The sequence below is a fragment of the Biomphalaria glabrata genome, chromosome 8, assembly GCF_947242115.1.
Source record: "Biomphalaria glabrata chromosome 8, xgBioGlab47.1, whole genome shotgun sequence".
Lineage (NCBI taxonomy): Eukaryota > Metazoa > Mollusca > Gastropoda > Planorbidae > Biomphalaria > Biomphalaria glabrata.
In genome coordinates, this window is record NC_074718.1 from 46026779 (window position 1) to 46098867 (window position 72089).

The 72089-nt window shown below is 34.7% G+C and overlaps 3 protein-coding genes across 4 annotated transcripts; 2 read left to right on the forward strand and 1 right to left on the reverse strand.

The window, feature by feature from the left end:
• Positions 1-8011: 8011 nt before the first annotated feature.
• Positions 8012-10504, reverse strand: LOC129927883 (uncharacterized). The gene is made up of 2 exons (XM_056039548.1): positions 10359-10504; positions 8012-9806 (listed from the first exon to the last, which is right to left on the reverse strand). Exons 1-2 carry the CDS (start codon positions 10448-10450, stop codon positions 8669-8671), a joined length of 1230 nt encoding a protein of 409 aa, XP_055895523.1. The 5' UTR covers positions 10451-10504; the 3' UTR covers positions 8012-8668.
• A 1689-nt stretch (positions 10505-12193) lies between these two features.
• Positions 12194-36111, forward strand: LOC129927877 (kinesin-like protein KIF15). 2 transcript variants are annotated; one of them, XM_056039498.1, is made up of 14 exons: positions 12194-12303; positions 22248-22313; positions 23063-23084; positions 24423-24589; positions 25583-25620; positions 26219-26310; positions 26456-26635; positions 26759-26860; positions 29123-29185; positions 31114-31165; positions 31967-32076; positions 32472-32568; positions 34297-34420; positions 35059-36111. In XM_056039498.1, exons 4-13 carry the CDS (start codon positions 24573-24575, stop codon positions 34302-34304), a joined length of 759 nt encoding a protein of 252 aa, XP_055895473.1. In that variant the 5' UTR covers positions 12194-12303; positions 22248-22313; positions 23063-23084; positions 24423-24572; the 3' UTR covers positions 34305-34420; positions 35059-36111. The 2 variants fall into 2 exon arrangements, with proteins under 2 accessions (XP_055895473.1, XP_055895472.1); XM_056039497.1 differs by lacking the exon at positions 12194-12303 and adding an exon at positions 18882-20469.
• A 3729-nt stretch (positions 36112-39840) lies between these two features.
• Positions 39841-49320, forward strand: LOC129927878 (metallo-beta-lactamase domain-containing protein 1-like). The gene is made up of 5 exons (XM_056039499.1): positions 39841-39988; positions 45338-45453; positions 46266-46368; positions 47998-48181; positions 49249-49320. Exons 2-5 carry the CDS (start codon positions 45402-45404, stop codon positions 49291-49293), a joined length of 384 nt encoding a protein of 127 aa, XP_055895474.1. The 5' UTR covers positions 39841-39988; positions 45338-45401; the 3' UTR covers positions 49294-49320.
• The last annotated feature ends 22769 nt before the right edge of the window (positions 49321-72089 follow it).

Below are 72089 nucleotides of genomic sequence, written 5' to 3' on the forward strand. Positions count from 1 at the left end.
CTATTTATAAAGCGATGGTTATGAGTGTGTATGTGTTTTTCGTGTGTGAATGTTGTTCGTATGTGCATCTATATTGTTATTGTACAGGAGTTACGCTGAGGGTGTCAATTGTAGTCAAACTGAATTTCCATTTGATGGGATCAATAAAGTTATCTTACATATTAAAAACGTTACTTCAAAAAGGAAAATAATTACGTCATATCACGTGTCAATCTAGTACCAAGCGTCTGCAGTCAACCCCGCAACGTGTCATACAGCCCAAAAGTATCTCCGTGCTTCAGCACAGCCATCGCGTGTGTCCATTAGCGCACGGTCAAAATAATGCCAACATTGGCAAGACTGCACTGATTAGGAAATAAGGAAATTAATTCAAGTCATTATAATAGGTTAATGAATGCCTGCTGACCACAAGTCCTCAGTACTTGCAAAGTCCTTTCTTCAGGGAACAGTACCAGGAAAAAGAAGAGGCAGACAGAGAAAGCGATTAGAAAACAACTTTAAAGAATGGAAGGGGCCTGTCTTTGAAAGAGATTCTATTCAAAGCAAAGGATAGACAGGGATGGAGGAAGACGGTTGAGCGATCATGAGTGGTGCCCCAACGGGCTAACAAACCAAGGGTGGAAGTCAATAATGGCGCCACGACAAATAGTGCAGAGACAGCTGGTTCAATGACACCGCGTTCATTTTCGAATCCCCACGGCCTTAAGTGGCGCCTTGGTAGAAATGTTAGCGGAAGCAGATAGGCGAACAGCGGGTAGTGAGCCTCGCTTCTGTCCGGTTTTTGTATCGTTGTTATTTGGGGGGGGGGGGGTATTTTTTTTTTGGTGTTTTTTTAAATGTTTTTTTTTATGTTTTTGTTATGATATTTTTTTTTCAGTGTTTTCCAGTGCCTAAAGAGCCCCGCCACAAAGAGAATCTTTCGTCCCCTTCAGCCCATTGTACAAATATTCGTGCCCCTAATGCTATCTTCATTTTTTTTTTAAAATACAATTTTGTAGTAACAAAGGGAGGATACTAGAATCAAAGCATACCAAACGACGAGAGAGAGAGGGAGAGAAACACAAAGAGAGAGAGAAAAAGAGATGTTGACATTGTGTTGATGTGTATGTGTTTGTATGTAGAGTTATTCCCCTTGGTAAGAAAGCTCCTATTGTTGTGTGTGTTACGTGTGTTCTTAAAGAGTGTGCATGTACCCAGCGTCTAGTGTTAGCGCGGCACCTTCGACACGAAGGTCACAGTTAGCGTCGCAGGTATAAACATCTTAATCGACCACCGGCGGACAATGGTTATGCTTGCCCTGGATGTAGTAAAATAAGTAGGTCACGGCTGGGACTGCATAGCCACGAGAAATGTTGCATTCCTCATTAATCTTCGGACTCCAAAACAAGCCTTATTATTATTATTATTATTAGTTAAGCTAACATGAGAGGGAAAGAGAAAAATATAGAGAGGAAAACAGAAAAAATGAGAGAGAAAGAGAGATTGGAGCCCTGATGATACTCGACGAGAGGGAGAGAGAAGGAGAGAGAGAGAGAGAGAAAGAAAGAGATAAAAAGATAGACTTGTTGACATTGTATTTATGTGTATGTGTTTGTATGAAGAGTTAGTCCCCATGGTAAGAAAGTTCATACTGTGTTGTATGTAACCTGTGTTTTAGAGAGTGTTTTATGAAAGAGTCTGGTGTATCCAGCATGCAGTGTTCATAAGTGCTTTATTAGGCTAATGAGTGTATCATTATTTTAAAGAAATAGAGGAAAAGAGAAAAATAGAGATAGAAAGAGAAAGATAGAGAGAAAAAGAGAGAAAGAGATTGGAGCCCCACCACAAAGAGAATCTTTCGTCATCTTCAGCCCATCCTACAAATATTCGTGCCCCTAATGACACTCGCACAGGCCCCGTCCAATGCCAACGCCGTCTCTGAAGACTGCCCACCTTTTTGAAATAAATTACCATGTTTTAATTACTTTTTTTAAAGATTAGAAGTTGTAATACCATCTTCCAATAGAACTAGACCGTTGCAATATGACGAATTATAAAGATAGAATGTGTCCATTTCGTACACCAAAAATAGGTAATTCTTTTCATTACCTGCTGGTGTGTGAGCATTTTAAACAACACAGACTAAGGTTGGTAAAAAAAGAAAATATTATTCCAGGTCCAATGTTGAAAAATTAGCTGAACTGTTAATTTCTAAATCTGTTAAAAAAAAAAAAAAACTTAAAAAAAAAATATTGGTTTATTCATAAAGTTAATTCTGCCTTTTTCAGAAGCAAAATCCTACTATATAATGTTATATTGTTATTTTAATATATACGTTTATTAAATTATTGACATCATTATTCTCATATTGTGTGTTGCTATGTCTATGGCTTAGAATGTAATTGGGTTCTAGATGACTATTTCACTGTTTGTGAATCACGTGATCTGATAGTTGCGGTATTGTTGTTCATTATTACTGTTGTAAATATACTTTAAATTACCGATTTCATTATTACTAGTCGACCGGCGGCGTAGCGTACGCCGCTATTTTGCAGGGCCGAGCTTAGGCCACTGCAACCTATGCGACCACAGTGGGACACGCACTTTTATAGGACCGGTCCGGTTCTGCTATTTTGTGACAACGTGTTAAACCCCCCCCCCCTCTTGTTTTCTCGTGGAATATCCGCAGAAATAAGAGAGTGATCTTTCCTTCACCCTTCAGCTGTTGAGGGAAGAGGAGAATTATATATATATATAGATAGATTACTTTTCATTTATCTTAATCTTGATCATGCGTATATTGAAGTTTTTATTTTAAATATCAGGTGACCGAGCCTCGCTCGGATGAATAATTTGTTAAGGAAGGATATATACCCGAAGTCATTTTGAGAATATTTTTGTACCAGGTTGCCGAACCTCGCTCTGTTAAATAATTTCGGAAGGTTATATACCCGAAGTCATTTTGGGAATATTCTTGTAATTACGAAAATGAACGATCGGATAAAGACTACTAATCTGAAGAGTTGTTTTAGTGTTCTGTTAGTTCTAATTGTAGGCCTAATTGTACATGTCGATTAAATTTAAAGTCTTTTAAGTCCTCCTACAGTCTAGACAAACTACAGCTCACGTCCGTCTTATAGTTTTACAATCTATCTTTTGCGTAAAACTATTGTAGGCTTACTATTATTGGCTTGGAAGAAAGTCTTTGCAATGTAACTTCTCTACGTTATAGGGTAAAACATGCACTTAGTGACAAAGTAAAATGGCGCATTTTTTCTTATTAGACTTAAATCATGGCATTAGTTTTCTAAAGAAACGTTTCCGTGGGGCACCTCTGTTACGCCAAACAATATGCTCGTTACCCATACGGGATACGTGCCCTGCCCAGCCTGACAGTCGGACTATAGGAAGTTCATACCGGCTTTTGCCATCCATCCATCCTTGTGGTACTATGGCCTGCTTTTACACATCCATCCATTCAGATCTCTCCTGGCCCTAACTCCAAGCTTTTTACCGAGGTTTATAGTTAAATCAAAAGAGGCTGCAGTGTACTCAAACTCGTTGACCGCTAGATGGATATCATGTTTAGTGTGAGCAAGTAAGGCGTAGAGAAGCTGTGTTATGACCAGTTCCTTTGTTTTGGTACAGGAGAGGTAGACACTGAAGCATGAACACATGGTAATAATTCACCAGCAAAATAATAATAATAATAATAAGGCTTGTCTTAGAGTCCGAAAATTAATGAGGATTGCAGTGTACTCAAACTCGTTGACCGCTAGATGGATATCATGTTTAGTGTGAGCAAGTAAGGCGTAGAGAAGCTGTGTTATGACCAGTTCCTTTGTTTTGGTACAGGAGAGGTAGACACTGAAGCATGAACACATGGTAATAATTCACCAGCAAAATAATAATAATAATAATAAGGCTTGTCTTAGAGTCCGAAAATTAATGAGGATTGCAGCTGTGACCTACATATCTTGCCACATCCAGGGCAAGCATAACCATTGTCCGCGATGCTCGATTAAGATTTTCTTTTAGCGTCTGCGTCTGTCCTCGGCAGCAAATTTTCTTTTGGTCTCAAATGTGTATCCGCGGCCTTTGTATAGAGGGAATTCTTTAAGTCCGACAGTTACGCTGGACAGAGCAGTATCCTATATGGGAGACGAATCTTAGACGAACGCATGCCAAAGGCAGTGTTTTTTTTGGTGAGCTAAAAAGTGGTTGACGTAACACCGAAACCCTTAAAAGACCAGCTTATGGCGCAAACTTGACTTAGCTGACATAGAAGAGAGCACATGGTTGCATGCAACCTCAGAACGAGACAGCTGGAGGTCACCAGCAAAATAAACAACAAAGTAAAAGGTATCTACACCGCTCTACACAATTAAAGTGTAAACAACTTATTAAGCACTTAAAACACAATAACTAATCATATATCGGCACATTTAATTTCATTACTTTTCTTTCATAGTTCTATAATAAATCAATCTACATTAAGATGGTGCGCAAATGTTTCATTAGGTCTATTGATTCTTTAACTGTTTTATGTCTGTGGAATCGACAAAGGCATCGTCGTATGGGGACTGTATACATGTCTTGATGGACTTAGTACTATTGGTTGGTGAAACTATTACACTGTACTATACTATTTTATCGTCAATGAGTGATGATTAGAACACCGCATACCAGATATTTTCTTACTAATAACTGTATTGTTTTCTTGGTGTCAACATTCAACTACAGTGTGAACTTTGTGACATAGGAACATGGACAATTTTACCAGGAACTGATGAAGATGGGAAACATGATGATGTCCATCAAGATCAAGATATATGTTTGTTTTGTCTTTCCCCAAAATTTTGGCCATATATATTGTACAGACATGACAGTAGGGATAGTGTTTTAGACTGAAAAAAAAAAAAAATTGACAAAATTTTTTTTTTTTGATAAAGGGGGGAGGAAATATGTAATGACACAAGATGCGTAGAAGTTGATGTGAATCGGGTTTTTCCTAAGTAATGTGACGAGTAAGAACAGAGTAGGATAATGAACAAGGAGAATAACGGACAAGACGCCTAAGAGGACGACGCTAGGCTAGCGACGACAGAGGACTGTGCCCTTTTTATTGTTTATTAAATTGTTGAAGTTATCAGCCTGCGTTATTAAGTATATTCTTGATTCATTCTGTTGTTGTGTCATATGGACTCGCATGCACCAGTAACATATATATACTCATCAACAAAATAGACCATCAACAGATGTTTGCAAAGAAATATTTTAGTGTACTGCGGTAAGCCTAGTGACGTAAGCAGCGTTTTTCCCGTTTACGTCATGGAAAATTTTCATTCATAAAACATTCTAGCCAAAACTAATTTTTCGATAATGAGGCATTTTCAAACCGATATAACGGTCGACCTCGAGTTTTCCCGATGTGGCCAATGAGTTGAGAATTTTTTTCTCACTATTATGCACATACCATGAACTTTTAAAGAAAATCGTTAGAGCCGTTTTCGAAATAAAATTTATATATATATATAAATATAAATATATATACATACATACATACATACATACAAGAATTGCTCGCTTAAGAGTATAGGATTGACTGCTTCAGTAGCACTTGTGCTTAGCGACGAAACAAATCACATTATTAAATTGTTAAAAAAAATAATTTATTATTGTAGTAATGCAATGTTGTTTTTTTTTAATAAGAAAAAGAAATGTAAAAATTATTATTAAATCTAAAAAAAACCAAAGAAATGATAATCGATTTTCGTAGGGACAAGAAGGGAAATGATATTTTGTTTCTGTAGCTGGAGAGACTATTGAAATTGTGCAAACCTTTAAATACCTTGGTACTATCCTAGACAATAAACTAAATTTTACTGCAAATACTGATTATATCAGCAAAAAAGGGCAGCAAAGATTACGACTACTAAGAAAACTGTCCTCGTTTAATGTTAGCGAAAAGGCCTTGGCTATGTTTTATCACGCTCACATCTGCAATATTTTAAGTTTCAATATCACTGCCTGGTATGGCAATCTGAGCATTAAAAATAAAAATAAACTTAATAGAATCCTAAATGCTGCTGGCAAAATCATTGGCAAAAAACAAACCCCATTTGGGCAGTTGTTTGAGACAAACATCTATAAAAAAGCTAACAAGATCCTCGAAATAAAGAATCACCCTTTGTGTCAGGACTTTGTGATTTTACCATCACAAAAGAGATACAAGACACCGATAGCAAAGACAAACAGACACAAACACTCTTTTGTTCCCCTGGCAATCAAATCATTAAATAAGAACAATCTGGTATAAACTTTGTCACATGTAAATTATGAGTGAGTCTGGTGTGAATGTACACTTTGGTTTCTTATAGTTATAATGTTTTTTGTTTGGTGTAATGCACAAATTGTAAGACAAATTTCCTTACGGATAATAAAGATTATTATTATTATTATTATTATTATTATTTCCCCCCCCCCCCCAAAGGGTTGTAGTAGCAAAGGGAGGATACTAGGATCAATCCATAATTCGTGGATTATTTACCCTGTCTATTTGCAGTGTTTAACTAATCTCCATCGTTTAAAGATCAACATGTTTAAGAGAGTCTCAATTTTAGAATAATTTTGTTTCAAATAATGTTGCTATTGATGTCTAGATGACACACTGTACAGTAACTGTTAATAATTATTGTTTAAATAAAAAAAATAATTCAGAAATTTTATAAATGATGTCATGCATTTTTAATTTTTCTTTTTTTCTTCTTTTCTTTCATTCTAAAGAGAAAAATAATTAGGCAGTACGAGGATCGAACCCACACGCTGTAGCATGACGCTATAATAACTTAGTTAACCAGCCATACTACTAAAAAGTAAAAAAGTAGTTACCCTTTCAGACCATGCGGTTTATAGGGAAGATGATGTTCAGGTCATATATATCTTAAGCCAACGGTTTACGAGAGTGTCATGTGGCCAGCAAAACGATCAGCCTCTACTTCCCTCAACTAGAGTCATTAGAGTTGGGTGGACTCTGAATGCAGAGCTAGAGGGAAGGATCCTAGCAATGAAATTGAGATGCTACTAAAAGATCCTAGGTATCACATACAAAGACCTCATCACAAATGAAGAGATTAGGATTAGCACTGCGAATGCACCCCACGATAACTTGCTAACTACTTTCAATAAAACGCAAACTAAAACTCTATGGCCATATCACAATATCCTCAGGGCTTGTAAATGCCTTCCTTCAGGGAAAAGTACCAGGTAAAAAAAAAGAAGAAACAGATGGAGAAAGAAGAAGGCAACATCAAAGAATGGACGTGCTTGTCATTGAAAGAGATTTTATCCAAGGCACAAACAGAGACGATCTATTGGTCTAAACTGGGTCAAAGGTCAATGTTGAGGTCTTCTATAACGATTGGACTCGATTAACTACCCACTTTTAGACTTTGCGGTCTACATGGCAAATGATATAGAGATTATTTTTCTTTGACAAACGGGGGATGCACAATGAAATTTCAATTTTTGTAATTTACAGATAAATAGAAAAGCTTTATGCATGACTTGATAGAACATATAGAGACATGAGTAACCATACACATTTTATGAGTGTAGCCTTTTGGGTTGCTATGGAAATGGCGGCCATCTTGAAAATAAACAATGTTTACAAAATTCTTAAAATATTCTAAAGTACTCAAAATTTTTTAAATTTTTTGATTGCACCTGATAGATATTTGAATCCCATAGGTAACTGGCTAATTTTGTTTTGAAAATTATTACTGGTTTAATTTTTATGAATTTTTAAAATTTTTATTTTTTTCCGACCCCATTTTTCATCTGAGGTCACATCATTATTTTTATTTTTTAATGAAATTTATTATACATATTGAAAATTTTTGCAGCCTATTACCTATGATATACTATCAATAAACTACATGTGAAAAATTATTAGTCTAACTTATACAGAACTAAAGATTTTGAGATTCTTGTGGACAACATGCACCTAAAAATACATTTTGAGAAAAACGCATTTAAAGTTTTTAAAATGATATAAAATATTTATTGTAACCATAAAAATGAAAAAAAAGGGAATATTTACATAAAACAACATAATAGATAATAAAAAAAACAAAAAACTATTCATTAAAATGGCCTGATTGATAGGTTGGACCTTCTAGAACCTCTGCCCGGTGCTCATGCTCAATTCTTCGTTTTTTCAAGTTTTTTCTCCTGGACACTAATGCGATTGATTTTCTTTTTCTAACAAGCTGTAGTTTGACATTTTGCTTTTTCTCACTAGAAGAAATGTTCTTTAGTGTCCAGGGAATGCCTAATATGTCAAAAACTGATCTGATGCCAACAGGTCCATTATTGAAGGCTAAAACAGCAAGGTATGTCGCAGCCCTTACCGTTTTTAATGTTGCGAATTCTGTTTTGGGGCATCTTTGCCAAATGAGGGAATGAAAAGATTCATTGGCGTTTTGTGTTCCCATTCTAGAACATCTTTTTAACAGATCTGTGTCTGTTAGTCTTTTCATTATAGGAAATAACAGTTTACCTATTTCTGATGTGATGGTCTGATTGTGTTTTTTATATGGCTGTTTTAGTGCCTCTGATCTCATAAAGTGACACCAAGATGTAGCGCCATCAGGACACAACCTGTGGTTATGATCTAGGTCTGAGCTCATCATATGAAAAAATGAGAGCCCATAACAGCCAGCTTCATTTTTTGAATGCCGGGAGCATTTTGGCGCAGAGCTTTGGAATAGTAATTTGTAATTTTTTCAATTTTTGGCTTTGTAAGCCTATAATTTAGTTCTTTTTTGTTAGACATTTTTAAATTGTTCAAAGCATTAAACATTCTTTTTGAGATGTGGTTAATGCAGTCCTCTTTTAAGATTTCTACATCATATCCTGAGTTGGTAATGGCAGATGAATGCGATTTACTATCGCCATCACACAGCATCGTGCCACAAACAAGTTTTCTGGATGCCACAGAGCGCGAAAAGATTTTGGATGCTGCTGCGGCCTCCATTGCATTTGCTGAGCCACTGAAGTTTTTTTGACACATATGCTTAGAGGCATCAAAGTTTAGTTCTGCAGAGTTTGAATCACAAACATGGCAATAATTTGATAGGACTTCGGTGTCGATGACGAGTCCAGTATCAAAATCAATAACTGTGCCAATTCCTGAATGAGATGAGTGGCCCCTTTTATGCCAAGTCCCATCGAAAGAAACTGTAATAACAGGACAGCCTGTTGAACTTATTCTTTCATCTGTAGTTAGAGGTTGTGAAATGTTTCTTCCATGCACAACAGCAGATGCCCTAATCATACATTCTTCACCAGCTTCAATTATAGCAGTATTGACTATGTTAGCTAGATTGTTATAAGTATTTCTGTGCATGCAGGGCATACTCATAAGTCCACAAAACCTATCAAATTTAGAATGCGAGATTCCAGATTCTTTTAATGCAGCGACAGCGCGGACATTAATATCCAGATGAACATCATTACTTTTTTTTGAGGTCCAGTCGGACCACAAATATGTTTCACAATTTAGGCATTTGATTTTAATCAAATGAGCCATGCCTTTTGATTGTGTGATGCACATAGTTAATTTGTTGTCAAAGCAATGTGGACAGCACAACAAGGAGACCATTGTGGTCAATTGCATTGAATTCATCATGACGTATATGAAATCTTCAGGCAGCCTCTTATTGGTGTTATCAGCGTTAGTAACTGCAGTTAGGGATATTTTTCGCTCAGCTGCACTTGCAGGCTGTGTTGTTGCTGCTTCAGATCCAGCTGTATCCAAAACAGAGCTGCAAACAAATAAAAAATAAATTAGAGGGTCTTTAAAAAAAAATTCAATAGTATGAAAGTACACGTCACATCTATCACAACATGAAGATTATTTTAAATTTTATAATGCATTTTAGAAATCATATATTGTATTAATCATAAAAAGTAAAGAATGTATAGAGACATGTTACATGTAATGTAGATCTATATATGACAATATGTACAAGATCTAAAAAAAACCAACTAAGACCAAGACTTGAGTTGAAGTTGAAGTCCTACAATACTGTTCAATACATCATCATACATGATAATCTAATCTCTAGAGATTATCTAGTTCTAATGTGATCTATGCTCCTAATATAGACTAGATCTATAAAAGGATAGATCTCTATGTTTGCAATCATTTTCATGATATTTATTTAATGTCTATAGAATCTAGATTCTAGATCTAGATGTGATTCATTGGATAAACACGTTGTCGAACTCAAAGAGCCAAGGTTTCATTATTTTATGTGTCAGCACACGCTTGTCTAGTAAATAAAAAAAAAAGCAAACTCTAGATCTAGACTTACCTTTGTAATTGTGCATTTGTCTTTGAAGCATGTCGTCCTCTGGGCTTACAGTAACGTTTTTTCTTTCCAAACATATAACCTTTTGTTGGCATTTCTGAGTTTCAATAATGAATCGATTGTTGATGTGATGAAAGTTTACAGAAGAAGGACCGGTTCACGTCATGTGCGTGCATACTTGTTGTTACGGAAGCTTTTTCAGTGCGCATGCGTGTATGTACAGTAACCGGAGAAGCTTTGATGGTGCGCATGCGTAAATATGGCTTAGTGGGTGTGTATATGAGGATATAGGGAAAAAAAAGAGGTAGTGACGTATTTTGAAAGTTTATTGCAGTACTATTTATTTATAGAATGAGAAACCATGCACATAATCGGAACTAGAAAAGTAGACCTTTGTATCGATACCATCTGTTAGGGATGTGAGCGTACATTAGCTTATCAACTATAGCTTACAAAATGTTGATTTTTCACCAAAACATCAAAATTTTGCTTATATATCTACATTTAAAATACAAAATTGATGTATAAAACGTATTTTTTTTAGTATTCTGATAGGGAATTCGTATTCTAGACATTTTAAACTATTAAAATCAAATAATTTTAAAATATCGATATTTTTGACCTAAATCTATGTTTTCTCACTGTGCATCCCCCTTAACGAAAGAGGGTGTCATGTGGCTGACAAACGATCAACAGCCTTAATTTATCCCAGCTAATGTCAGGTACCTATTATAGTTGGATGGACTCATAGGTGTGCTAATATTAGAAGATATTACGTCATTGTTTGTTGTTTATGTTTTATGCGAAAGCAAAGAATCGGACGGAAATAAAAGTTAGTTATATATGTCTACCTTGATAAATACAGTCTCGTTATTATCATTATTAATTAGTAAGGTCTACAGTAATTTATTATTAATCTGTGACAACAGAACAATAGGTGTCCTAAAAAATCCCGAAATTAAAAAACCAAGCCTTCACCGAGATTCGAACCTGAGACCACTCATCCCCCACGGCCACATAGTAGGCCTATTTTTTTTTAAAGAAATCGTTAAATTGTCTGTGCTGGATCAACTATCTTGCATAGACAGTAACAACTGACAGTAAATGACTTTCAAAACACATATAATGTATAGAGGTGTATGTTTTACAAGTTTCGGATGTTCTTTTCAATATGAAGTTTATTACATCCTACGGCGTTGGTGGGGTGGCGGGCGAGGTTCAAACTATGCACGAGTGAGACAACAGAGCGCATAACACAAAACCTGACAACCAAATGTTCACATTTGATATCCCATGAAACGTTCTTGCTGGGAGAGAGAGAGAGAGAGAGAGCTTATAGAAATATACTGGCCTACAAACAGACGGAAGTACGGATAGATAGATAGATAGATAGATAGATAGATAGATAGATAGATAGATAGATAGATAGATAGACAGACAGACAGACAGACAGACAGACAGACAGACAGACAGATAGATAGATAGATAGATAGATAGATAGATAGATAGATAGATAGATAGATAGATAGATAGATAAATAGATAGATAGATAGAAAGAAAGAAAGAACATGAAAAAGACATGTCGTGGAAATCAACATGCATGCCCTCAGGCCTGTCTACCAGGTCAAGTGAGACCATGGGATAGAAATGTTGTACACATAGCACTGGCTTAACGAGTTCTCTATTGAACTCCTGGAGAGTAGTTCAGGTCATTTAGAGCAGTTTATCTTTCTAAAAATAGTTTTCTTAGTCAATGGTCGGCTTTGAGTATTAAATTGTTTTAATTTCCTTTCATATGTTTCGGATGTTCCATCAGAATAGAAGATGAATACATCATAGAAACCTTTGCCAGAACAACTTGTGTAACGCAACGGGCGGGGTTTGAGCCCGGTACCAACGAGACAGTAGCCCAGCGCTCTTACCACGTCACCAGACAGCCATAAATAAAGTAAGCACTCCCTTTTTGACCTTGCAATCTATAAGGCAGATAGTGTAAAGATCATCTGTTGCTATGGCCTACTGTTAACGAAAGTGTCATGTGGCCAGCACAACGACCAACCACTCTTACTTTCCCTAACTAATGCCAGGTTACGTGTTGATAGATAGATAGATAGATAGATAGATAGATAGATAGATAGATAGATAGATAGATAGATAGATAGATAGATAGATAGATAGATAGATAGATTTAGGGGTTATGGATAGATAGATAGACAGACAACAGGGGTGATTGGCTATATGGACATTAGGCCTTAGTAGAGTATATTTAAAAAAAAACAACTACTTCGCTCAGGGGCCACTTCCCCTGAAAAAAGAATATTATAAAACATTTAACAATTTAATAGTGGCATCCATGCGGCCCTTATCTTATAAAATACAGACGTGATTTAAAAAAAAAGAAGATGCTTACTCTAATGGGCCGGTATCCAAATGGGCCGGTAGCCGGTAGGACTATTAAATTGTTAAATGTTTTATAATATTCTTTTTTCAGGGGAAGTGGCCCCTGAGCGAAGTAGTTTTGTTTTTTTTTTAATTTAATATATCATATTTTCCGAAATAATGTAGGCCTAATAGCCTACATCCATAGAGCTTCATCCTTTTATACACTTTGCGATTAAAAAGCAATATAAAGCCTTTATTCCTTATAAGGACACAGTGTTCACTGTAAGCATGTGTACAGCTTTCGATACATTATCAAATTTAACATAATGATTATGACGTCAGGTAGACCTAGATCTGGATGTCCATCATATAATATACAATTTATGGGCCGGATGGTATTGAAATGCCTGGGCCGATTTTGATACCCAGTCCACCCCTAACAGACAGACAGATATTGTTAGACACCTTATTTATAGTTTAGTTATTTAGCGACGCACCATAGAAGACGCATATTGAACGGGACTAGTGACGTTTGGGATATGTTGGGTTAGAGACCGGAAAATCAGTTAGCGATATAATCCTCCAGGGTAACGACGTGTTTAGTGACAGAGACGTTTACTGTGGCCTTTTCTTAGAATAAATACATGTTACATTGTTCTTCAGCGTTGACTACATCTCTTTACTAGTTAAAACCGATGTGTTTGTTTTGTCTGGATTGTTGATCAACTACACGGAATACACCCGAACAATAACACCCAAACGCTTGCAGAGTAATTGGTTGAAATTCAACAGTCATCCATAGTTGACCTTAAGACAGCCTGAACAAGCAACATCACAATATATAGAGTAGAGCACCTATTTTAGACCTTGCAATCCATAAGGCAGTTGACTAGAATGTCATGTGGCTAGCACAACGACCAACCGCTTTTACGTTCGCTAACTTATGTCACTCACCATTAGAGCTGGATGGACTCAGGAGCACCCTAAAAATCCAGAAATTCCTAACCCACTCTTCACCGAGATTCGAACCCGAGACTCATCGGTTAGGAAGCCAAACCACCAAGCAGTTATCAAGCATTTTCTTTCTTACAAATTTTACTTTCGAAATAGGCCTAAATTGATTGTATGCAATCTCCCATACCAAATATTGTTCTGTTACTTTGATATTGTCCTTAGAAACTTTGCAGGTAAAAAAAAAAAAGCACAGACATATATGCCTATATGTCTGTGGTAAAAATATAAACTTAAGTAATTGTTTCGTTCCCCTAACACTTCAAAAATAAAACTCGGCCACTTTTGATTCTTGAACATTCAGCACCGCAGACCACAATTTCAACTCGCGGGAAAAGTGGCGCCGCCATTTTTCATTTTTATATTTATTTAAGTATGGGTGCTATTGATTTAAAGCAAAGAATGAAGAACCAGTCAATATATGAAGCACCTTAGAATTTTTTTTTTATTTGTGAATATTTTTTTTACAAAAATAAAAAAAAAAATGAAATTAAAAAAAAAGTGTTAATTTTTATTTGGCCGAACTTTCGTAAAAAGTTCGTTATTTTGTAGATCTATTTCGTGATTCAGGTTGTTTATACGTTGAAAAAGTTTGGTTATTCTTGAAGATAATTTAAATGGCCGTAAGTTGAGCAAATTTCATTGTACTATGATAATCGAGGCGATTTTTGTCTAAATTCTTGTGAGGCAACAAATGTGACTTGTTTTAAAAATGGCGGGAATGGATCAGACCTCGAGGTCCTTCAGTTTTGGCAATAGACTAAGACTAGATCCAAAAAACATTTTTTGATAGAGTTTTTAATTTATTCATGTAAAACGTGCATTCTTCTACCAATTTTAGTTATTCTGTTTTCTATAGAGAGCTAGATCTAGATGACTTCTCTAATAGCATTTTGGTTAAGCATGTTACATGTTAAAAGGCGAAAAAAAAATCAATTTATCATTACTGTCACGTGACAGTAATGTAGTATTTTTAGACTATTTTGTCTGTAGTCAAGTGTAAACATTTATTAAAGTCTAGATCTAGACACTAGATCTACATCGAAGGGAAACTGAGCAACTATTGAAACTGTATATCTAGATCTAGACTCTATATCTGAATTTTAGATCTAGATCTTGATGTAATAAATGATCTTGATTAATCTTGATAAAACTTGATCTAATTATCTAGATCTAATTCATTAACTCCTTAGCCTTCACTGAAAGTTTCAGTGCCTGATTTGACTTAGTCGACTTAGTTAGACTTTTAGTAGTTTTAGAGTTAGACTCTGAGTCTTAGTACTCTTAGACAACATTTAGTTAGATTCTAGATCTATATATAATATTATTATTAATATAAAATATAGATCTAGAATCTAGTCAAGTACTAGTACTAAGACACTGACTATATAGTATAATATAGATCTAGATCTACTATAATATTAGTAAACTCTAGTTTATCAAGTATTTCTACTCTGACTATAGTCTATAACACTATATTAGAATCCAAACTATATTTATATTTTAGACTACTCAACTACTGTATTAACTAATAGTGTGTGTATAGATCTAGATCTAGTATTTATGTATTAAAAAGTTACTGGATGCAGAATTCTATACTAGTGACTATATCTAGACTACATAAAACTAGATGTACATACATTAGATTTAGATCAGTTTGATTGATTTATTTTGTTAGCTTGATTAACATTCATATTTATAATTAGATCATGACTCTACTATATATCTATGTCTATATTATATAGAAAAATAGATCTAGATAGCTTTTTTTTTTTTTTGGTTTAAGTTTAATGAGATGGGGTATGCTTTATGAGTAGGATTAAAATGCTGATATGACAGAACATCATGATCATCATGCAGCCCAGAGTGCCCAGACCATTGCTATGTAGTCCTTTATTTAATTCTATGATGAATCTAGGCTACTTACATTTTATATAATTACTATTAAAAATATATTCTTCTAATTCAATGTTTATCTAATTTATCTAATTACTAGATTGTCTAGATCTACAATAGAATATCTACTTCAATGTTTATCTAATAACTTGATCTACAATACAATCTACTATCAAATATTACTCAAGAATTATTTAAGATTTTCCATTGGATTATTCACTTACGCACCCACATTATTTTATCTGATATCATGCCAAGACAAAGAAAAAGAAAGCTTTCATCCCGTACAAATGTTGAAGACACTATTTTGTACAAATTCCTTTATGAAAATTTTAATTATTCTGAACTTTCACCAGATGACAATAATAAACTATGCTTAAAAGGACATGTCCTCCTAATTTATCTGCAAAATCAGTCCTCCCAAACATCCACAGCAGAAATTGTTGCTTCAACTTTTGGATTCCCATTTAATCCATGTTTAATTTCAAAAGTTCATTATTTAACTGAATGCACCATTGCAAAGTATAAAAGTAATATAACAAAATATTTGTCAGAAATTCAAAACATTTGCTATCAAATATTTTACCAGTTACCTAGCACAACTGCTCCTAACTCTGATTTAACTCCAACAAAAGCTATACAACCAACTGAAATAAATCCTGTTACTGAAATAAATCCTGTTACTGAAATAAATCCTGTTTCATCAAATTTAAGAAGCAATGATGAATGAACCCCTCGTAGAAGACATTTAAAAAGACGACTTTCTTTTGTGTCCCAGGCAAGAAGTGAAGACAAGAATAAATATAGGAAAAAAATATGTTTATTAAAATCTCAAATTAACTCTCAGCCTAACCTTATTAAAAATCTTAGACGGTCTGTTCACCGAAAAAATGAGAAGATTAATAAGTTGTTAAAAAAATTGCACAAATATGAAATTGCTTCTGGCAAACGTTTTTTAAAATGTAAAAAATGTATTTGGCAAACAAAAAAGCATCAAGAGGTATTAAAGAAAATGAAATCATCATTTAATAAAGAATTGGCTGTGAAGGACGCTATCATAACATCTCTTCAAAGTGATAAACTACTTCTTGAAGATGAACTTAAAGAACTAAAAGAAAATAAAGCTAGGTCCCTTAAAAAAAATAATAAAACATATGATGTTATGACAAGGTTAATTTTGTTTTTTAATTGTCTTTTATACCAGGCCCCAACCTCTTCTATCTCCCCTATTGTTAGTAGTTTATCACAGAGATTGGGTGTTCTTCTTGATTGCGTCCCTCACAGAACCTCAGTAGACAACTTTGTAAGAGAACTTGGTGTTATTTCAGACCTACAAGCCGCTGAAGTTGCCATGAAAACACCACATCTAACTCTTGGGTTTGATTCCACAACCCAAGAGGGTGTTCTTGTCAATTCAGTACATCTCACCACTCCAACTGATACTTTTGTTATAGCTTTAGATCAGTTGAGTGGTGGGAGGGCTGAGGACTATGAAAAACACTTAATTGAATCAATAAAAAATTTAGCATATGCTTACTCAGATTTTCATAAGATAGAGTTTTCCACTTGTCATAATGAAATTATCAAAAATATTTCCAACACTATGTCAGACCGGGCATCAGTGAATCATGCTTCCATAGTTAAATTAAATGCATTATGGGGTAAAACCTTAAATGAACTTAATTGCCACCTGCACCCACTTGATAGTATTTCAAAAGGCTGCAGGTTGGCACTTAAGTCTCTGCAGACAGAAAGGAGCAGCCTTATTGGGAGTGACTGCATAGCAGGCAACATTGTCTTACAAATAGACAAACTCAGGTATAGAGATGGAAAGGGTGACCCCAAAAATTTTATTTCCTTTCTACTTAATGAAAATTTACCGAAGGGCCTTATTCCACGGTATAGGGGAAATCGTTTGCATTTGTTTTTCCGTACTTGTGGAATATTGGTCCTTCATTATGACCAAATATTATCATTTTTAAAATCCCCTGCCCTTTCCTCTGGATCGCTGATAAGTTGCCTGCACAGTGACCTCAATAGTGAAACTGGGAAGAAACAACTTTTTGTTATGGGTATGGTAGGGAAACTGCTGACAAGCCCTTGGATGAAAAAATTTTACATTGCGCCTGGTGCGCAAGCTGTTTCTCATCTTGGGGCTATCACAGTCATTAAAGAAGTTCTAGCCCAAGTAGATCAATGCCTTAATAATCCCTTCATTATTTTCACAAGAAACCTAGACTTCTTTGGTGAAATCCTTGATGTTAATGATTCCATACTGGAGGTTCTTTTGCTCTGCCCTCAAGATAAGGAAGTTGAAAACATGATAAAAGCTAGTTTGTCTTCTATTGCAGAAACTATCAATAGGCAGTATAAAAGGTATCTTTGTATGAATGTGTCTGAGCTGATGAGCACTCAGACAGAATCTGCTAGGCTACATAACATGGATTCTGAAGAGGTGATTGGCATGTTTAGTGCAGCCAAGAAAAAAGCACCTAATGCAACGATGTGCTACATGTCCTCTAGAATCCGTTCCCTAAAGAACAGAACTGTAGCCTATCTAGATTCTCTGAGTGCCTCAGATATGACTGAAAGGGTGACTTGGGCCATTGGTGTCTCTCGCAGTAGGAGGCAGGCTAATCGAGTGAGGACGTCAGAGGTGACTAAGGAGATTGATCTGAGGGCGGAGCAAAAAAACCAGGAGACAGAACAGAAAGAAAATTGAAAAACTTTTAAGACAAGACAATTACATTGACAAGATTAAGGAACTGATTACTAACGTGACTGAACAGACTTGGATGGATGTGCAGGAATTGTTATCTGGAAATGTTATAGACAGGTTGATATGCCACTATTGGTACAGTCCAGGCCCTGTATTATATAGTGGCAGGGTAAAGGGACTGAAAAAAGGAATGAAAGATGTATATTTGGTACAATATTGGCTGGATGATGAGGACGAGAGTAGAGGGGTTGACTATGACATGAGCAAGTATCAGCTTGCCTGTGACATACTGTTCAAAGACTTGACATTACTGTAGAATAGTATTTGTTAACATCAAGGATTTTTCCCTACCCATTGACGAAAATGTTCCAGTTTCACTTCTGTCTGACAAACAGGGATTCTTTATAATAGGGTGGAAAAACAATAGGGGGGGGGTAAATCTGTTAGCTAATCATTAGTGACTAATACATTTCAATAAAATAAATACTTTTATAAACTTTTCAAACTCAAATAGTAAACTAAAAGTTTATGTCATTAATTTTAAACATATTATATACTATTATAAAATTCACTAGAGGTAACCATAGCCCTAACCTTTTTCTACTATATGTTTTAAGCTTTAAAATATAAAATATTTAAAATAAAATAGTACCTTAATAAAAAAAGATGTAAATAAAACTATCGAATTATAAAGAATGATCATTGAAAATTTTTTTTTTAACAGAAAAGTAAAGCCCCTCTTTCTGTAATTTTATAACAAAACATTTGTGCTGGGATTGTTTTTGTTAATTTGATTATTATTCATTTCCTTCATGTAACTATAACTTTTAAAATGATTAAACCTACATATTGTTTAAAATTGTTTTCCCATTGCATCACATGTAATACAGCAAAGTTTAAAATTAATTAATGATCATGACTTACTAACATACTAAGTGTTTCTCTAGTCCTCCCAGTAGATCTGAAATAACACCAGTTGTTGTGTACTACTTGTCATTCCCATTTTTAATATTGCGTTTATTTTTTTTTTCTAGCACACTATTTTGTTTTATATCATCTAATAAAAAAAAAAGCTAATTAACTATTCTTCTTAGCTATTTTTACTATCACTAATGATATGTGGTACATCATCACTTTTTATATAACGTTCCTTGTTAAAATTTATTTTATTGATAGTTCATAAAGAATTAATTTAAATTATGTTTAATGTAAAGCCATAACTTTCAAATTAAAATATTTAATAATTTTTATAAACAATATTATTAGTTTTATAAAATTGTCTTCACTTCAAGTTTGTGACTGTAAAGATATGTCAACTCTCCTTTTTATATTTATGTGTACCATTAAAAATTAAGTTTTTTCAAACACAAATCATCATATATCCTATTAACCTTTCATCATTCAAACATTAAACTCTCATAAAAAACAACAACTTTTTTTTCAAATCCATTTATTATTAACCCTTCATTAAATTAAACATTAAACTTTTCAAAAATTCATAAGTGCCTTATACTTTCGTGATGGTGTCTAAATTCCCACATGTGCCTTATACTTTCATGATGGTGTCCTTCAACTCCTTGCATGTCATCAGAGTCCCTTCGGCAACATTTACTTAATCATCATCCAGTACATACTAACTTGCATGTCATCAGAGTCACTTGGCTCCATTTACTTAATTATCATCCAGTACATACTAACTTGCATTTCATCAGAGTCACTTGGCTCCATTTACTTATTCATCATCCAGCACATACTAATTTGCATGTCATCAGAGTCACTACGTCACCAACAAATTAACCACCATTGACTTCATCATCATTCTATGCTGCTTACTTGCATGATATCTGCTTTGCTACGCTTCTAACACAAAGAAGCCACCATTTACTTTATCGTCATTCATCACTGACTAATTTACATGTCATCGAGTCCCTACGTCACTAACAAACCACCATTGGCTTCATCGTCAGTTGGTCGAACTTAATTTCTATGTTATCACATTCATCTTCTACGTTATCAGCACAATCCAGCAATCATTTATGCCTTGCCATCTTACCATGCTATACTTCAAAATTAACATCATATTATCAATTGTCAAGAAACATTTATGTAAGTAATTAATTTTTTTTTCCATGCAAAATGATTTAAAGTTTTTATGCTTTTTTTCTTTAAATATACAAAAATAATATACATGTAGCTAAAGATATATTTGTTCATCACATCTAAAGTTTTATCTTTATCTTGGTGTTGTTTTTAGATGTGATATAAAAATGAGTGAGATAGTATGCTTTATTGATTTCATAAAACCTCACTTAGTGTTGAGTGAAAATGCGTTTAAAAAATTTGTAAAAAATTAACCATTTGGCATATAGAAATAATCTATATATAACTGGAAAGCTCAGGACAAGTGCTTCACTTATCTGTTATCAACATTTTGTTAAAATAGAAATATAAGAACATTTTATTACAAAAATAAAAAATGATAACCTCATATTGAGTTGGTTAAAATAAAAAATTAAAAAAAAAAATATATATATATAAACTGTATAAAACAATAAAATACTTTTATTAAGTACACCTTAAGCTTTATTTTGATATATAGATTATAGCAAAGTGATAAAAATTAACGAAATGGTACTCATTTTTGTTCATTTTTTCATAAAATCTTGTGCCATGGTTTTCCATTGCTTCAATGTTAAGTGAAAACGCGCCAAAATTTTATTTATTTTTTTATATATTGGACTCATACTAACATTCTATACCTCATTGGAAAGCTCAGAACAAGATCTTTAATAAAATATTATCCAAATTAAAAAAACAATTTTTTACACAATTTTGTCACATACCTATGTAGAACTAACTAGATAGATTGACTTGATCTAGATCTAGTTAAAAAGTAGTTAGTAGTAGTAGTTTATTATACATTATAAGGCTTGTCTTTGAGTCCCAAGATTAGAGAGGAATGCTTGTATTTCCCATGACTGTGCAACCCCAGCTGTGACCTACATATTTTGCCACATCCAGGGCAAGCATAACCATTGTCTGCAGGTGGTTGATTTAGATTTTTTTTTTGCCATCTGCATTTGTCCTTGGCAGCGGATTTTATTTTTGTCTCAAATGTGTATCCCATGGCCTTCGTGATTGACCTCTAGCTGTCTCGTTCTGAGGCCGCCTGCAACCAGGTGCTCTCTTCTATGTCAGCTAAGGAAAGTTGACACTTAAGCTGGTGTTTGAAGCGTTTCCGTGGAGCACCTCTGTTACGTTGACCACCTTTTACTTCATTAAAAAAGACTGCCTTTGTCATACGTTCATCTCCCATACGGGATACGTGCCCTGCCCAGCGTAACTGTCAGACCATAAGAAGTCCCTCTATACTGTCTATACTGGCGTTTGCAAGGACATCACTGTTTGTAGTGCAGTCTTAACACTGTATGTCCATGATGGAGCGCAAGCATCTTTGGTGAAAGCGCTCAAGAAAGTCTTAGTTGTTTTCTGTATAGTGTCCATGTCTCAGAGTCATACAGAAGGGTTGAGAGAACCACCGCCTGGTAGACATTGATATTTGTAGGCAGGCGGAGCAATTTGTTCTGCCAAACTCTTGCCTGAAGGCATCCAAAAGCGCTACTGGCCCTGGCCAGACGGTTATCAACTTCCCTTGAAAGTGAGGCGTTATTTGACACAATACTACTTAGATATGTGAAGTGGTCTACATTTATAGTACCATTTTATAATTGATATTGTTATAATCTAGAATATTCTAGATCCTAGAGATTTAGTAGAGGGTCACTATGGAGATTTAGTTACAGTTACTGTATGAGATTAGAGTCTTATTAAAATTAATATTGTTTGTCTACAATAATAAAATAATCATTTCATATCACCAACAGAAAGAGAGACCTGACAACCCAGCAAGTCCGACATTTCGTTTTTCAAATTAAGGACACAGAATAGAGGTACTTACAGAGCTTTTGTAGTTACAAAATAGGTATATGAAGAAATAACCTGTGGTTAGCACGGTCTTTGCCCGCTTGTAGTAAGTGGGCTCATGACCGGAGTCTGGGCACTATGTATGTGGCACAACCCAATCTAAAAATGGTTGCTGCCTTTGTGGAACCTTGAGACAAGACTTGGGTTGAAGAGATTTTGATCCATATCTGGCCTTAAGAGAAATACTTTCTAACAGTCAAATGAATAATGGAGAGCATTACAAGCACTCTGATTTCCTAATTGACTTTTTCAAAGGCTACAAATGTGTATCCGGTTTTAAAAGAAAAAGTTCTGAAATATATCTTGCCTTTTCAAAATTAAAATTTATATAACGTTACTTTTTCAGCATTAAATTGAAAAAATAGGAACAGATGTGGCACAGTGTCTCAGATTAAAATTAACCAGGAACTGTCATCTCGGTTAGGGGGGGCTAGGTATGCATATGTTAAAAGTTTAGGAAATGCTGGTGTAGATCTATTTGAAAATTTAATTACATGACTGATCCAAACTTATTGATACAGCTATAGATGCTTAATATAATCTTTGTTTTTCTTTTTTTCTCTGAATACTAATAGCTCTGATGTACTGTTACATAAAAATGATTAGGCTTTGTTTTAAATATTTATGTATTTAATTATACTTCAATGTTTATAGAACACATTTTTTGTTTTTGGACAGAAGAACACATTAACAATATATTTTTTTTAATTGACAGATGCAATGGATCCATCAATCAGGTTAAGCATTTTTATTTTATTTAATTATTTTCTTTAAAGCATAATATATATATTTCATACTGTTTTTCATAATTGTAAATTATTTTTAATGTACCGGTATTTAAAAAAATCACCCTGTAATTTATAACAAAACATTAAGCACAATTGATTATCTTTGTTTACCTTTATTTACTTATTTAACTTTTTTATTTCTTATAACATAAGTGATGCTTATGCCAGATACATTAGTTGTTGAACCTTTTTACAAAGCTTATATCAACTCTCTATCTGCCTGTATGTTATGTCTGACACCCAATCTCGGATTAAGCTGAAATTTTTCACAATTATTTCTTTTACCTGATAATACAACAATCAATAAAATAATTTAACAAATTTAGTAAAATAACTATTGGTAATTTACTATTTTGTTTCATATCTTGAATGAGGGAAAGAAATTGTTCCGTTACTTGACTGAAGTGGTGGTATAAATTGAATGTCCCCTTTATAGGTTGCCCCTCTAAATGGAAACAAACATACAATCTTCCAGTCATAAGTACCTCACTAGCAGACTGGTTAGCACCTCAGCCCAAGGAGGCATGAGCCTGGATACTAGTTTGAATTCAGGTCATTCCCTTTTTTTTAAATGCCTTTAAAAATCAACATCCACCCTGGTCCAGATAAGTGTCATAGCATACTGAGAAAGCTAAAAGCATGAAATAATTCTATAAAAAAACATTGGTAAAATATTATTAATCGTACCGATTTATTGTTGTTGTTCAATATTACTATAATTTCTTATTATAATTTATTTTAATTATAATCTATTAGAAATTTGATTACATGACTGATCCAAACTAATTGATACAATTACACTTCGTTTAAGCTTTTTTTTTTCAAACCATTTTTGTTTTTACAATTTTAACATTAAGATCAATAGTAACTCAACATATGCATGGTTGCAGTGCTAGTCATTTAGTGTTGAAGAGTCATGTTTTTTTTAAATTTATTTTTTTAAGCATTTCAATAGTACCTAGTTTCAGACCTTGCAATACATGGAACAGATGATGTACATGTCATTTGTTTCTATGGCTGATTAGGGTGTCATTCTGCTAGCACAATGGTCCACTCCCTTTACTTTCCCCAAAAAATATTTCAGGTAACCATTAGAGATGAGTGAACTCAGGTGCATCCTTAAATTCCTGAAATTCAAAATCAATCAGATTGGAACCTAAGATCCCTCTGTTAAGAAGCTAAGTGCTTAGTCACTAAGTCACTTGCCCTTTTTAGCTTAATAGCTTATGAAATATATTAAGTTTAAATATTTGTAAACCTGCTTTCTTTGTCTACATCTTTACAAAGAAATTCAATTCAAATATTGCCAAGAGTTCGCCCTCCTGATCCAAGTGAAAAAGACTTTGCACCATGAGTTCTGGATGTTAACACTGCAGACACTGCCATTATTCTTCACACAAAGCCAGAGCCCACAATTTTCACCTCTGACAATGTAGCATGCTGACACCACACAGGTTGGTCACAGTAAAGAATGAAATATTATTCTTAACCTTTAACCTTTAAAAAAACCCAAAAGAAATGAATTAGAATGTTTTATATCCAAGTTTTTGATGCTACAAACTACTTTTCCTTTAATATTCCTTTTTAATGTGAAACATTTAAATTGTGTGAATGCTTGGTCCAGACAGTAGTAGAGCAACTTAGTTTATACAATTAAAAACAAATGTTCACTCTATTCAATTTTTATTTGCAAGAAATTCTATCAAAATTTCTGCCGCTGTCTTAGTATGTCTATCTGTATAATTCAGTGTTGCAAGCAGGAAAAAATCATGTATGATTTGAGATGAAAATGTGTATATTTTTATATACACAAGAGATATGATTTACAGTAGACAAATAGAATAGGTTTAGTTTTGAAGAATTGAAGATTTCCTTCTTCTTCTAGCCAGCTTTTTGTTGCTGAGCTGTAAGCTCCTTTGCAATCTGTGCCAAGGAAAAATTTGAATGTTTTTTTTAGCTGTTCCACACTGCCATACTGAGTGTTGGTTATGATAGGTTGTTGTAATATTGTCTGCCTAAGGTGAATTAGATTGGAGCATTCAAAGAAGATATGATTGACAGTTTCAAGAGGCTGGGCGCAATGTTTGCGGAGGGGTTGGTGGGTCTGGTTCATTCTGTTATGGTGAAAATGTAAAGCTTTGTGTCCTGTTCTAAGTTGAAAGAAAGTAGATAGCTGTTTTAAGGGGAGGAAATTGATACTGTTTAGATAAAGCTTGTTTTTGCATGGTCATGCAATTGCTTGCTAACATTGAGTTTTGAGTGTGGCAATTAAATTGTCTTCAATAATTTTAAAGCTCACCTTTGTTTCAGATTTGTTTTTAACTTGTAACAGTATTTTTTTTTTATACAAATACTCTGTCAGGGGCAGTGGTAGAGGTTTGTACACTTGTACACTTACATTTCACTCTATCTATTGTTAACATTTTATTTATTTTGCACTTTCTTAGTGGCCAGACTGGCTCAGGAAAAAGTTTTACTATGTTTGGTAAGTGTTCTTTCATCATTAAAAAAAATAAATCTTGGCATTTATGATATTGTATTATTTTTTTGTTACAACGAATATTAATTTTAAAAATTACCTGAAATTAAATAGATTTTCTGAAGGAGGCGCAGTGGCTGAGCGGTAAAGTGCTTGGCTTCCAAACAAGTGTTCAAATCCTGGTGAAGACTGGGATTTTTAATTTTGGGATCTTCAGGCGTCCACCCAGCTCTAATGGGTACCCAACATTAGTTGGGAAAAGTAAATGTGATTGGTCATTGTGCTGGCCACATGACACCCTAAGTAACTATAGGCCACAGAATCAGATGACCTTTACATCATCTGCCCTATAGACCACAAGGTCTTAAAGGGGAATTAGATTTTATGAGTTCTTTGGCCAGCATTTCTCAAGTAGGGAGACATGACATGCATACAAAAGGGAAAGCTTTTTTTCAAAGGACAAAATATTAGTTATATTTTAATTGTAGTTATAAATATCTATATTTGAATATATTGATCTAGTAAAAATTGCATTATTGCCGATGTTTAAGAAAAACATTTAACAGAGAAATTTATTTTAAATCTTTTTTTTTTTTTATTAAAGGTCCCTCTGAGAACTTGGAAAGCTCTCAGCTTCGTGGTGTGATTCCCAGAAGTTTGGAGTATCTCTTTCGTGTAATAGCTCACCAACAAGATGTAACTTTCTTTTGTTGTATACAATTGTTTTTATAAGGTTTAACTGGTGTAATGAAACCATTAGATTTAAATGTTTCCTTTTTTTTTTCTGCCCCACTTTTGTTTAAAACACGAATCATAACATTTTTTTTAATTCTCTTCACAGCATGGCAGGAAAAAACAGTTTTTGTGTCGCTGCTCCTTTTTAGAAATCTATCAAGAGCAAATCTTTGATCTTTTGGATACAGCTTCACAAGGTATTCGCTTACGTGAGAATATGAACAAAGGTGTCTTTGTAGATGGACTCATTGAGCAAGTTATCTGCAACTCAAGAAATGCTTATCAGGTATTAAAGCCATCATTGAGTTAATTCTAGTTTTACACATTTTTGTTTTTTGTAAGATTTTTCTTGATAATAATATGCCTGAATTGAGTTTTAAAGGAATGGAACATACTTTGTTGTCTTCAGTTAATAATCAAGGGCTGGTTGAATCGTAGAGTAGCTCCTACTTCCATGAACAGAGAGGGTTTGCGCTCTCATGCTGTTTTTACAGTTAAAATAGAGTCAAAGGTATAGTTTTTATTTCAATTAAATGTTAATGTTAATTAAAACATGTACACTTAATGTACAAATAGACATTTATTTTTGTCTGTGTTGATCTACTAGGAGGAAGTAGGTGGTTTCCAAAAAAGCAGTTACTTCAAAAAAGAAGATGATTACGTCCTACGCGTCATGCATTTAGTCATGCATATTAACCAATGACTTAAATTCAGCCAAGTCACTGGTTTTCCTGGCTAGCTCAGGCAACCCATTCCATGCTCTAATATATCACAGATAATTCTAATTGATCTGGCAGGATCAGAGAGACAGAAAGCTACCAACACTGACAGCACTTGGCTCAAAGTAGTTCTTCATTTTCTTTAGGAGTAGAAGAAAGTTATAATATTAATTTCTGATAATTGCTCATGAAATAGTCTATGATAGAAAACTAATGTCAAAATGGATTCTAGCTGAATTTTATGTTTTTGCTAAAGTTACTTATATTCTGTGTATTCAGGGTAATGTCAGAGCCTATCTTTGTTTCACCAGATTTTGTTCACTTTTTTCTGTCAGCAATTATTGTGCTTATGTTATATGTCATGTTTTATTTGTTTTAGGAGGCCTGGTAAATGCTGGCCCTCCAAGCCGGGGGTCCCGGGTTCAACTCTTGGTGAAGACTGGAATTTTTCATTTCAGGATCTTTGGGCGCCTTAATTGGTACCTGACATTAAGTGGGGAAAAGTAAAGGCTGTTAGTCATCATGCAGGCCTTGTGACACTCTTGTTAACTGTGGGCCACAGAAACAGATAACCCTATATTTCACTAAGGGGAACTTTACTGACAACACTTTTTTATTTGTTTAACATTTAAGCTTCAAACACCATTTACGTTACCTATTAAAAGAATCCCACTTTGTAAACTTTTCTATTTAAACGTTAAAATGGTTAAAGTCCACCTGATAAAGATGTAAAGAAAGATGATTTCAAGTGATGATTGTCTCACACCACTCTCTCAAACTTAAAACATGTTGCATTGTTTTCAATTTTTTAGGTAACAAATACAAGAGTTTTATTTAAAATTATCTATTGATAATGCTTAATTTTTTTTTATTAAGTTTAAGGACCACAGCTGCTCCAAGCCCCCAGCAGTAGACTGCATCAGTGAAGGAGAAGAGGAGGAGGAAAGCAATTTATCTTGAACAACTGAAAAAAGAGACATTGACATCCAGACAGACATGAACACTGCAAATGGTTTAGATGAGATAAGAAAATGTGCGATGGATAAGCTTGAAATCAGTCAAGATAGGAAAAGCAAGGACCTAGTGAAGCAAGAGAAATGTGTTCAACAGAATAATGACCAGCCGAAACGTGAAGAAGAACTTTTAAAAGGTAAGCTGGATGAATTGATCTCTGAAGAGAAATTGCTGTCACGACAAAGGGATAGTAAAACAGACATAGAGAACAAACTATTGGAAAGTAAGGTCCGTGAGCTTGAGGAGAAACTCCTGGTGATAAGCCCCCGGAGGATATTCCAGCTACCCGTCGCCTCAGCGTGGCCCTCCGGTGGAAACATCCAGAGGTGGATCTGGACAGGCTAAGAACGAGTAGCGAACCAGGCCTTCTAGCAGGTCTCCCTGGGTGAGCTTTTGTTTTTTTTATCTCACTCGGGGTGGGGATGGAACAAGTAACCTGCAACCCAGTCCAAAAAGTCTGCCATGCCGTTCCACAAAGGGGGTCGTCATCAGTACCAGGAGCCTGGAATGGCGACTCCCGCACGGAATTGTGGTGGTTACAGAATAGGAATATGAGACAAGCTCCCCGCAGTTAGTACTGTCCTCGACCACTTATAGCAAGTGGTATGAGAGCGGGGACGGTGCGCTGTGTACACGGCATGGCCCAGTTTTCCCATTCAGTCAACCGATATGGCCGCCTACCGTTGGGTGCCCTCAGACAGGACAGGGGTGAAGAGCCCCATGTCCAGGCCTGGTGGTTGGATAAAAGCCTTTCTAACCATCAACAGGATAATGGCGCCTCCGGCGCCGATTCCCTACTGGACTTCATCGAAGGTGATAAGCCCAGAGATGTTTGAACAGGAAATACAGACAGATTTATTTTTAGAACCAGTCACTACAAGAAAAGATGGAGGAGGAAATAAACACAATGAAAGCTTTACTAGCCCTAAGTTCAGAACATTGCAGTCTAATAAAGTTTGATACAGAAGTCAAAGTGTAAAAATAGAAAATATGCAAACTAAGTTACAAATGGAGTAAACAAAATATTTTTTATTCCTCAGAATCATGAATCTCAGCTGACAGCCAAAGAAGAAGAACTGCAAAGAGTGAACATGACTCTTCAGGTGAATTTCTTGAGTGAATGATCCTAAAAAAAAGTCGATGTCAGTAGTTTTCAAACACAGAAAAAACAAGAAAAATAAGTATGAAAACAAATACAAAATATTTTCCTCTAAAGCTTTGAATAGTTAACTTGAAAGAAAGGGTACCTTAAGGAACAATGTTTGTCTAGATCAGGAGTGGGCAACATTTTTTCATCCAGGGCCGCATTTAAAAAAATTGGGGATGGGGTTCAGCACATATACATATGTATATATGTGTACTTACAGCTTAGAAAAAAATTATAACTAACTATGTATACTATCTTTTAATTCACATATGTACTGTAATATACATTTACTTTAATTTTTTTACACTCCCTATTGAAAAGCTACAACAAGAGTTGTAAATTAAATTAATTTTACTAATAATCTCTTCATAGTGGCCTCCAACATCATAACATTTCACCACAATGGCTTTGTCTGAACGAAATGCGGGAAAATATGCAGGTTGCAACTGGGTTTGTGAAGTCATGTGAAACACTGTAATCATCTTTAATCTTTGGAATCGAAGACATTAATATTATAGTTGTTGTCAATATGAAGTATTTAACTGTTTACATTTGTGCATAATGTTCCTGAACTGCGGAACAAGCTTACTGGTTGTCCTCTTGACTGCTTACACTTGTTTATTTTCAATCATATTTTCAAAGATGTATGTGAACCCTAATAATGGGAAACTTTAACAGCAATGTTTTTTAAGTTTGGAAATGCAGTTTCTAGAAAAGACCCATAAAACTCCTGTGGAAGAACTTACTTGAACTTCTCTTTCAGGTCATTATTTGCTTGGAGGTGTGTCCTCAAGAGTTGAATCAGCTAATTGGTGAACTGATGATATTGAAAACTGTTTCTAAGTTCTTGACTTCTTAAAATTTGCTTTCAAATTCCACAATCAAAGAATAAGTCTTGTACTTTTCAAATAGTTTCACATTTCAGCAAATGTCAAAACCTGTCTTTACTTGCTTGCCTGGAGAAATGGGATGACTTTGTTTGAAAAGATTTAACATGCACATACATTTCATGTGCAAATAACCAATTGGGATAGTGTTGATGGCAAACATAAAGGCTGTCTTTCACTCTTCCTTAGAAATATTAGTTACAAAGTCACAGGAACAAAACAATTTCTTCCTTGAGATTTCAAGTTTTTCTCATTACCTTGAACATGCTAAGCTAGCGGATAACACTGTAGTACCGAACATGGGAATGATATGTTTCCAAATATCCAAGTAGTTCTCTGAACTGCCTGTGATCAAGACCCCTAGCTCTGATAACTTTGAGCTCTGAGATAGTTGGGTCAATAACATGTCTAATATTCAATGCAGCTTTGCACAAACTTTCCAGTGTAGAGGTAAGAGTTTATGGTTGGGATATTGTTCTTTATTTTATTAGGAAAGCTTTGTGCGTGTTTTTCTCAGTCAAAGCTCGGACACCATGTTGTTAAACTCGCCATCTTGTTCCATGCCAACCCAACACTTTCAACTAGTTCTTTATAGTACTGAAAAAAAAATGGCCTGAGTTTGTGTCTTTGACTAAATGTTTCGACATATTACCAATTACAAAAATCCTACTTTACTTTAAACTTATTAGAATGGCATATAAAGAAATGTTTCTTTAGCGTCTTCGTCATGACTCAGAAGTTTCAATAATTTAAATAGATTTTTAAAATCATTATATTTTTACACATTATGTGGGCATATATAATGTTTTTGGGTGTCAGCGGGCGGCATAAAATGCTCCGGCGGGCTGCATGTGGCCTGCTGGCCATAATTTGCCCACCCCTGGTCTAGGTGGAAGGGCAAAGTTTTAAAATTCTTTAATGAGGGGAGTGGATGTACAATAAACCTTATTTAAAAAATTATAATTGGTTAAAAAAAACCTTTCATTTTGATTTCTAGAAATTTGAAAAAGACAACAAAGTTTTACAAGCTAAGTTGAAGCACACAGAAGGTAAGACTGCCCTATTACTAACAAATATTTTATTGTAACTTTCAGAAATAAATTTGCTTAGTTATTTGACATTGCATTCTGATAATAGGAAATTTCTAGCTCAGGTTCTCTAGTCCCTTGCCATTACCAATGTCAGAAGGTTATTACTTTGGTTTGTAAATAGATGTATGTGGTATTTGTTATGCTTGCTCATGAAAAGTAAATTATATAAGTAAAAAAGTCAAAAGGACCAGGTAGCCCATCCATACCTAGTTGTCATTGTAGGCAGTAGGCTTTTTTTGAGGAGAAAACTATCTGAAAAACCTAGGAAAGGGAAGTCACATTATTTTTCTTGTATGAATTAAACACTTTAAAAGTTCAAAAGAAAATACAACTTATGACACTTGTAGTTGTATAGTTGTATAGTCTTATTAAATGAGTGTCACTAAACAAGATAGATAACTTTGACCCTCTACAACTATGTGAGATCATCTCAAAATGGACAAATTCTGTCAATGAAAAAACTGAACATGACCAAAACATAAACAAATGCATTAATGGCTCTAACCTATTAGCTTTGCTACTTTATTTCAATTCTTTTTTAGTATCATGACTTTTTTTTTTTATTTAATACTATGAAACAAGAAAACTGCAAAATAAAACAACTTAATGAAATAAAAAAGCTTCTTCTGTGTTTATTTATTTAGCTCTGTAGTTTGTAAGGTCATTGGTCTTTACCAAATTCAAATGATCAAGCTAGAATAATTGTATAATTTTGACTTTTCTGGAATAAAATTATTCTAATTTCTTTGTGTTCAATAGTTTGTGAGCAGAAAGCTCCTGAAGTGCCAAATTTTCAAGTTATTAAGAATATTGAATTAGCCTATAGCCGCAAGATGGAAGAGTTTGAGAGGTCAATCTTTGGCAAAGATGTAAGTATCAAAGATACTGTCTAACTGTTGTAACTGTTGAGGAAACTGTAACATTAAAAAAAAATTCCTATGCCTTTTTTTTTTTTTTTTACAAACCCTGCCTTTTTCTTAATTAATACAATGATTCTTCACCAATTTAAGGACTCAGCATTGATTATGTTTAATTTTACTTGTTTAGATTGTAATCTGTTTTTATGAGTCAAGTTTACTTAACCCTTTTACTAATATGCTATTCTTGCAAGGTTTAAGAAATTCTAATTTATCATTCTTTTAATGGTCATTGTATTTCCTTTGAACACTTGTAACTGAATATCTCAGCTACACCACCTTGTGATCAATATCATTTAAATATTGCATGCAATTATTGTAACTATACATGTTTTATTTTCAATCAGAAAAAAGTAGCTGAGTTATTAATTGAAGTAGCAAAATTAAAAGAGGAACTTCACCTTGCCAGGGAAAACACATGCATCTGTTTTAAAAGACTGGAATGTAAGTATATTTTGTATTTTGCATTGTTTTCCCCCTTCACTTTACAATTGATTCATCAAGCAAACTAGGGATTACTAAGACACTCCCTTCTCCTATATTAAGCCATTTAAGTCATTGGTTAATATGCATGACTAAATGCATGACGCGTAGGACGTAATCATCTTCTTTTTTGAAGTAACGTCTGTATTATATAAGATAAGATAAGCCTTTTTTTTTCTTTATGATGCCATCTGCTCATTTAAGAAACTGGTGAATTCTGGGACTCACCTTTGATTATGTTGATCCCCTCACAGCTTAAATTCAATGACACACCGTTAAATCTTAAAAAATGCATCATGCCCACCCAGTTGAGAAGGAAACTTTTTATAGTATCACAAGCCTTAACATTAGGCTCTACTCAACAAAATCTACTTTGACTCAATCCTTTCTGTCTTTTCAATTTTTTTCCTTACATTTTAGTGCTGTTCTGTGGAAGCTTTTAAAACTTCATTGAAACATTTAGAACATGCACACAATTAAAAACTTCACACTCTTCATGCAGCTTTTGCCATTCAGAAGCGTGGTCGAGAGGCCAAGTGCGCTTGAACTTGGCTTGGCTTGGCTACCTAGAAGGGGGCTCGAGGTTCGACATCCGACTCGGGCAAAGTTGTGTTTACTGAGCGCCTAAAGGCAGCACGGAAAACCAACTCCTAGATACCCCCTCCCCCCCACCGGTCCACAAATGAGATTGGATCAAAAGCACTCTGAGCATGCTATAAGCATGAAAGTAGCGCTATATAAAAGCTATAATAATAATTCAGCTGAACATCACATTTATAAGTAGAAAAACTCCTGCTCATGAATACATTAGATTGAATAGATTTTAAAGACATTTTGTAACTTGTATTAATTTCCTCAAGTCAATGATGCTAATTAAAACTCTATTTTTAAGGTATTAATAATCTATTACTTTTTTCTAATGATTCATTTTAACACAGGGATGTCTACCTTGTCTAATTGTCATTAGATGGTCACAATGTTGACAATGTTGACTTACTTGACTTATTCCTTTTGACTCCTAGAAGGGCCTAGGGCTTTAACAGTACCACTCCATGGGTGTCTGTTCTGGGCAACTCCCTTCAGTTGAGTCTATGGATGGCTGCCAGATCATGTGCTTTGTGCTCTGGACTGTCGTTAGATGGTCATGATTGTCACAGTCTCAGTTGACATTGCCTGATTTAATGTTCATGTCATGTTAAGAAGACACGTGGAATTCCTGATGTATGTTACAGGCTTGGAAACATGAGATGCATTGCTCAGTCCATACCACATTTGTTACTGATTGTCCTGATGGAAAGTTAAATTTGAATTTGGCCATGTTAGCACTATTGATAAGGGTTAGGATCATTGAATGTGTTTGTTCTCGTACTCAAAATTACTGAAAGGATGTAGACTATATACATTCTATATATTTTTAACATTTTTGCATAGTATCTTTTTCATGCTTAGAACATGATCATTGCTCTAAGGTTTTGTTGTTTTTTTTTGTGTGGAAATGTAGGGGGAGGGGTATATGGGTTAAGGTTTTCTGTGCTGATTTAGGCGGTCAGCAAACAACTTAGTTGGGTTTCGAAGTGAAGCCTCCTTGCAGCCAAGCAGTTTATGCCACTGACTTGTAAAAACATATTCTTCTTGTTTTCATATCAACACAATTATTTTACACTTTATTGTTATTTATCTTTTTTTTAGTGCAATAAAATGGGTGCTGCTGAGGCATTTCAAGAATTTCAGAGTGCTGTGCCTATGCAAGGAGGTGCTATTGGTGAGCCTGGAGAGAGAAAGTCATCTTCAGAAAAAAATGGCTTGGTTAGAGGTAATTATGCCCAGAATAGTAATGCTTTACACTTTATATATTTATATTTCACTACACACACAGATTATATCACCCAATTATATCACCAAAAATGGACAATAAAAATTAAGACTACTAAAACAATGTCCTTGTTATGCATTACAAAAAATATTGTCAATGTACTATGCTCTCATCTGTAATATTTTAATTTTCAATATCTGCCTGGTTTGGTAATCTGAACATTAAAAATAAACTTAATACGCCCTTAAAAGTACAATCATTGGCATTTAACACAAACCATACTTGGATACTTATTTGAGGAAAACATTAAGAAAATTATAAAGATTTTAAAGATATACACCCTCTGGGTCACAATTTTAACATTTACTCTCACCTGGACAATTATAAAGACACTGATCACAAAAACAGAAAAACACTCTTTGTGTTTCCATAGCAAATTAATTATTGAATAAAATCCAACTTTAGATTTTAACTCCTAGCACTGTGTTGAAGTGAACTGGGCAATGAATGTATAAAATGTATTTATTTGTTACAGTTTAGTAGCTATTAGTATAGATAGAGTAGTAACTACACAGATCTTCATTAAAAATATTTGTTAAGTATTTTTTTGATTCTATTTTACTGCTACATTTTTTCAGGAAGAGCTCTAATAAAAGATACAAAAATGCCAGAAATAAAGGAACAATCTTGGAGAAGTAAAAAAAAGTGAATGAACTAATAACATCCTTTTAAAGAATCACTGTTTTTGTAAAAGCAGTATAAAGTTTGTTTTTTTATACCAATCAATGGTTATAGTTCAAATGAAAGCCACTTCATTCTTCTTAAAAAATCCAGTACAAGAGATACAGTACTTGTAAGCATGTCAATGATTGGTTGAATCCTACCAGTATTTGAATAAACATATATTTTAGTTTGATGCCCAAGATTGGCATTGACTCTAGACAAATAATTGTGTTTATACACAGTTTGACTGTAAAAGAAATATGTCGAGATATTTTTGTTAAGATTTTTCTTAAGTTCAAGCTACTACACTCTTTTAGTCAATAAGTTCTACAATGGAATTTAAAAAGATGTTTATGGAAACTGTCTTTCATTTCACTAGCCATTTGTTTCTCATAAAAATTGTGGAATTGAAAATGTCTTACATGTGCTTCTATATCTAATATTTATGAATATATATATATATATAGAATATCCTCTGCTTAAAAGTATGCTTTATTGAAATATGTTTGATGTCAATACTTGTAATAAAATGAACAAGATGTGTTTCACTCTAGTAGTTTAAATTTTCATAAGTTATGAACTAGAGGCCTTAAATAAAATTGACTACTTTTGGATAAATTTGTCATCTCTGTTGATGTACAAATAATGTGACTAGGCCTCAAGGTTTCCTAAATTGAGCAAAGAGAAAGAGCATCCACATTTATCTTTTTCTAGAAAGAACAAAAATAAAGCTCAAATATTTCTCCTATTTTGACATAAATTAAGAAAAATAATATGACCATTTTTGTAGGAGCTCGCTAGGTTGAATTTATAGGTAGGCTATTTAGGCATGGTTGTATTTTACACAGCTACAACTGTATTAATACATAAATAAGCTGTCCTATTGTAAATATGTACTGTACATAAAGAATTAGTAGAAATAGCTATTTGATCTTCATGTATTGTCTTGAATCCTTTTTTTTTTTTTTTTTGTTGGTGTTTTGATTTTTCTTAATAACTTATGTTAAACTACTTGTATAATGTGTTTGTAAATATTCATATCAGATAATTTCTATTGCTGTTTATTATGACAGTCTTAAGTTTAAGGAAGTTGGAAGTTTTGTTTATGTATCAACACAGACCATGAGCTCTATTATAACTGTCTGTCTGGTCTTTCAGTTTTTCTTTGGGTCATCCTTGTTTCATTGTGGCAGTCTGTATTTATATTTAGTGTATTCTTGCCATTTTATGCCCATAATTGAACCCAGACTCCTTTGGTTCAATCCTTCTAGCACTCTTAAATGCTTTGCATGTAGCTGCCAAATCTGAGAGCCATAATGAAGTGCTTCGAGGCCACTGCCTTGTAGATATGTAACTATTTATCTATCATGTAAAAAGTTTGGGCCCTCTGAGTCCACCCAGCTCTAATGGGTACCTGGCATTAGTTGAGGAAAAGTAAAGGCGGTTGGTCATTGTGATGGCTATATGATACTTCATTAACTGTAGGCCACAGAATCAGATGACCTTTACATCATCTGCCCTATAGACCACAAGGTCTGAAAGGGGAACTTTACTTACTTACTTAATTGCAGAAGTGTTGTACATAAAATCATTCCGTACTCAAGTTTAACTGCCATTGGTTAGAATCAATATCTTAAATAGAATAAGGTGTAATTGTGAACATTAAGCCACAGAGATGTGACCCTACAATGACTATGCTACAAGTAGTAGTTGTTCTTTATAATTCTAGCAATCAATTGTTTTGTTAAAGGCCCCTCGCACTATTAGATCTTCAAATTAGCCTAGTGATATTGTAATATGTGATTTATATTAGCTGATATATTATTGCTTTAATGGATTAACAAGAATTGGTTCTGTTACTTTTCATAACATTTGTCATTACACCACAACTGATGCCTTACTGAACAAAATGTTCTAATGAAATGAAAAGTTATTTATTTTCTAATCTTGTTTTCAAGTTTCATCAATTTTTGTTTTACTTGGCAGAATTTACAACAGAGTAAGAAGCATCACACAAATTTTATTGGGATATATAAATAGGGTCATCAAGTTGGCTTCTATACTTTAAATACCAAACCACACCTTATAGTTCTCTAGTTCTGACTCAGTGTCATGTTGATCTGGTTGCTCTGTTCATCACATTTGACTTATAGCTCAAGATTTGAAATAATTTTTAAAAAAAAAGCTCAACATTTCTTTAAACTTGTTCAAAATTTAGATTAGACCAATGAAAATAATTATATAATTTCAAGTAAACTTTAAATGTATAAAATATTAATAAGGAGAGATAATATAGACCTGAAGGCTGTGGAATATGCTAAATTTGAAGTAAGTGGGAGCTGGGAATAAAGGGAAACAACTGAGCATGATGTATATTCTACAAACTTACTTTTCTTGTTAGTGAAAGTAAACATGAGGATATAACATGTTATATGTTTTACATTTGTATTTTCACTCCAAAGAATTTGAAGGAGGGTGCCATTCTATTTTAATAATATAGATCAAGTAAGTGATAAATGCATTATAACTAAGAAAGAAGATAGCGAATAGAGTAGGAGCAAGTACACAGCCCTGCTTTACGCCATTTTCTATTGGAAAGTGATCAGAAAGGGCACCTCTGTGTCACACTGGCTTTCAGATAAAACCTAGTCCACTAAAGAGTGGGTTAGTCGGTCGAGCAACACTCGAGCAAAGATCTTTCCTGCTACTCACAGAAGTGTAATGCCTCGATAGTTTTAAGGTTTGAGCAGATAGACTTGTCCCCCTTTTTGTATAGGGATATGATTACGAAGTTCAGGTAGGACCACGCACTTCTCCCAGCATAGAGCGAACAAGTCTGTTAGACTCTCGGTTAGGGCAACACCACCCATTTTAAATATTTCAGCGTCCATCAGAGCCAGGTGCCTTGTGTTTTTTTTTTTTCGTTTAGATATTGCTGTCTCAATTTCCTCAGATGTCGGTAGGTCGTCGAGCTCCTCTCTCATATTTTTCTGGGGGACATTTGCAAGCGATTCTTTCGATAATGATGGGTCCATTGAGGCAGCGATTGCACGAAGGCATTTATATCCGGCTTCGTTCTACCGGCAATGTGTTCAATCTTCGACGTCTACTATTCCATACAAAAACAAAGGTGATGGTCATAACGGAGCTTCTCTATGCCGATGATTGCGCCCTGCTAGCTCACAATAAACATGACCTCCAGAACGCGGTAAACGAATTTAATTACGCTGCCGCCTAACCCTAACCTCGGGAAAACAGAATTCATGTTCCAGAAGTCGCCCAATAAAACATACTCAGCCCCAAGGATCACCGTAAACGGACAGCCCCTTAATGTGGTAGACCACTTCACATATCTAGGTAGTATATTGTCAAATGACGCCTCACTTTCAAGGGAAGTTGATAACCGTCTCGACAGGACCAGTAGCGCTTTTGGACGCCTTCAGGCGAGAGTTTGGCGGAACAGATCGCTCCGCCTGCCTATAAAAATTAGTGTCTACCAGTTGGTGGTTCTCTCAACCCTTCTGTATGGCTCTGAGACATGGACACTATATAGGAAACATCTAAGACTTCTTGAGCGCTTCCACCAAAGATGCTTGCGCTCCATCATGGATATAGGATGGCAAGACCGCACTACAAACAGCAATGTCCTTGTGAACGCCGGTATGGACAGTATAGAGGGACTTTTTTTGGTGTGACAGTTGCGCTGGGTAGGGCACGTATCCCGTGGGAAGCGTGATCGAGAGGCTTGGCTTGGCTACCTAGAAGGGGGATCGAGGTTCGACACCCGACTCGGGCAGAGTTGTGTTTACTGAGCGCCTAAAGGCAGCATGGAAAACCAACTCCTAGATACCCCCTCCTCCCACTGGTCCACAAATGAGATTGGACCAAACGCGCTCTGAGCATGTTATAAGCATGAAAGTAGCGCTATATAAAAGCTATAATAATGAGAGACGAACGTATGCCAATGGCAGTCTTTTTTTTTTTTTGGTGAACTAAAAGGTGATCGACGTAACAGAAGCGCCCCACGGAAACAAGTCAAAGACCAGCTTAGGCGTCAACTTTCTTTGGCTGACATAGAAGAGAGTACCTGGTTGCATGCGGCCTCAGAACAAGACAGCTGGAGGTCACTCACGAAGGCCGCGAGATACACATTTGAGACCAAATGAAAATCTGCAGACGGCGAAAAGAAAATCTAAATCGACCACCTGCGGACAATGGTTATGCTTACCCTGGATGTGGCAAAATAAGTAGGTCACAGCTGGGACTGCGCAGCCACACGAAATACTGCATTCCTGTATTATATAATTATATAAAATAAGATATAATCTACGGACTCAAAGACTAGTCTTATTATTATAGGCCTAACAAAGAAAATAACGTGGAGGTCATTGATCTGATATAGCATGTTCAGTTAGTATAGACATATAGATATAAGTACTGTCATAGACTATATATAATCTATGGTACTGTCAGTAAAAAATACTTTTAAAATGTTTCGTATAATCTTTTTTTTTCATTTCAAACATGGGTATTCGTTTCGGATCAACATCAGAGAGAAAAAAAAAGGGGGTTATTTGACACGGTTTTCGTCTGGGTAGTAATGAGCTCTTCTGTTAAACAAAATAAGATTTTTTCGTTGTTACAATTTTTACATGATTTTTAATTAGAGTCTAGTCCATAGTTACTATTACTAGTATGGTTTCTAGATGCGGCAACCACTGAACCAGTCATCTAAGATTCTAGATCTAGATCTAAGAATAAAAATAAAGAATAATAATAGATTCTAATCCTAGATAGATCTAGATCTCAGTCTAGATTTAGATCTTAGCCAAAATAGAATCAGCGGTAAAACTAATCAGCTAGTTAAGCTAGGGCTAGAGGCAGGTAGGCTACTTACTTAGGACTTACTAACTTAGTTAGGGCTTAGGGACTTAGACTTATTAGGTCTTAGTCTTAGTAAGTTAGTTATAATTAAGTAAGTTAGTTAGACTAAGCCGTCTAAGTCTAACTAAGGTCTAAGGTAGTCGAGATTGAATCATTGATTCCAAATGTAGATCCTAGTAGTAGTAGTAGTAAGTAGTAGTAGTAGTAGATTATAGTAGATACTAGATCGATCTATCGACTATTCTAAAAATAAAAAAAAAAAGTCAAAAGACTAAATCAGTCAGCAATCTAGTCTACAGTAACTTACGTTTATCGAACAAGTTAAGCTCATTCGCCGACATTTTTTATGTTTGAATTTGTGTATCTCCGTAAAAATTAGACCTAGAAAAAAACTGATTATATCTATGAACTCCTCATCCATTTTTCTTAAAAAGTAGACACGTTTTATTCTATTACTACTCAAAGTTAAACTTATATTTGATGTTAAAGTGAGTCAGGTCGATGATTTCAAAAGCTTAAAATATCGAACACTTTTTTACCTTTATCTTATCTTATCGAACATATTAAGAACTTATCGAACACATGAGAAGTATGGTGTTTTAAAAGTACTATAATCTTAAAATTTTGTGAAAAGTATGGTGTTTCAAAAGTGTTATAATCTATATTTTTTAAAATTTATATCATTTTCTTTTTACGCCATGTCAAGACAGACAGATTTTAGTCATTTTCACATGGTCCACATCGAAGGAATCTATAATCTATCACTGATCAGCTCTGCTTAGAAACTGACGGTGCTAGGCCCAGTAACGCATTACCGTAGTACTTATTTAGGTCTAAGCTATTTTGAGACATAAGGCCATTAATAAATTAAATCCAGATATTATTTATTTGAGGGAGAGCCTAATAAGCTTTGGTAGCCAATAGATAATCCTCCCCAAGTCATTGCAGGACACAACAGTTTACTTGGTTGACCTAAAAACAAAACATACGGTACGCAGCCCTACGTAACTAGCCGCCGATCTAGCACGCTCAGTGTATGTAACAGCCCAAAAGTCAGTGCTAGATATTTTTCGATCTGGGCGGGGAAGGGGGGGTGCTGAAAAGCTATGGTAGCTTGCGAGCTGTGTTACCTATAGATGTAGATAGATCCGTCCTCCCTAAACCACTTGGTTGACAAAAAAAAAAACACCGTATTTTAGAGCACGCTTAGTATTTGTCACACACACACAAACAACATATCTATATATCTATCACGCCTAGTGTTTGTGACCTAATTAGCGGCTTGACCTTAGGTACTCGAATGATGGCTCTTCCCCCTTTCCCCTCAACATTGTTCTTACTACAACTTGAATAATGTTTTGGGGCTGCGTTGGTGGCCTGGTTTACACCTGTGTGTTGGGCTGTCACTGACCATTTTTTTTTGTTGTGTGTTAGTCTGGTGGCTGCGTTTGGATTGAGTCTGAAAAAGTGTGAATGTTGGAGAGTGGAATTGCGTAAGAAGAAAGCGCGGGTAAGGGGGTGTAGGCAGAATAAGAGAGTGGTTAAATGTGTTATTGTTATTATTTTGAGTATTTGTTATGTTTCAAAGGAGTGTCTTTGTAGCGCATTATGAGCTTTATCATACTTTATGGTATATGGTACTTTATATATAATTTTTTTAGACCCTGCGCCACACGTCTAGATCGAGAAGCACATCTGAATATGTATTTGAGGCTGACGTCACATTTTAATGGTCGATCAATTATTGATGATCTCTTGATACAGTGTCTGGACTGTTTCTCTCCCCCCCCCCCTTTTTTTTTTACCTACCAGAGACATTTTTATTTCAAAATACCATATCTACATTCTATACCCCCCCCCCCCCCCCCCAGCCCTTTCGTTTTATTAATATCTCTTCACATCAAGCACATGTGCTAGGTATTGGTTTATAAAACATAATTGGGAAGTTAATAGAATGGGGCATCTGAAAAAAAAAACACAACTGGATATATTCTAAATTCATTGTTCCTGTGTTATATTCTATATTCCTTGCACCTATGGTAGCACAACGATGATAATAGCATCAAACTATATGTGTCATAAAATCAAGCTTTTAAAATGGGTACAATTAGTGCATATCGATGTAAATCTATTTACTTAGAAAAATATAGCACATTTACGGTAAACCAAAAATAGCTGATACAAATTGTAACACATGGGTAATTTATATATGTACTTTGCATTACATTATTTTTAAAAATAACAATTAAAAAATATATAATTTAAATATTTTGTGTTCTTTGGGTTATATCCCTTTGATGTTTATTTTTAACATTAAAATGGCGTTCGATATCTTACGAAGCTGAGATTGCTTATATAAAAACTGCTATTATCGAACACCCCCTTTTTAAACCTCAATTTTCATGTTTAGGTAGCAAAGGACACTTTAAAGAAAATTGTTGCAAATATTTCTCAGCCTAATTAGAAGCGTATTATATAGTTTTTGTTGAGCTGAACATCATTGGCATTAAAAAATACCCTTAACCCGAGACTCACTTCACTCTTCCCAAGAGGTCAAAAAAAGTGAAATTTTTATACCAATATTACCAATGCACTTTGAATATAAGTAAAAAAATTATCCTCGGGTGAAAATGAAACTAAATATAACTAAACTATAAAGAAATGGACGATGCACAATAGGAATGGACTAGTTTCGTCATAATCATCGAAATAAAGGAGAATTTTAAAAAATACAATGGGGTGTTTGATAAGTACCTTAAAACAAAGGTGTTCGATAGATGTAAGTTACTCTAGATCTAATTCTATACTCAGTCAGTTAATTAATACCCGACTACAGAAGAGTCTACTTAAAACTTTTTTACTTAGTCTTAGTAGTCTAAGTACTTATAATAGTTATATAATAAGTTACTAATCTAGTTAGACTCTAGTTATTAGGACCAGTGACAGTGTCCCAGTCACGCCCAGGCCAGTGACAGTGTGTTTAGTGACACTAGGCGTGAGTAGAGCAGGGGTTTAGACTTAGTCACGTCTTAGTGACAGTGCAGTGAGCGACTGACACAGAGTGAGTGCTTTTTTAAATTTTTGGGTATAGATCTAGATATGATATAAATTAACTAATAACTTAATATAAGTCTCTATCTAATTTAGTAATTATATATCAAAGTATTAGTTTACATGACAAGATATGCACAATCAGGTGGTAAAACTTCCCATCAAAGGACCCTTTTGAAGAATGTTACGCAAGTGGCAGCGCCACGCTATCTATTGCTTCAGTAATCAGGTCACAAGTTTACCGGCTTGACGGTGTCAGTAGTATCTCCCTCTAAAGCAAAAAAAAAATATTAAGATCAAGGCATCAATGCCAGGAAGTGTCTTTTTAGATATATATGTGGCTCCTTTGTCTCGAAAGGCAATGGATGCTCCCAAATGAGTCACTGGTTTTGGCTTAATCTCGAGACGGGGCAGAATCTGGTGTGGCTAATCAAGCCAATTCTAGAACAGCAGACTTTGCCACAATTCGTACAACCTGTAACTGTTGTCTCCCGTGTTGTTTTAGCCGCTTTGCAGCAGCACCAGAGTTTCCTCTCCGGGGCGCATTCCTGGGCCTTGGATAAAGGGGTCATGGGTGGCCCATGCGTCATGATCCCTCTCTCGACCTTGCTGATGTGATCCAAAGGAACTCTTTAGGTTCTATGTAAACAAATGAAAGATTGTCCTGCTGGTTGCCTTACAAGAAACAAAGGCACTCTTTAGGTTCTATGTAAACAAATGAAAGATTGTCCTGCTGGTTGCCTTACAAGAAACAAAAGCACTCTTTAGGTTCTATGTAAACAAATGAAGATTGTCCTGCTGGTTGCCTTACAAGAAACAAAAGCACTCTTTAGGTTCTATGTAAACAAATGAAAGATTGTCCTGCTGGTTGCCTTACAAGAAACAAAAGCACTCTTTAGGTTCTATGTAAACAAATGAAGATTGTCCTGCTGGTTGCCTTACAAGAAACAAAGGCACTCTTTAGGTTCTATGTAAACAAATGAAAGATTGTCCTGCTGGTTGCCTTACAAGAAACAAAGGCACTCTTTAGGTTCTATGTAAACAAATGAAAGATTGTCCTGCTGGTTGCCTTACAAGAAACAAAGGCACTCTTTAGGTTCTATGTGAACAATGCGATCAGTGGTGGCACACTTGTTGCACATCAGTCCCTCAGAATGCAGAAGAAGGATTAGAAAAATTCAACCTTCTGTGTTCCGCCTGTTGCCCTGATCAATATCGTTAGTTCACATTAAACTTTAAAAAAAAATGTTATCATACATAACTCTTTACATTTCTATATTAAATACTTTCATTATTTCATGCTATATTATAGCAATCATAATTATTGTTATTGTGATATTATAGTTAAAAAGTTAAAGATGGTCACTTTAATTTTATTTTTATTTATTTTCACCAATTGTGAATAATATTGAAATTTTAAATATATAAATTTGAATACAGCTATATATAAATCTTTCTAAGCCTGTAAAAAAATCTTTGTTTTTTTTTCTTTAATTTTTTTTTTTTTACTTTTTTTTTAATAACATGTTCATGCTCAGAAACCATAAAACAAAAAATTAAAAAAAATAAAACCTAATTTAAAATTATATATTAATAAGAATAGTGAAAAATTAATACACACAACATAAAATAAAAAGTCCAAATTAAAGTAAAGCTCTCAATAAAACATGCAAACATAAAATAAACTACAAATTATTATATGCTACAATCTTCATCATTTAACTCTATTCAGTCATACAATATAAACTGATTTTAGTATGACAAAACTACTTTGAAATTAAAAATAAATCTATATTGTCTTATTGGAAATGCATGGGGTATCTTAGAATTTAGTTAATATTAATATAAAATTAAAATTTGAGTTTATTGAAGCCTGAAATAAATTATGGTGTCCGAAATCAAATAAACTGTGACAAATTTGTCTGAATTAATAATGACACATGGTCTCTTTTGACCTTAAATATAATAAAAAATATAGGATAGGGTACAAAAATAAGTAGGCAACCTTTTCTTCATAAATTAAAGAACATTTTGGTACTTCATTTTTGTTTCTATGTCAAACAATTATCAAATAATGCGCTGTCGAAGTCAAACTTTGCAATTTTGGCCTGTAGGTGTCCAAATAGCATAAACTACTCTAATAATTTTTAACGTATACTCCAATTTTTGGCTGAGTCTTACTCTGCAAGTGACTGGTCTAAAATGTTTTTGTTATGAAATGGCTGTTATTTATTAACATTTTGTTTTCTCTACCTACAGATCTTTGAATCAGCTTGTTGACTTTAAAATCATTCTGTATAAATAAATATAGAAATACTGTAAAATGTTTGACATTATTGTTCTAACAGAAGGTTACACCCAGCTGGACTCACAAGGTATAGACTTTATTTTTTTTCTTTGTTTTCTTGAAATCATTTTTTTTTATTCAAGAATACTTAAGGACTTAATGGTATTAATCATTTATAACTTTTAACCCATTGACATTTTTTTAATGTTTAAATATTACTGAAACCCTTGGATTTAAAGGTTCTGTTTTTTTTGTTTTTTAAAACCTATTCTGTATTTGCCAATAGATGGTAAAACTTTTAATTTAGGGACCATGGCTTCTCAGCTCAATAAGTTGGCAGTTATCTATCCTTACATATTCTGACATACTATTGGGACCTACATGCACTCTCTCTCTCTCTCTCTCTCTCTCTGTCCTAGTTGATCTAGATCTGACTGCAAGATCTATATGTGATATAGATTAAATACTTCAATGATTTATTCTGGGTTTGATTTGACCCCCCCCCTCTTTCCCTTTTACCCCCTCCCCCCTAAAAAAAATCTTCACATAAGCTATTGTAATTAAGCTAGATGTCAAATCATTATAATTGCATACAAATGGTGTTATTATTGATAATTAGTGCTATTGTATTCTATAATCTACTTTTAAAAGGCTTCATCATAAATAAAGTTCATAATTTGATTCAGTTTGAAAAGATGTGGTAACACATTTTTTTTTTTATACTAGAGCAACATTTAAAAAAACAACAACCAATGAATAAGAAAATATTCATTCCTTTGATTTATAAAATTTTAGACCAATTTATTCTCCTATTTTAATATTATGAAATTTGCTGTATAATACATTTTTTTTTTTTCAAAATCTACAATGATGTTAATTAATATATCGTTTACTTTGAAGGAACTGTTAGATCATGTAGCACCATCACACTACTAAAAGGTCCCCACCGCAACATTATTGTTAATACTGGGAACCCTTGGGGAAAGGGACTTACTTCTCAAAGGTAAACTTTAATTTTATTTTAATTTTTATTTTCCCTTTTTTAGGATATATTTACCTCTAGATGAGCTGCACATCTTTGTGAAAAGATTTGTATCAGAACCTTATATAGGCCAGACTAGATTTGTATCCGAACTTTATATAGGCCAGACTAGATTTGTATCCGAACTTCTTTGGTCACCTACTGACTACATGTAGGATTGCTTAGATCCAATATTTTCCATCTAAATAGCTTTGTATTGCTAATTGTCTATAAATCTGTCTTTCATCCAGTAAAATCTTTTCTTATATAATACTGATACTTGGACTCATGCATTTCTTAACATTTTACAGATGTTTAGTTTTTCATTTTGGCTAATTCAGACAGATATTTTATGTCTATTTGAACTATTTCTCAGAAAGAAAGGCACTTAAAGTATTAGACCATAATTGGAAAAAATGATTAACATACTTTAATCTTTCACTAGTTCCTGTTTCGAACCCTGCAATCTATTGTGCAGATGATTATGTGGCCAGCACAATGACCAACTGCCTTTACTTTTCCCAACTAAAGTTAGGTACCCTACCTATTTCTTCTTGGGACTGTGGGTCACACTAGAATTCTTGCTTAGCCTTTAAGATCAGTTTTCATCTCCAAACCAAGTATTTCTCAAATATTTGCTGGTTGAAAACAATAAGAATTTCATTTGTGCCGCCTTAAGTTGGCTGGAGAAATTTTTAGCGCTGTAGGCTTTTACAATGAAGGCTTTTAGAATGTAATGAAAAAGAAGACATATTATTATAAAACAATATTCTGATTTTATTTATCATAAATATTTACAATATGTATAGAATCCAAATTTATGTATCGGTATTAAATGTTCATTGACTCGCTGTTTTTCTTCCACCCCCCTTTTCACATTTTTTCAAATTGTCACTCCCCACAGTTTGAGAAATACTGTCCTAGCCAAAACTTCTTGCAGGGATAGAAGCAGTCTGGTTCTAACTTTGGACCGTAGTGGTGACATTCTCAAACACATACCAAAATAACTAGGCAGCCATCTCTTCTGTTGACTAGTTGCTTGCATCCCTCTCTGCACTCAGAATGACAGTCACAGAGTCAGTTCTGTCCACTCCTTGCTCGATTCTTTCCCCCTTTATAATTCACCAGATGAAGGACAAATGATGTTGTAACATGACCATACATTGTTTATGGTTTTATCAGTAGTCAATAGGGCACCATGAGAAGGAATCAACTTCAAAACACTTGTCACAGTACAAATAATGTTGTTTTTTTTTTAACTAAAACAGATGTTTAGACACAATTTATATTTGTCTTCATATTGTTACTACTTTAAAACATTTAAATACTGTACTCTTCCCTTTGAGGCCACATACTTTTTTTTCTTTAAGGTCAAGTGCATTTGTCTTTGAGGCCAAGTACCCTTTTCTTTTTAGGTCAAGTACTCTTTAGTTTAAGACAAGTACTCTTCTCTTTGAGGCCAAGCCATTCATGAGACCAGTACATCATTTTGTTGCGACTAGTCATCTGGCCTGCATTTTGACAACCTAAAATAACTTTCTCCAACATAATTCACATACATAAGATCTGACTTACATAAAATAAGAGTTAAGATCTTTTTTTACTATTTAGAATCTGTGTATGCTCTGCAGCTTTGAGTGACCAGGGTTTGAAACCTGAAGACATCCACTATGTTATTTGCTTAAATGGACACATAGAACAGATTGGCAACCTCAACCTCTTCTCTGGAGCTGTCCATTGTGTAGGCTATGATATTTGTCAACATGATCAGTACTTACTGCATGAGTTGAAAGAGGTATCTACAGACTAATATTTTTTGTTTTTAGTGTTTTGTGCAGACACAGTTTAAATTCTTTGTATTGCTCCCCTATGATTGTAGTAGTTGCATAGATAAAGATTTTGTAGACATAATAATGCAACTAGCGAAGCTTCCCTTTGCTATCTTAATATCCATATAGCTGGTGAAGTAAAAGTTCATCAGTCGCTGGGCCATTTGAAGAGCTCTTTGTCAAACTCAGAGATTATTCTAATCAGGTCTTAAATGTAACTTTTCTATGGGAAGATTGGACAGACATCTTAATGTAGACAGAAAATGTGATTGTTCTACAAATTTATTCTTAAACACTCAAACATTCATAAATGTTCTCAAATCTTAAGGCAGTTCTCAAACAGAATCGAACTATCCAACTCATCACATTCCATTTAAATTCCTCTTCTGCTATACCATGGCATTATGATGTAGCCTGATTTAGACATTTTTAGTTTTTGACATGCTGAAGTTGAAGCTTTGTTTGTTGACTGGCTTGCATTTTGAACATGTTTATGTATTTGTATTGATGATGTTTACTTTTGATATCCTTGAGTTATTTTTGTGTAAAACAAGATAAGAAATAGAAAACTTCATTGTTACACTGACTGTTTAAATAGAGCTAAGTAATTCCCTATTTCCTTCATTTGTTAGTAAATAAAGCAATTGGCTTGTTTTATCAACTACTTTTCATTTGTCATTAATAATTGCATACAATGTTTAATTTCTTTAAATATCTTTGCATGCTGAACTACCTAGAATGTCATCATTATCCTTTCCTTTAAGTTCCGGAGTATGATGAATGTATATGTCAGATCCTTTCTATGTGCTAATTTCTTAGTATAAAAAATCAGAACAAATTAATTTCTTAATAAATAAAAATACAAATCATTTTGTTTGAATAAAAACATCATTTTAATCTTGAAATAGCTTGAAGAAGCCATCATTTAAGGGAATATCTCATGTTTACTTTTTTACAAATATCTTTCTGAGTCCTACCCTGCGTCACTGCACATTATGGATAAACTTTTCTTTATTTATTCTTGATACTGCAGGTCTTATTTGTTCTTCCTGCAGGGGATGCCCTTCAACATAGATGAGGATGTAGAAATAGGGCCAACACCTGGTCATACAAGAAATGATGTGTTGGTGGTGGTGAAGAAGGCTAATCTTGGAGTATTAGTTGGGTTGGTTGGTTGTTTTTTTGTTGTTGTTGTTAGGTGGTGTAAGAAAAGTACAACCTTCTGCTTGACACAGAAAATCATGTTGAAGGATTATACTATCCAGCTTTAAAAAGTATGGTTAAAGTTCCCTTTCCAACCTTGCAATCAAACGCAAGATGATGTAAAGGTCATATGTTTCTGTGGCCCCCTGGTTCAGAAGCCAAGGGCTTTACTGTTCAGCCATTGGGCCTCCACTTTATTTTCAAACTGATGTTTAATGTTTTTTCAATTTTGTGTTTCACAGGGGATTTATTTTATTGTGAAGGTGATCTTTTCTCCCCCTCCCTTTGGCTAAAAAAAAAGTGAGCGACCAAATCTCCAGGTGCAATCAAGATATACCATATTGGAGATGACTGACTTTATCATACCAGGACATGGACCTACGTTTAAGGTGCATTTAAGTTGTTTTGTCCTTCCCTTTGGCATGAGTCTGTCTTATATGTTTACAGCATTGTCATTTTCCTCTTAAATGATGTGCATTCTTGAAAAGTTTATGTTTGATTTTAGTAGTATTTAAGTTGATTTAAAAAAAAAAGTTGGATATAAAACCATTTTTTAGATTGATAAGTGTATTGCCAGGCCTAAGGCATTATCTGTTGACTCCATGACCTGGTACATTACAGTTTGACCACCCACAATTGTGATTTGTTTTTAATCCAAAATGTAATATCTGCAACTTATAGAATGTATAAAAAAGTAGCCATTGGACAAATGTTCAAACTGAAATGTGCTTGTAAATAATAATAATATGGGATTAATACATAATATTAAAACAGTTTAGGCACCAGTATCCAACATTAAGTCTGATTTGAGCTGATCAGATTTTTAAAGACTGAATTAAGAGACAAAATAAACTAGTGCAAAATTTATTTTTTTTATTCTGAAATTTTTTCCTTCTTTCAGGTCCCACAAGGCTATAAAAGTCAGAGGATCTTGGACGAACATGAGGAACACATCAGCTCTCCACAGATGACAACATCCACTTCAAAATGTATTATTATTGAAACTGATTAATTGTTTTTTTGTGTGCTTTTTTTGGACAAGTTCTAGATTTCTAGATTATGAAACAAGCAAATAACTATGCATACAACATATCTTTTTTTTTTAAATATTAAAATTGATATTTCTTGATTTCAGAATCAAGAATGTAGTTGTATTTTAATCCAGAATGCTTCACTAAGCCACCTCTTAACATCTTTATGTTTCCTATAGTGGATGAAAAATTATACTGAACGAAAGGAACTGCTGAAATAGACGAAGGAAACAGAGGCGATGGAAACGAGGTAATCCTTTTTTTTTTCCCATTTACAAATATATTCTGTTATCAGATGTAAGGCTTGCTAAGAATACATCATATGGTCTATTTCTAGGGGTGCACCGGATAGTACTTTTTATATTTGGCTGGAGCTGAATATTGCCGAATAGTAAAATATGATATTTGGCCGAATCTGGATACCTACATGTCTTGTAAATACCTTGTGTTGATGAAAATTTTGCAAAACTGTTAAATAACATACCTATATTATTTTTTTTCCTTGTATATACCTTATTGTTTTAAACTCTATTTACTGGTTAGGGTTAGGGCCCTAACCCAACCCTGCCTAATTAACTAATCTGTGTAGCATGAGTGTCTGTGTATGTGCGACCAACTGTAGAGGGTGTGTGTGGGAGGGTCAATGAAAATATGTAACTAGTTACTAAAGTAAATTTTTCAAAAGTAAAATCTGGCTTGTATAGTGGGTAGATGTATGTATTCATGAATTTCAGACCAACAGCTGATCATCAGACTTTAAATTTAAAGTCCAAAGACCGCTTCTGGTTCTGGTTTCAAGGGATTTATACTGATAATAGCTGTTAGTTAATAGTTGGAATCTGAAGCGTTAGTTGGAATCTGAAGCGTTGTAGATCAATATTTATTGTTTTAGATTAATCCATTTGATGTAAATGATATTAGGTTAACAGCGGGTGCATCAATAATACCTATTTATAGCTTGAACCTTAGATGGTGCCGAAACATAGTTTTAATTGTAGTCTTTAGGCCTATTATTGAGATCTGTTTAGATCTACAGTTGTATAGGTCTAAGAGCTTTAGGAAAACCAAATATAGAAGAAAAAAAAACTCTTCCACACCCTCCCTACCAAAAAAACCCATAAATAGACTGTATGTTTGACTGATTGTAACAACCTGGTCAGATAGATGTAGTGGGCTTACACATATAGTCCTAGTATAGTTTGTATTGTTGATGGTGTTGACCATCACACCACGTTTTTTTTACCTTGGGCATATGCAACAGTGTTGAGTGGTCGTCAGGCAAAAGGATTGGCCTGGTCAATCAAGCATGTAGACTTAGCATACTCGCACACTAATTACAGGGGTTAAGTATTTCTTAACACTCCAGTATATGTTTGTTATTTCTTTGCTAGATATAATTGCGTGCCGTAGATCAATTTCTTTTATGTGATTTTAAAATTTACTGTAAGCTTTTCCATTATAAAATAAGTCAATAGAATTAAACAATGAAATGAACTTTCTTCACATGCACATCTTTGTTTTATTTTATTGTGCAAAGAACCTATGCCTATGTAAAAAAACACATCTTCCTTAATTATTTCTGATTTTATTGTGGTTTCTGTAACTGTAACAAAATGGCACGGTAATAAGCCTATAGGTGTTAGGAAAATTAGATCAACCGTAATATTTATTTACAGTGTAGTATGCTTCCTTAGCACATTGTGTTTTTCCATTCTGGCTTAAAAATGGTCAATCTCTATCAGTAAATTGAGTGAAATAAAATAGGCCTGGTCGTGTCTTTTACGCCAATATACACAAATCTGAGACTTGTACTTTTTCTACAAAATAATTAGTTACTGGATAACTGGGCTATGCTTTGAGTTTGTTCTGTGTAGCAAAAGGTCACTCATTTAGTTATTCCAGCTAACTGAGATTTATATCCAAGTAACTAGGCACACAGGAAGAGGTGTGGCCACTAGTACAGTCACATGATTGAGATTTTTCTACAAATAAGCAAACTTATTGTCCAGTTACTCGTGTAGAGGTGTGGCTCCCTAATTAAGATTTACTACCAAGTAAACAAACTCAGTTCCCCCATGTGCCCCTTTCCATCGTATCTGACTTGTGGTCACCTGTCAATCATTGAACTCAATGTGATGGACTAAAATAAAAGGGAGTGGGAGTTTTTCATCTCTACCCCTGAAGATATACCTGGTTACCCGTATAGAGGTGTGGCTTGAAGTCCACCCCCCTACTAATGATTTACTACCAAGTAAACAAACTCTCTCGTAAGGTGTGACCTCTAGAGAGTGTCAATATGCTGGCATTAAACCTACATCCATCGTATTTGAATTGTTGTCACCTGTCTATCAATAGACTCAATGTGATGGACTAAACAAATAAAGAGAGGGGTGGGAGTTGTTCATTTCTACATCTGGAGATATACCCGCACAGCATGACGTAGTCAAGGGATATAACATCTTAACATCCTAACTAACCCCCTCAAAGGTCAAGACAAAATGAAATTGCATACCATTTGTTGCTCTATATGTAAAACACATATGTAATGTACAGTTTCATTTCTATTTATATTAACACACCTTGTCTTTATAATATTTGATGTTTGGTACATATTCATGTAGGCTCTATTTTTAAGCACATTATTATGTTTTAATATTAACATTAATACATTCTATAACAGATATTGATGGAAGGAGGTCCACTTTGTGCATATTAAATAGGTGTACTTTTTACTATTTGGCCAACTACCTGGCAGTGATATTCGACCGGAGCCAAATATGGCAGAATGGGGAAAAAAGGCCAGATATTCGACAAAAGCTGGAGCGACTATCCGGTGCACCCCTATAGGCTATCTATTACATTGCTATGAATTCAAGAAGAGGGTCTTTTACTTTGTGAAAGGTGAAAGGTTTTGTAATAGACTATAACAACAAGAGTCTCAATTAACACATTGAATTTTTTTAGTCTTCCATTCGTCTCCTTTACTCCAGCATCTTGTTATGAGTCTGACCCACTTTTACACACAGTCCTGACTTACACACTTTCTTTGCTGTTCACTCAACCATTTACATTCAAGATCAACTGGTCATTTCTTACACAGGCACACACACTGCACTACCAGCCACTCAAAACACATTCACTTACTAAGGTTTTTCTATGACCTTTCGCTTGTAGGCCTTCATTCAATTCTTTTTCTTGATTTTTCTATTGATTTTCATGTGAGCGAAGAGCTTTACCCTCTTTTAATACTCGAGGTAGCTAACACATATGATGTGCTAAATTATAGAATGTAATTCTTATATTAAGGACTGCATCTTAATTTCTAGGCACCTCTTCTCTTTGTCTTGTATAGATAAGTCTAATCAGAGGTAAGACTCTACTAAGGAAATAACACACAGGGTGTAAGGCCAGAAATATGAAGGCAGTTAACGCTAGGAACAATGTCCAACAAGAAGTTGAATACGTAATGAAGGGAACTGTTGAATGTTGTATTATCTAAACATCTACTACTTCAGAAACTAAAGCCGACCTGACTCAAGAGCTGATGAACAATGTCCAACAAGAAGTTTAATACGTAATGAAGGGAACTGTTGAATGTTGTATTATCTAAACATCTACTACTTCAGAAACTAAAGCCGACCTGACTCAAGAGCTGATGAACAATGTCCAACAAGAAGTTTAATACGTAATGAAGGGAACTGTTGAATGTTGTATTATTTAAACATCTACTACTTCAGAAACTAGAGCCGACCTGACTCAAGAGCTGATGAACAATGTCGAACAAGAAGTTTAATACGTAATGAAGGGAACTGTTGAATGTTGTATTATTTAAACATCTACTACTTCAGAAACTAAATCCGACCTGACTCAAGAGCTGCAAAAAAAAGTCTTCTATTAACCTTTTGCTCTACTTCCTAAATCTAGTCCTGGATAAAACACATATGAACTGTGTAAAAGTATATCTAGATTTATCCTTGACTATCAGATGTGTTATTTGTTTGCTAGACAACTCAACCCTATTATACCCTATTATATTATATTAGGATGGCTGCCTGGTCGTGCGGTTTGTGCGCTGGACTGTCGTTCGGATTTATCGACCGTCGAGGGTTCAAACCCTGCCCGCTCCCATCCCCCGTCGTCCTGCGGGAGGTTTGGACTAGGAAGTAAACTATCTTCAACTCTGAAGGAACATCCGAAACATGTAAAACATTTTACAAACAAACAAACATACACAAGAAAAAACACCTGGCAGTCTTTTCATCATTTAAAGCAAATAATCGACTAGACTAGAATCACTAGACCTATCTGACCAATAGACCAATACAACACACATTTATGGTCTACTGTCCAACATTTAGTGTTCTAGCCTGTTTATTTTAGGGCAGAGAGGGAGGGGTGTAGATGAAAGTGTTACTTTTTTTTTTCTAGGGTTGATTACCCAGATGCTCTGAGCAGATAACTGTAAATGTGTAAGTCAAGAAATCTAGATCTCAGTACTGCAGACTATAGAATCTATTATATAGGCCAACGCTTCCGAACCATCTGTCAAATGTTTAACTATCTGTTTTAAGTTGAAACTATAAAAAAGATAAACATCTAAGTTCTCCTATTATTAACAAATTATAGTTTGGCACTAATTAATTAATTAAAACCACCAATTATTGTTCTAAAACACTTCAACTTCCCACTGTAAATTAACAAAAGTAAGCAGAGCATGAGATATAAACACAACCATGTGATGTAAACATAACCATGTGACTCAGAAGAAATTTGGAACAACCCCATTTGCCATCACTGTTCTAGATCAACAAATATTAGATTATAATTTAATCTAAATTTTATACTAATTACTAAATCTAGTAAATTTTAGGATCTAATCATTCTATCATTAATTTAGATCTAGTCATCTAGACTAGCGTCACGATTACGCTAGATGTCTAGATCTGGAAAATCTAGATTACTCTAGATTTAGACTTTACATAGTGACAGAGTAGATGATACTAAAAATTGATAAAGATTTTTAGAATCTAGGTAAGATCTAAAACTATAAGAAGATCCAATACTATAAGAACTACTCTGAATTTAGATCTTAACTTGGTCAGAGTCTCTATATTCTATCATGGAGACTATCTAATTTAGTCTAGTAGTAGTAATCTAGATTAGTTTCTAGCTGTATTCTGTGTTTAATATATACTTTATAGACTTTTTTAGAATGGTAGAGATATTTAGTATATTATTATGGAATGTATACACACTTCTGGTTAGTGTGATTCCAGCCCCCACCTCATTGTGGTTGCCCTGGGGTGGTCAAGAAGAACTGTTTTTTTTTTTTGGTTGTGGTTTCATGGCCACGACCAATGTAAAATAGCCACGCAGCTCTGTCCCAGCTTGTTGGAAATATGGCAAGCTTAGTAGCCACTGTACCTGACTCACCAGGTTCGGAATGAAGGCAAAAAGCTGGAGGTCAATATGCTAGCTGAAGAAGACTTGAACAAGTGAGCCCAGCCAATTTCAACATTATAATACCATTGCACTGAAAGACTGCACAAAACAGGAAGAGTTAAAGATCACCTTATCAAACAAGTTCCAGCTCCTAGAAGAGGAGACAGTAGAACAGACATGGCAGAAACTGAAAAAAAACAAAACAGTAAATTTCACATGCCAAGAAGTACTGGGTCTCAAGTCATACACCCACAAGGAGTGGAGTTCAGCAGAAACTCTTCAGAAGATCAAGGAAAGAAGAGAGAAGAAAGCAGGCATGAACAACAGTAAAACAAGAGCAGCAAAAGGAAAAGCACAAAAAAGAATATGCTGAAATAGATAGGAGTATCAAGCATAGCATCAGAACAGACAGGCAAAACTACATTGAAGCACTAGCAAAAGAAGCAGCTCTTCAGAACAGTACCAAAGAACTGTAACCAGTTATCAAAAATATATCTGGAAAATTTGCCATGTCAGAGAGGCCAGTAAAGGACAAAAATGGTGACTTGATAACAGACGAAGAGGACAAAAGAAGAGACTGGTCGATCATTTCCAAGAGCTTCTTTACAGACCTACTCCTGTCAACCCACCAAAGATACCGCCAGCTGTAAGAGACCTATCAAGTGCAGTGCACCCACTAAAGAGCTGACAATTTATTTGAAGAAGTAGTTGATAACACAAACCATATTCATCTATTGGAATCTGCAATAGAAAAATTTGATGTAAAATTCAAGCATATATTGTATTTGTCCTCACTGTCATGAGCTCTTTTGCAGAGTAGTATTGTCTCTATTCAATAACACTGAAGAAATTTAGATTAGAATATATCTTTCTTGAGTTTAATTTCTTCAAACTTGATTCAAAATCAAATAAGCTATCCAACAATACAAAAATTAACATGAATCACTTTTATGAAATAGCTGGCTATCTTACAATATTGTCAAATAACTGAAGTACATAAACTACTAGTGGAATAATGACCACTGAACAATGACTCATCTAGGAAGCTTCGTGTTGCCTGGCCTTTCTTGCTACATAATTCTTAGTCTTCTACCTATTCCTGACTACTCATGCATGTTTACCTAAACATCTCTTCAAGGTCATCTAAAAGAATGACCTATTTACCTAGTCGTTCACTCACACACTCCACTTTTAGCCCACTGGACTAGTTAACTTATTCTTGGAATTAAGTCACTTAACATTATTTCCTGTACCATGACAAAAATTGTTTTCTTCCTACTTGAGCTATGATTGTACAGAATGTTACTGGTCTCTGCCCAGATTTTCAACTGTTCATTGTATTCACAAAACTTTTTTTTTTCTAAAAGGCTTCCATTCTGTATTCTGTTTGTTCATTTGGCTTCAAACAAGCTACAGAATGAATGTCTGTCCTTGTGTTACTTTCATCTCTAATAAGTTCACGATCTCCATCAAATATTTCGCTTAAACCACTCTTGACGACGTCTTGAATCGTTTCTTTGTTCTCCTCATCATCTTCTGTACTCTCTTCCTCACCCAGGCTCGCTTTATTAAGTCTGTTTAGTGCCACTCTGACAAATACACTGCCATGTCTCACAAAAAAACTTTTCCATCTTGAAAGACCAGGTCCCAACCATCTTTCTTTGCCTTCACACTTGTAAAAAAACTTTGTCATCATTTTCTGATGCTTGAACTTTAGAATGCAGGGCTCATTGTATTCTTTCACTTCAATCAACTATAGATGTTATTCTTAATTAGGAGAGAAAGTCTAATTTACACTTTTTTTTCTTAAGTTCATTCGAGAGTAGTAGTTTCTGTTTGTTTTGACAGGTTGAACTAGAGGAGCAAAAAAGAACTAAAGAAAACCGTAGGAAGAGAATGCGTGAAGTAAAGGAACTGGATATAACAGCTGACAATCTGTGAGTCTTGAAAAATATATTTATTTAATTTTTTTACCATGTTTTTATCAAATATATGAATATGTTTTTTTCTTACTTAAAATGTGAGACAAATAAAACAGGGTTCTCAATTCTATATGAATAGAACAATGTCTTCATTAAAGAGCCTTTTTATTAGCCTCTATTTGTTCTGTACATTGTCTACTTTAAGATTTAAAATTACATTGCCCCAGCTAATGTGCATTTTGGACATAAATTAAAATAGGATGTCTAAATAAGATAACTTACTAAACTTAAGAGTTGCAATTTCCTACTAATACCAATGGATGACACTGTTAGACATTGTTATGTACAAAATAATATCCTAGAATTAGCAAAAAACAAGAACAAAGCTTTTTAAATATATACTCTCATTCTGAAACAGTAAAAGGAAAAAAAAAACAATTAACTTAGTGAATGTATTATGAAAACAATGTAAGGAACATCATAATATATAAAGCAAAACATTTTGGCAAATATTTTTTTAATGGTAAAGTCAGTCTATATCCTCTTAGCACACTCATCAAAAAAATGTAGGCTTTCATTTATTGACTTATTCAGACAGACTTAGCTTGAAATACATAAAAAGTGAAATTAAAATAATTTTTTTTTTAAAAAAAGCTTATCAGATGATCCAATTATTGTCAGCTTTAGTAGAAAAGGTTGAAGATACTAGAAAAAGATTAGCACTAGCCTACTATAAACATATACACCTTAGTCAAGAGTGAGACCAACTCATGATCTTTTTAATGCCTATGAAAATGTCTTAGAAGAAACTGCAACAATAGAAAAATGAGATTTTTGTTAAATATTTTGACAAGATATGGACAATCAGTAGAGAGAGTTTTGTAGGTGAAGGAGAGCTGAGAAAAGTACAACCACCACATTTCTATATTTAAATTCCAGTGTTTCTCATACTGGGGAAAGGGAGAGGGGCTTAAAGGTCCTGACAAAGGGGGACGGGGCAGTCAATAAAATTTTAGAAGCAAAATAAAAGTTTGAATATCATTAAAGTTATCACTCCATGTTTGAATATTAACACACACACAAAAAATGTGATTCTTACCGTTGCTTCAATAAATTAAAATATTTTAAATAAAAGGCATCCTTCACCTTTTTAGTAGGACCTTTTAAAAATGTATACTGTTTCGTGAGATGTGACAGCATGAAGTCATTTCAAAGTAACTCCGCAAATGTGACTTTATGTCTGAGTGGTTGAAATTCTCTCGACTTTTGCGATCATGCCTTAACATTAATAGTCTTTTTTATGCTTGAGGACATTTGTCTTATTTGTGTATCTATGTTGATCTCAGAAGCTGGTTTTTTTTTAACTTTAAAAAAAAGAAAAAAAAAATTTTAGTCAACTTTCACTTTTGGATAGTTTCATTTCAGTTTTCTAAATGATTCAACTAAACACTTTATTTCTAATTCATTTTTTTTGATTGACAATGTTTAAAATGAAACCAGTACGTCCCAACCCTATATTTCAACTGTAATAGGCTTTGCCAGAAATGTCAACTAAAAGTTTATTGCGTAGGCATCAGAAGTTTCTATTTAGTTTCAATTTTTTTTCTTGATCTCAGGGTCAAGTCTCTAGAAAGTTCATTGAAAGAAAAAGAGCATGAGGTGAAACAGGAGCAGCAGAGAAACAGAGATTAGATGCCAAATTTAAGAATCTACTCCAGGAGAAAGAAAATATTGAAGCTCAGTGAGTGTTCTCATTATTTTTTGATGAACTTAAGTTGAAACAAATTCACTTTGAAGAGGACTGATTCTAGATTGGCCTTGAGGGATTGTCAGCTGTAGATGGAAATGTTTTCATTGTCGCTGAACTCTGCAGTAGCTTATATAACCTATATATAAGAACATTAGATACATGCTAGGAAAATATTTTAAATTTCTGCAACATCTTATTTTAAGTCGCTGCTACAGGCCAGTTTACAAAAGGGGGAGGGGGGGGGGATTGGACCAAAATTTCCTAAAATTTTTGTAAAGTCTATTCCCATCACTGGTATGTGTAACCACATATAAAACCACACTCCAACATAATCTTTCAGAGACAATACTATATTAATATATTGATTGTAAAGTATAACTTAACATTATGTAAAGGATCAATGAAAACAAGGCAGTTGAATCCTTGTTACATAATTCCCAAAATGTTTGCATGATAGAAGTGTGTTTATTATATAAAAGAGTGAAAAAAAAAAGGTTGATGATGGATCTAGATTTTTATAACTCTAGTGATTCACTAGGAAATGTTAACCTTTCTTTTCTTTCAGGCTTCAAAAAATACTTGATAATAATTACACAGAGAAGTCAGAGTTGAGTTCTAAGATTAAAAGTCTTCAAGAAGAGAAAAAAAAAGTTTAAGATGTAAGAATTTAGTAAACTAGAAATAACATTTATTTCTTTGTCTTTGTCAAATCTATGACTACTGACATTATAGCTTATTGTTATAAAAAAACAACATGTCAATATGTTAATTGTCCTACAAAGCTCGATAAAACCTTGTTATAGCAACATAAAAATGGCCTACACATCTCGATAGTTATTTCTCGGAAGGTTGGACCACACAATGATCCATCTTACACCCAAGTACAAACCAGTTTTAAAAAACAACAAAACCCGTAGTACAGTCCATCCAGTCACGGTCTGACGACGCTGTTTTACAGCCACAAAGTTGTCTGGAGCAAACAGACTGAGACATGTTTGTAAACAACTGCCCTGACATAGATGAACTTACCACAACCGTTAATTCGTATATCCAATTTTGTGAAAACAAGATTGTACCAAAGAAGAAAATTAAAACATTCAGTAATAATTGACCCTGGATGACCAAAGAAATAAAGGAAGCGATTCTATACAAGAAAAGAATGTTCAAGAGCAGTTCTTCTGAATTCATCTCAGCCAAAAGAACCCTTAAAAAGAAATTATTTGAAGGAAAAGAGAGATTCAAGGAAAAAATTGAAAGCTCTTTCAAGAAAAATAACTAAAGCTTGTTGGAGTGGCTTAAAACAAATTACTGGCTACGTACCCAAGCGCAAACCAATGTGCGTCGCTGACAATAACAAATTTTTTCAATGAATTAAATGATTTCTAATGCCGATTTGACTGCTTGAGAAAGACCACCATGATTTATTGGCATGATTTGAAAACAGTAATAAAAAACCAGTCTCAAGAACTGTTCAATAAACAAGAAGTGACTAAAGATATTTAAACAAGTAAACACCGCCAAAGCCTCGGGACCCAACAAAGTAAGTGGCAAACTTGTAAAGCTATGTGCGGAATAACTGGCTTATATCTTTTGTGCTATATTCAACAAGTCCTGGCAAATGCACAAAATGTCTTCCATTTGGAAGATATCTGAAATAATTCCAGTACCTAAAAAGATCATTGTTTCCAACATCGACCTACGTCCAGTAGCACTTACATCAATGCCAATGAAGTGCCTGGAGAAAATGATTTTAAAACATCTACTGAAAGAAGTCGAAACAGGTCTTGACCGCCGCACCAGTTCGCTTACAAACCATCAAGAAGTATAGAAGATGCAATACTAATCATGCTGAATTGTCTATACCAGTGATGCCCAACCTTATACGGCCTGTGGGCCATTTTAATTTCTAACACTCGTGTCGCGGGCCACATTAACAAAAAGATACCAAAAAATGAATTAGAGAATAAACCATTTTAAATAGAAATATTACAAAATTGTGGCTCCAATAGGCCTACTTACACCATAATTAAGTTACGTAACAAGGGTTTCAGTTGTCTTATACCTGAAAAAGTTTTCTACTAAAATAAGTACTTGTAAACATTGTGATCATACCATCAATTTTTGTTCGGAAATGTGCAAGGCTTATGTAGACAACACGGCGTAGAAATCTATTGTCCTTATTGTTCGAAATTTCTCAAGCTGGAAATCTGGATTTGTTAGTCAATCAGTTCCAGTTGGCGTCACTCCTCAGCGGCAATAGTAATTATTTCAAAATCTGCTGCTCTGTCATTTAGTTTTGAAGAGATTTTCACCAACACCGTCTACTCGACTCACTTTGCTATTGTCATGCCAGAAAGGCTGACAGCTTCATTTTTTTTTCAGGCCGATTTTATTCCATTGTAATGACACAAGATGCGTAGAAGTTGATGTGAATCGGGTTTTTCCTAAGTAATGTGACGAGTAAGAACAGAGTAGGTTGATGAACAAGAAGAATAACGGACAAGACACCTAAGAGGACGACGCTAGGCTAGCGACGACAGAGGACTGTGCCCTTTTTATTGTTTATTAAATTGTTGAAGTTATCAGCCTGCGTTATTAAGTATATTCTTGATTCATTCTGTTGTTGTGTCATATGGACTCGCATGCACCAGTAACATAGATAGACTCATCAACAAAATAGACCATCAACAGATGTGGCGACCCACGACGGCCAGGGCGTCATTTTGATCTACAATCTAGTTAACTTCGTGTTCTGGATATATCTATCTACAATTCTACACTTGGCGAAGTACACTGGAGAAGTACTGGATTAACATTCGTTTATTTCTACTAGATCTACCCTACGTCTGTGCTAATTATCTGGACTGCAGCTGGATTTTGGCATCTTTGTTCCAGTGGATCTAGACTTTCTATTAGAGAAAATTCGAAACCGTTACCAGCGTCTAGCTTTGTCAGCCATGTTGGATATTTTTAGATTGAACTTGGATCTATATTGACTAGATCTATATTGAGTATATTTATTGTGTCTGAATCCAGAACTATTTCGTCCGTGTAAGTGATCTAGGGCAGTCCGTCGTCAGTATACCTCTATCTAAATATATATACCTCAAGACTACTCAAGAGTGAAGATACCTCATTTTGTCAGGTTTATCTGTTTATTGTGAGTACGGAAAGTCATCTGAGTCTACATATCTAGTATCTACAAGCTGACCGTTGGATCGAGTCACCTTGTCAGGTTTGTTTTTCAAGCTATTAATTGACTGTTGCAGTGTTGCTGAGCTTACAATCTAATCTACACACGAGTGATGGTATACCCTACTACCACACTGCGTGACCATCTAATCAACTTGTAAAGTTGACTAATTTATATTCATCAAAAGAGAGAGTTGGACTTAGTCATTTTTTTTACCTCTCTTGAGACAGCACCACCAGCTTGTCTCAGTATTGACTTATGTTCCTGACCTGAAGACAGAAGCCAGCACCAACAGATCATCAAGTGGAACCGGAACCTTGGAACCCTACCAGAGGACTTTATCTGAGAACCGTACCATACTGTGGCAGCAACAGGAGAGATTGGCCTAACTCAGTACTGCCTGTCGAGTAGCCATTGTGGGAGCACACCTTGCCTTGCCTAAGACAAAGACAGTGGGGAACTTGTGTGGAACTGACCGTTGTAGCTCCGTGGACTGAACAAAGGGGATCTAACTAAAGATAAGTTTATTTTTTCTCTCCATTATTATTAAATTAAGTCTATTAGGGACAGTAGATCTTTGTTAAGAGCAGGTTGCCTGATAAGGGCGTCATTATAGGACACATTAGAAAGTGGACCTGCTCCATTTAATAAAGTCTCGATGATTGTTTAGATTGTCTTGTTTTGTTCGTATCCACGTACATTTTATTTTTTTTTAGAAGTCAAGTGAAGTTATCTTTATTTGTCTCTTTCAGTGTATACTTCCTCTAAAAAGTCTCATCTCATTAGAATAGATTTATTTTTTTTGTGTCTTATTACGTTTATTTTACATTATTCTTATTATATATTAGTAATTTTATCTTAAGTAGATAAGGTAAGCCACGTTTAATCTAGATTATAAATTCTAGATTGTTTCCAGGTATTAACTAAATTGTTATACCTATGAGAGCTTTAGATCTATTTTATCCTGAGGACAACTGAGTCTAAGGAGTAATTATTTATATATAGATCTTTTGTCCCGATTAATCGGTTGACATTATTTTATAGATGTGTTTAAACACAGTCTAATTGGTCAGAATAAAATTTTTTGTCAGTATCACTGAATTGTGATTTACTGTTGGAGGTATAATATTGATTTATCTATTTGAAGTTGTATTGAAGTTGTATTGAATCTAGACTAGTGACTAGAATAGTCCTAGGGGTATTTATTGGCAAGAAGTAAGTCCATTGAATTAAGTATTGAGGTATTGATAAAGGTATATGATATTTGTTTATGTGGTCTAAAGTAAGTCCACTGAATTAAGGTGATATAAAATTTTGAGTTGTATTCAAGTATTGTGGCTGTGAGTAAGTCCACTGAGGTAATATTTCTTGATATAACATTGAGCAAAGGTATTTAAATATATAAATATATATATATATATTACTTACTTAGACTTAGGTCCTCCCGCGCCGTTCGGCGCATTGGGCGGCAAGCTGTCTCCATAATGATCTGTCACTGGCAATGTCTGAAGCCTCTTCCCATCTGGTGTCCACTGTTCTGAGGTCCTCCATGAAGGTGTGTCGCCAGGTAATACGAGGACGTCCCTGTTTGCGCTTTCCTCGTTTTGGCTTCCATGTTATCGCAACTCTTGGTGTGCGTAATTCATTTTGACGTAGAACATGTCCCGCAAACCTCATGCGACGCTCAGTCACAACCTCACTAAGTGTTCGACTCCCAGTTCGGCAAAGGATTTCCTTGTTTGAGATCCGGTCTGTGTAACTGACTCCTAAAATCCGTCTCAGCCATCTCTGTTGAGCCACATTTAGTCTTTTCTCAATTTTGACAGATGACTTCCACGTCTCACATGCATATGTAGCAGTTGGAATGACGATTGTGTTGAGAAGGTGTATTTTTGTCTCGAGTCCAATGGCTTGGCTAGTCCAAATAGGCTGCAGCCTTTGGAAAATGCTCCCTGCCTTTCCTATTCGGCACGCTACATCATGGTAAGCATCTCCATCATTTGTTATGATGCTGCCAAGGTACGTGAACTTGTCCAGCTCTTCAAGCTTTGACTCGCCAAGTCTGACGGGGACACCCTTTGCCTTATATCCCACTCGCATAATTTTAGTCTTATCCAAGTTTATGCGGAGGCCAATTTTGGGTGCCTCTCTGTCTAGGCTCTCCGTCATTTCTTGAATGCATTTATTTGTAGCCCCGAGTAGTGCAACATCATCAGCAAAGTCCAAGTCCGTCAATCGGAGTTGTTCATGCCATGGAATACCAAAGGCAGTCTGGTTCATTGCTCTCCTCATTATGTAGTCGATGGCTAGGAGGAAAAGGAAGGGAGATAAGATGCACCCCTGTCTCACACCTGTCTCGATTGTAAAAAACTCTGTTGTTCCCTCTTCTGTTTTAATGCAACAACTAGACTGACTGTAAAGGTGTCGTAGGATCTGGACGAATTTTTCTGGTATACCGTATTCTCTAACTATTTTCCATAGTGATTCTCGGTGGACACTATCAAACGCTTTTTTGAAGTCCACGAAACTGATCGTTAGCCGTTGTTGGTACTCAAAACTTTGTTCTATGATATTTCGTAAAACGAAAATCTGCTCTGTACATGATCTGCCTCTTCGGAAACCTGCTTGTTCTTCTCTGAGCCTTTCATCTACAGACTGTTGAAGCCGTCTCAACAAAACAGTGCTGAAAACTTTGCCTGGGACAGAGAGGAGAGTAATGCCCCTCCAGTTGTTACAGTCTGCCAAGTTGCCCTTTTTTGGAAGCTTTACAATCACTCCCTTTTGCCAGTCCTCTGGGACTTTTGAAGTTCGCCAACAGAGATTTAAGAGATCAGTCATTCTGTTAACAATGCACTGTCCCCCATATTTTAGCATTTCTGCTGATATCATGTCTAGTCCTGGTGCTTTGTTATTATTTAGCACTGCAATGGCCATGGTAACCTCCTCAGCAGTTATTGGGTCTGTCTTGACCTTGAGATCATTGTCTGGAGAGGGGTCCTTGAATATGTAAGTTATGTCTGGCGACAGTTGGTTAAGGGTCTCTTTAAAGTGCTCTACCCATCTTGCATCCTGTTCTTCTTTCGTTAACAAAGTTTTGCCTTGCTTGTCTTTTATTGGTGCCCCATGTCCACTCTTTGCTCCAGTGAGATCTCGGACAATACGATGGAGGGTTTTTGTGTCATTTCTGCTTGCAGCTGCTTGTGCCTCTTGTCCCTTCTGCTCAATCCAGTCCCGTTTATCTTGCCGACAGCTTCTCTTTACTTTCAGATCTGCTTCCCTATAGGCTTCTTCCGCTAGGCTGCGATCCTGTGTTTCATTTTTCTGATCTCGTCTACGTTTGGCCTCTTTCCTCTCATCTATCAATTTCCATGTTCTGTCTTGTATCCACCGTTCCTTGTATGAACCTCGCCTCCTTCCGATAACTTCTTCTGCGCACCCAATAGTGGTATCTTTGAAGTTGGCCCACTCTTCTTCAAGGGTCAATATATCTGCAAGAGCCTCAAAGCGGTTCGTTAGTTTCAATTGGAACTGTGCTGCAGTATTGCCGTCTTTAAGCTTCTCTACATTAAATGGGCGGGGTCGTGTGGCTCGTTTTGGTTGGCGTTTCAATCGGAGCTTACATTTGCCACTGACAAGGTAGTGGTCTGAGCCGATATCAGCTCCTCTGCGGGTCCGCACGTCTAACAGAGATGACCTCCATCGTTTGGAGATGCAAATGTAATCTATCTCGTTGAAGGTTTCCCCATTTGGTGATCGCCATGTTTTTTTGTGTATTTGTTTGTGCTTAAAATATGTGTTTCCAATTGAAAGGCTGTTGGATGCGCAGAGAGAAATCAAACGCTCGCCATTATCACTGATGTTTTCTGCAGAGCCATATGGTCCCATTACATATTCAAAGCCAGTTCGGTTGGGATTGATTTTGGCGTTAAAATCTCCCATCAGTAGAATTAGGTCGTGAGTAGGTGTTTCATCAAGAGTGGTTTGTAGTTGATTATAGAACTGATCTTTGATGGTATCTTCTGCATCCTCTGTAGGGGCATAAGCTTGGATGGTAGTGACTTTAATTTGCTTTGTTTGGAGTCGAGCTGTAATGATGCGGTCACTGATCGGCTTCCAAGCAATTAGCGCTGATAAACTCCGCCGTATGCCGGTCCCAAGCCCGGGTGAGAAAGGAGGAGGGTTTGGCGTGGGGCTAGCGACCCCACCCTGTAAAACCACTATTGCTACAGAAACGGCAAACTCGACACATAATGAAAACTATACATGCGGCGAGGGCGGCCAAACCCTGATGACGGTGTTGGATCAAAGCCAACTGGAAGTCCAATACCCGATACATGGCAAGCCTTTCAACGCAAGGAAACCGACTCTTATAGGCACGTGGAATGTAAGAACCCTGAATCAATGCGGTAAACTGGCCCAACTTTTAAGAGAGTTTGACTCTTATCGGCTGGACATCCTTGGGATCTGCGAGATGCGGTGGACGTCAAGTGGAAAAATTATCAATGATGGCAAGACAATAATATATTCAGGACATGACAAGGAGCACATTGGTGGTGTAGGAATCATCATATATATATTACAAGAAGTATTTGAAAGTGAGTTTTTGTGAAAACTAAATTGGGATATTTAGGCCAATAGGGAGGCCATATCAAAACTATATTGAGACATTGTTTAAAATAAAATAATCATAATGGCAACAGCTCCAAACTTTGATTATATGGAGACTTTTCGCCAGCAAATTATTGCTGAGGCTAAACAGCTAGAACTTAAAGGGAAGGACCTAACTAGCTATGTGCAGCAAATGATGACAATAGAGAGAGATAGAATAGATAAAGAAAGAAGAGAAGAAACAGAGCGTAGAGAGAAAGAAAAGGATAGGGAAGCACAATTAATAAAAGAAGAAGCAGATAGGAAATTACAATATGATCTTGAGAAATTGAGAATTGAAGCTGAACAAAATAAACAAAAAGTTAATAGCAATAATACTAATGATAGATCTAATACTAATACTACCAGTGCCCCAGACAATCACATTGAAACCAATAATAGTAATAATCATACAAACAACACTAATATTTCAAGTGATAACAACCATTGGTTGAGGAAAAAACTACAACCCTTTCAGGAGGCTAGAGATTGCATTTCAGATTACCTAAAGAGATATGAAATTAAAATGGTTAATTGTAATATAAGGGAGGAAGAGTGGTCTCAAATTTTGTTAGACTTTGTACAAGGGCAAGCTCTTACAATTTGTCAAAACCATAATCATACTGTACAAAATAGCTACCAAATTTTAAAAAAGGAATTGCTGAATGCATATGGACACAATGCCAGCACATTCAGAAAAAAATATTTTGAAAACACACCTTCCAATCAGATAGAACCACAAACCACTATAAATTTGGAAAAAGACTATTTTAATAAATGGCTGGGATTTGAGAAGATTGACAGTACCTTGGAGGGATTAAAAAATTTTATATTACTTGATAATTTTGTAGCTAAGTGTGACCCGCAATTACAATCATTTATCAAAGAAAGGAATCCCAAAGTTTTGGATGATGTTACTGAGATAATAAGAACATATAAAAATGCCTATCCCAACAACCTTTTTTCATGTAAAGATAAAAAGAATATTGATCTAGTGGGATATACACAGGAAAACAATGAAAGAAGTAGAAATAGAAGTAGGGATAGCCAACATTTTAGATATAGCAATAGTAGAGATAGGTCAAACAACAGGGATGTTACATGTTATAGATGTGGGAAAAAAGGACATATGGCTATGAGATGCAGGGGAACACAAAACAGGTCAAACAGTAGGAATAATTATAATAAATCAAGTAGTACACATAATTACAATAGGACAGATAGTAGAAATAATTACAGAGCAGACAGTAGGAATAGGTACAGCAATTACAACAACAATTACAATAATAACACATACAATAGGAGTAAAAGCAGGGAATATAAAAATAGAGATTCTGACAGAGTGTTTTTTGTTAGGGAAAATAAAAACAATTTTGCTTTCTACCCAGCTTTTATTAACAATGTTCCAATAAAGGCAATCCGAGATAGTGGCTGTAACACACTCGTGGTTCGGGCTGATCTCATTGAGGCGCAATATTATAGGGGATATACAAGGAAAGTGGAGTTGGCAGATGGCAGTATAAAGGAATTTAAAGTATTTAAAGTGTTTATTGAGACACCTTTTTACACTGGCCATTGTGAGGGAGTAGCCATGCCTAACATGAGACATGATATGTTAATTGGAAACTTAACAGGTTTGAAGGAATGTTCAAGACAGGAAATTGAAGCATGGGAAAAGAAATATGAAAGGTTACAGCAGAATAGGAATACTGAAACAGATAATTACATTAGTAATATGGTAATAACCAGATCTAAGAACAAGCCAAAACAAGAAACTCAGGAACTTATTGATATGAATGATGAAATAGTTAATGGTGAAGAAGATAAAGAGAAAGAGGTTGAAATACAAGGTCAAAAACAAGACGAAACGCAAGCAGAAAAACAGAAAGATGGAACTGAAGAAATGAAAACAGAAGAATTGAAAGGAATAAACAAATTGGCTCAAGAACAAAAACAAGATAACATCATTGGGAAAACATATGACAGAATTAGTGACAGGAGAAATAATAACCCAATGGAGAAATATGTCATAGAAGAAGGAATACTATTTAGAAAAACAAAAATAAATGATAGAGAAATAAAACAATTAGTCTTACCACAAAAGTATTGGAAGGATGTCATGATTTTGTCACATGACAGTAATTTAAGTGGACATAGGGGTATAAAGAAATGTTTTAGAAATTTAGCAACTCAAGTATTTTGGCCTAAAATGAAAGGAACCATATCAAAATACATAAGATCATGTGATATGTGTCAAAGAAGGGGACTTAAGGGTAAATTAGGTAAAGCTCCATTACAGTCAATGGATGAACCAAATAAACCATTTCAAAAAATAGCAATAGACATCATAGGACCTTTAACTAAAACAGAACATAATAATAAGTACATATTGACAATAGTAGACATGTTCAGTAGATATCCTGAAGCAGTGGTATTATCCAATATAGACACAGAAAATATTATTAATGCTTTAGATCAAAAGTTCATAGTCAGACATGGGATACCAAAAACATTACTATCAGACAATGCTTCTATGTTTACATCTGAGTTATTTAAAAGATGGATATTAAAATATGGTATAGAACACATTAAATCATCGCCATTCCACCCGGAAGCCAACGGGCTTTGTGAACGCCTTAACGGTGTTATAAAAAGATCCTTAGCTAAAATTGTAGAAAATAATCAGAAAAACTGGGATCAATATATTAATTTTGTTCTATTTTCTATTAGAAATAATATTCATGAGGCAACTCAATTTTCACCATATGAGTTAGTACATGGAAGGAAACCTAGGGATGAAATACAAATTTTTAAAGAAAGTTTGATCTTAAATAAAATAGAAAAGGAAAATGACAATGAAACAGCTTTAGATTTAAAACAAATATGGGCGGAAGCTTTTGAGAATAACATGAAATATAAAGAAACAGTACATGAGAACTTAAATGAAAAAAGAAAATTAAGAACATTGGAGGTAGGAGACAAGGTATTACTTTTGGTAATTGACTTAAAAAACAAATTAGGAAAACAGTGGAAGGGTCCATTTGTTGTTACAAATAAAACAAGTGAAGTAAACTATAAGATTAATATGAATGGAAAAATAAAAACATATCATATAAATAATTTGAAGTTATACAATGAGAGAAATGAAAATCAATTTCAAAATTTGGATACAGAAGTAAACAATGAAAATCAAACTCAAAAGTTAGATACAGAAACTGTGGAAAATGAAAATCAAGTAGATGAATGTTTAATTGTTTTAATCAATGAGGAAACTAATGAAAATGATATTAAAAATATTCCTATACTAGAAACTAAAGATAATCAAACATGGGAAAAACTGAATTTAGAAAATTTATCTCCAGAAAAAACAAAAGACATAATAAATGTAATCAATGATTTTAAAGAAATTTTTTCCAGTTTGCCAGGAAAAACAAATATAATAAAGCATGACATAAAGTTAACTAGTGACAAACCTATTTTCATGAAGCCTTATAGGATTCCATTACACTTACAGGGAAAAGTTAAAGATGAAATAGACAACTTATTAAAACTAGGAATAATAGAACCATCCAATTCAGCTTATGCTTCACCAATAGTTATAGCAAAGAAAAAGAATGGGGATATAAGGTTATGCATAGATTATAGACAGTTAAATAAGATAACTGAATTTGATCCTTACCCTATGCCTAACATTGATGACATATTACACAAATTGTCCAATGCTAAAGTATTTACAAAATTGGATCTGACAAAAGGATATTGGCAAATTCCTTTAACCAATAGAGCTAAACCTTATACTGCATTTATCACTCCTTATGGAATATTCCAATGGAACTTTATGAGCTTTGGGCTTATAAATGCTCCAGCTACCTTTAATAGGATGATGATGTCGGTTATAGGTCATAGAAAAAATGTAATCTGTTACTTAGATGATATATGCATTTTTCATGAGGATTGGAAAGAACATTTAAAAGGAATTAGGGAAATTTTGAGTTAATTAAACAAAATGGTCTAACAGTTCAAGCAGAAAAGGTAGAGATAGGCTTAGAAGAAATCACATTTTTAGGACATAGAGTTAAAAATAATACTATCAGTCCCATTGAAGATAATGTAAAGAAGATATTAGAAATAGAAATACCAACAACACAAAAACAGATTAAATCAATACTAGGGATGATAAACTATTATAGAAAATACATACCAAATTTAGCAGAGTTAGTTAATCCATTAAACCAGTTATTAAAGAAAGGACAGCCTAGAAAAGTGACTTGTAATAGAAAGTGTGTAGAAGCTATAGAGAAAGTTAAGCATATTTTTTCTACAAATTTGATATTGAGATTACCGGATGTTTCTAAAATATTCTATGTCACTACTGATGCTTCTGGTAGTGCTATAGGAGGTTGTTTGATGCAGAAGTATGATAAATTACACCCAATAATTTATGTAAGTAGGAAATTATCTGATACTGAGAAGAGATACAGTGTCATAGAGAAGGAGGCTTTAGCTGTTGTTTGGGTTGTAACTAAGTTGGAAAGCTATTTACTGGGAAACAAATTCATATTGTTATCTGATCACAGGCCTCTAAAGTTTATGCAAGAAAAAAGTATTAAAAATGGTAGATTATACAGGTGGTTTCTAATTTTACAAGAATATAATTTTCAATTGGAGGCTATTAGGGGAGAAATT

Excerpts from the sequence above, each read along its gene's own strand:
- LOC129927883 (XM_056039548.1), bottom strand. The coding sequence starts at position 10,450 with ATGCCAACAAAAGGTTATATGTTTGGAAAGAAAAAACGTTACTGTAAG. Across the intron at positions 9,807-10,358 it reads ACAAATGCACAATTACAAAG|CTCTGTTTTGGATACAGCTG; the intron begins GTAAGTCTAGAT and ends ATTTGTTTGCAG.
- LOC129927878 (XM_056039499.1), top strand. The coding sequence starts at position 45,402 with ATGTTTGACATTATTGTTCTAACAGAAGGTTACACCCAGCTGGACTCA. Across the intron at positions 45,454-46,265 it reads CACCCAGCTGGACTCACAAG|GAACTGTTAGATCATGTAGC; the intron begins GTATAGACTTTA and ends TTTACTTTGAAG. Across the intron at positions 48,182-49,248 it reads TACTGCATGAGTTGAAAGAG|GTCTTATTTGTTCTTCCTGC; the intron begins GTATCTACAGAC and ends TTGATACTGCAG.
- LOC129927877 (XM_056039498.1), top strand. Across the intron at positions 26,861-29,122 it reads CAGTTAAAATAGAGTCAAAG|AATCATGAATCTCAGCTGAC; the intron begins GTATAGTTTTTA and ends TTTATTCCTCAG. Across the intron at positions 29,186-31,113 it reads GAGTGAACATGACTCTTCAG|AAATTTGAAAAAGACAACAA; the intron begins GTGAATTTCTTG and ends TTTGATTTCTAG.